Raw genomic sequence first — 67,656 nt, forward strand, 5'->3', positions numbered from 1 at the left:
TCACCTTGATTTAGGGGAGCAGCCGGAGCCGGCTCTTTTTGGGTGCTGCTGCAGCACCTTGGGTGCTGGGGGCGGGGCTTTGGGTGCCCCCCCATCGAGAGGGGGCTGCAAAACGAGGTGCCAGCCGCGGTACCAACATTTTACACCCCAAGCCTCTGCCAAAGCGGTGGCACGGCTGAACACCAGCCTGACCACGAAGGTCTTTCCAGGGAGAGTTAGTTAATGAGTAGGGCACTAATAAGGCCTAACGACCTCGCCTGGGGTGTCCCAGCACCCATGGGACCTATTTAAGCTCAGCCCAGGCTAGGAGCCTGTGGCTCCTGACCCCAGCCAGGGCTGTGCATGGATGTGCGTGCGCAGGGATATATAAATTCATGGGGGTGTGCACCTATACAAGCACTTGTGACCATAAAGGACCGTATATCTGCAGAGGGATGCCCAGGGACCCCTATATACCCCTATATACCCCTATATACCCACGTACGTGGCTTTGGCAGGGGGGCAAAGGGGCGCGGGCAGCACCTTTGGGCGAGCACTAAACCTTTTCTCCCATCCTGAAAATACCCAAGGGCGGGATGCGACACGCGTGGAGCAAAGCATCTCCTTTTCGGCACCTCCATCTCGCAGCACATCCTGCGCGGTCCAGGGCAGCGCTCAGCCCCTTCCTGCCCGCGGGGGAGGAAGAGCGAGGGCTGCGAAGGCGCTTGGTGGAGGAGCTCGAGCCCAGCCGCCCCGTTTTCTCTGCATGGAGGTGGCCCCATGGCTTTTCTCCGGCGGCTTTTTGGCTTTTCGGAAAAGAAGAAGCCGCCGAGGCGGTACGAGCACGTCAAGCGGGATGTTGACCCCGAGGAGGCCTGGCTGGTGCTGGGCGAGCTGGGCGACGGCGCCTTCGGCAAGGTCTTTAAGGTAGGAGAGCACCCCAAAACGCCGCCGGTGCCCTTGAGGGTTTTGCAAATGCTTTATTTTTTTTTTTTTCGGTGCTGCCTCGCGTCGTGGAGCTTCCAGCGTGCAAGAAGCTAAAAAGCCTCTAAACAGCCCCAAATCTCTAGCAGAGGATGGCAGGGTCCTCGCCTGGTGCTGGCTCAGCCCATCCCCAACCTTCGGCACGGGGAAAGACACCGGCTCCCGGAGCCGGCCCGTTTGTCGGCGGGTGTTTGCCTCCTTGGTTGGAGCGAGGGGGTTGAGACGGGGATGTTTTTCTCTGAAACCACGGTGCAGAGCCTCAGCGCGACAGGAAACCCAAATTCGCTGCCTCGTCAGACCCGCAGCAGCAGCCGCCTTCCGGCGCCAGGGCCGGTGGCACGCAGCAGCGGTGGTCCCGGTCCTGGCTGGGTTGGTCCTGGCCAAACCCATCCCCTCTTCTCTCTTCGGCTTTTTCGGGGCAGCCGAATGCCTCGGCATCGCTCGCAGGATGGGACCACCAAAAAAGGTCCTTGGGGGCTTTGCTGAGCCCCCTATGCCAATGCTCGCTGTGGCTGTGCCCGCAGGAACTATATCGCATCCGTGGGAAGAATGGGATGTAGCTTGCTGGAGGGTTTTGGGATACAGCGGGATGCTCCGGGACCTGTGCACAGGGTGGCACAGCCACACTGAGAGCAGGTTTTGGGATTCAGCGGGATGCTCCGGGACCTGTGCACAGGGTGGCACAGCCACACTGAGAGCAGGTTTTGGGATTCAGCGGGATGCTCCGGGACCCACGCACAGGGTGGCACAGCCACACTGAGAGCAGAAGGTTTTGGGATACAGTGGGATGCTCTGGGACCCACGCACAGGGTGGCACGGCCACACTGAGAGCAGGTTTTGGGATTCAGCGGGATGCTCTGGGACCCACGCACAGGGTGGCACAGCCACACTGAGAGCAGAAGGTTTTGGGATACAGCGGGATGCTCTGGGACCCACGCACAGGGTGGCACGGCCACACTGAGAGCAGGTTTTGGGATACAGCGGGATGCTCCGGGACCCACGCACAGGGTGGCACGGCCACACTGAGAGCAGGTTTTGGGATACAGCAGGATGCTCCAGGACCCACGCACAGGGTGGCACAGCCACACTGAGAGCAGAAGGTTTTGGGATTCAGCGGGATGCTCCAGGACCCACGCACAGGGTGGCACGGCCACACTGAGAGCAGAAGGTTTTGGGATACAGCAGGATGCTCCGGGACCCACGCACAGGGTGGCACGGCCACACTGAGAGCAGAAGGTTTTGGGATACAGCGGGATGCTCCGGGACCCACGCACAGGGTGGCACGGCCACACCGGGGCCACATGCACATCAGCGCTGTGCATGGCGTGACCACACATCCCTCTCCTTCCCGTTTCTGGGGACACTGGGGTCCCCATATCTGTCCCTGGCATTTGGCTCGGCGGCACCGAGCACCCGGGGAGGGATGCGACAGGTCCAAGCTTCCCCCTTGCCGAAAATTGTGGGGCTGCTCCTTTCGTACCCCATGAGCCCCCCCGAAACCTCTCCCCGCAGGCCCAGAACAAGGTGACGGGGGCGTTGGCGGCCGCCAAGGTGATCGACACCTCGAGCGAGGAGGAGCTGGAGGACTACGTGGTGGAGATCGAGATCTTGGCTTGCTGCGACCACCCCAACATCACCAAGCTGCTGGATGCGCTCTACTGGAACGGGCAGCTCTGGGTGAGCTGTGGAGGGTGCTGGTCCCCCCACCCCGGGCATGAACTGGGGTCCCCACCAGCATCTTGGGGCTGGGGAACTCGGTCTGGAGGGGACACGTTTGCAGACCAGGGTGGGAAACCTCTCCCTGCAGATCCTGGTGGAGTTTTGTCCCGGAGGGGCCGTGGATGCAGCAATTTTGGGTAAATAAATGTTTTTTTCCGGCCGGCACACGGCTATCGGAGGGTTTGGGATGGGATCGCCGAATTTCACAGCATGGAAGGGAGTCCTGGGCTTACGCAGCATCTCCAGGAGGGAGGATGGGTCGGGGTTCATCTTCCTCCGGGTACCCCCCAGGTTTGCGGGGGGTGCTGGGCAGGAGGCATCGTTAGCAGCGGGGTTCGTTTGCGCTAACGGCAGAGCTGGAGAAAGGGTTGACGGAGGAGCAGATCCGAGCGGCTTGCAAGCAGCTGCTGCTGGCGCTGCAGTACCTGCACGGCTGCAAGATCATCCACAGGGACGTCAAGGCTGGCAACGTCCTGCTCACCCTCAACGGGGACGTCAAGCTGGGTGAGTCCCGGGGGAATCGGGGCCCCGTGGGGCAGAGGGAGGCCAGGAATGAAGTCCTGGGGTTGCTTTGCTCCAAGGATCCTCTCTAACCGCCGCTTTCTGCTCTGCAGCCGATTTTGGCGTCTCGGCCAAAAACTCCAGCACCATCCAGCGCCGGGTGTCCTTCATCGGCACCCCGTACTGGTAGGTGTGGGGCAGAAATCCCTGGGGATGGTGGGATTTGGGGGTGCAGGCAGGCGGGATGGGGGAGCCCAGGTGACCCGTTCCTCCTGCAGATGCTCGCAACCGGCTCCTCGACATTAGGAGCATCTCGAGGAACTGGATCGTTCCTCCTCCAGCCAACGCCAGCTCCAGGGTGGGCTTCTCAGTAGCGTGAGACTATGTACGGAGAGGACATGTGGGGTGCTGGTGGGTGCAAGCCCTCCTGGGGTAGCGTTGGAAGAGCTGGGGTTGAATCTCGCTTCTTCTGCCTGTAGGGTTGTCTCTGGAGGAGGTGGCACCTGGGTTTGGTTTCAGGGGGAGATACCAGCCCTCGGCCCAGGGCAGGCTGGACCTCTTCCCCTCTCTCCCATGCACAGGATGGCCCCAGAGGTGGTGCAGTGTGAGACGTCTAAGGAGAGCCCCTACGGCTACAAGGCTGACATCTGGTCACTGGGCATCACGCTGATCGAGATGGCTGAGATGGAGCCCCCCTACCACGAGCTGAACCCCCTCCGGGTGCTGCTGAAGATCGCCAAGTCCCAACCGCCCACCTTGCGTCACCCCAAGAGGTGGTGAGTCCCCGTGCGGAGACGTCACCCCAACGTCGGTGACGGTGGGAGAAGTTGTCCCGTGGGGCGGCTCCTGCTTGAAGCCATGTCCGGACAGCTGGGATGGCCTCTTGGACCAGAAGTGATGCTGGTCGTGATTCCTCCAAGCCCAGCTCCAGGAGTGGCACTGCAGGTTTCCCATCACACTGCCTTTGCCCACAGAAGGTGACACTGGTGGGCAGCACCGGGGTGGGGACCTCCTGCCAAGGTGCTAGCAGAGCCTGAGTGTCCCTAGCATCACCCCAAAGTCTGTGGGGTCCACACTGGGGGTGACAGGGAGCTTCTGGCCCCGTGCTCACAGGGACCATCCCACAGGTCTGAAGACTTCAAGGACTTCCTGAGGAAATCCTTGGAGAAGAGCCCCGAGGCACGGTGGTCAGCCAGCCAGCTCCTGCAGGTGGGTAGCACCCATCGCCACCTGCCCAGGGTGGTGGGACCCATCCCCGGTGCTGGCCCCGCTCACCTCCCTTGCTCCCACCCAGCACCCGTTTGTGGTGGGCATCTCCGACAAGCGGCCGCTCCGGGAGCTGGTGGCCGAAGCCCGGGCTGACGTGCTGGAGGAAGAGGATGAGGAGGAAGGTCTGGTCCCCTTGGTGCGTGAGTAGCGGCTGGCTGGGGTGCAAGATCCCTCCAATCCTTTCCATCAGCTCGTTGAGCCTCACCTCTTCCCACCTTGTCCACCCCACAGCCTGGGCAAGAACATGGAGAGTCCTCCTGCCCCCCGATCCTGGGGGGTCCCCCGGAGCATCAGCTCCCGGATGCTGCCGGGAGAGTCAGCGAGGAGCCGGGCATCCCATCTGACGTCTGGGTGGTGGCAGAGCCCAGGACCAAGAGAGCATCCGACTTCTTGAAGCAAATGAGGAGGAGGTCCTCAGCTGAGCCCACGGGCTCCGTGAGGCTCCCAGCGAAGAGGCCGTCCGAGTTTCTGAAGCTGATGCGGCGCAGGTCGTTTTTTGGAGGGATGAAGTCCCAAGAAACAGCTAAGGAGCAGCACAGGGCAGAGCCGAGTGGGTTGGAGATGACGGCACTGGATGCTCCTCAAGGGACATCAGTCCCAGCAGAAGCAGGAGGAGAAGTTCGAGGGTGTCAAAAGGAGGAGATCAGCCCTCTGGGGAACCCCTGCAACATGGCCGAGCTCCCCTTGGGGCCACAGCAGGCAGGAGACCTTGCTGAACTGCAAGAGCTGAAGGCAGAGCAGGTTGGACCCAAGGCAGAGCCCCAGGAGGAAAGCCAACGTGCTGACGCATCACCGGTGGCCGAAACGCCCGCGGAAGAACGGCTTGCAGCCCAACCGAGCCCCGTTTTGACCCCGAAAAGCAATACAAAAAAGAAGTCAAGCAGAGACCCTACTTGTAACTCACTGGCCCTGCCTGCACCCACGGACGGGGACTGGCGCAGAGGCTTGGTCGTGGGGCAGCTGGTGGCAGCCCTGGACCTGTGGACCGTGGGGACCAAAACCCAGAGCTTCAGGTCGTTGGCAGAGCATCAGCACCGGGTTACTCGGTCGTTGCTAGACCTGAAGGTTGAGGTTGGCTCCACTGGGGCTGAAGATGGCCTTGGGAAGGATGGTGATGGAGCAGGGAGGGCACCCATGGGACCTGAGGGTGCTGGAGAGCCTGGGGAGACTGAGCTGGTGGAGGAGAGGGTGCCACAGGGTGAAGAATCGCTGGTGCCCAGTGTGGCAGAGGAGGTAGTGGTGGGGTCAGATGTGCTCAAGGGGCGGCAGGAGCCTCTGGCCGGTCTGGGAGAGGCCGGAGAGAGGAACAACGGGGAGAGAAACTCAGCCGTGTGCGAGCCCATCGCTGACCCCCTGGACCTGGTTGAGCGGGAAGTGGGGAGGAATGAGGAGGAAGCCACAGACAACGCTGAAACCGGGGTGGAAACTTCTCCCGAGGAAGCCCTGGTGCCAGCAGAAGTGAAATTGGAAGAGGATGTTGTAAAAGGGTGTTTGATTGGAGACCGTAAACCAGCGGGAGATGCAGCCAGCCGGGGGGAAGTGATGCTGGCAGGAGAGCAACCGGAGGCAGCCTCTGCAGCATGTGCAGGAGAGGGACCTGCAAGTGAGGAGGCCCAAAATTCAGCAGAGGATTTGTCCCCCGTGGAGATCACAGGGCCTGTTGAAGAAGAAACAGAAGAGAAAGCGGAAAACAGCCCCAGAGGCAACCAGCCAGGAGCTGCTCGTGGGAATGGCTGGAAAGGACAAGATGGAAATGATGGAGAGCTTGGAAAAAATGAGGTGCAGGTTGCTCCAGCTCCTGAAGGACCATCAAGGGATGGACCTGGAGAGGAGATGGGTGCCTTGGAGGGTCAGGGAGCAGCGCCAGAGCCCCAGGAGGCCCTTGGTGGACACCCAAAGGCCACAAAGACTGTGAGCTTTCACGCTGCCCTTGTCCGCACCTCTTCCCAGGCGCGGGCAGTGTGGGAAGCAAGGAACACACCAGATCCATCCATCACGTCAAAGCAAGGAGAGGAGCCATCCCCTGTGGAAAACTCTGCAGATGTACAAGGTCCAAGTGCCCTCCTTGCAGCAGCACAGCCTTTCCCCTCTGCCAGGGAAGCCCAGCAGGTGAGAAGGTTGCAGGTAACATGGCCACGTGAAGCTGTCCCCCCTGCATGGGCTCCCATGTTGGCTTTACATAGTTTTGGGCCATCTGAGCTCAAACCATTGCTCCCGGTTGCAGGAACCTGCCTCGCTCCAAAGGACGGTCAAGAAAACCCGCAGGTTTGTGGTAGATGGGGAGGAGGTGAGCGTGACAACCGCCAGGACCGTCGGCAAAGCTGGGGCAAGGGATGAGATGGTGCGCTCGGCTCGGTGAGTGATGCTGGTAGTGGAGGGGCCACCAGGCATCTTCCACCTCTTTCTAGCCAAAGAGGACCAGGGGCAAAGGGTCTCTGTGCAAAGTGCTTGACCTCCAGGTTTGGAAAACCCATCTGCCTCCCTGGCTGGGGTCTACTCCAGCAAGAGACCATGAGCAAGCCCTTCCCTGCATCCTCAGAGCTGTGCAGTAGGGACACATGAGGAGCCAAAACGTTGCCCAGCCCCGTATCTAGTTTGTCCAGCAGCCAGCTTAAGGAAAGAAGAGAGGAAGATCTTCTCCCATAAGCTCTGACATCCCCCCGGGAGAGTAGGAAAGGATGAAGGGGGAGATGGAGGGGCAGCAACATCAGCTGAGCTTGGGAGCGTGGCCACCACAGATCCAACCTGCGTCCCATCTTCCTTCTTGCTGGAGAAAGTCTTCTCCGTGATGTTGCACCAGGGCTGACGTTCTCCCTTCCTTTAGCCGCCTCGAAGTCAGCCATCCTGGGAGCGAGAGGTGCCTCCAAGGCCACCTTCAGCCCCCTCTCACCCCGATTCCCCAAACCTTTAGGCGCCAGGAGCTCCACGAGCTGCGAGTGCTACAGAAGGAAGAGCAGCGAGCTCAGAGCCAGCTGGAGCAGAAGTTTCACCAGCAGCGGGAGCAGATGTTTCGTCACATCGAGCAGGAGATGACGGTAACCAGACCATCGTCCCTTGGTGCCACAATATGTTCAGAGAGGGACACGTGGAAGGAGGTGTTGGGGTCCCACTGTGGGAGATGCCAGGGTCTGGGTGGGATTTGGTTGCTTCAGTGGCCACTTCTGGTCCCTGCAGCCCCGTTAACCATATCTGCATGGCAGAGCAAGAAGGAGTTTTACGACCGGGAGGTGGAGAGCTCGGAGCGGCGCTACCGGCAGCTGAAGGAGCGCCAGGAGCTCGAGTACACGACAAGGCTGCGAGACGAGGCCAAGCGCCTCAAGTCCCTCCAGGAGAAGGACTGCAGGAGGAGGATGCAAGAGCTGAAGGGCGATGGGAAAGAGGTGAGGGTCTGGGGCAGCACTGGCTCCCCAGGCCGTGCCACTAGGAGCCTGGGGACCGTCTCCCCTGGGTACTGGGACCAAGGCCCTCCGTTGCTCACTGCAGGAGCAGCGGTTCCTGCAGCAGCAGCAGGAGGAACTCAACGCAGCCCTGCAGAGGGTCGTTCAGGAGCACAAGAAGAAGATGACTTCCATCGACTGGGAGTCCATCAGCAAGATCCATAGCCTCAGGAGAGGTGCACTGGGCTGGGAGGAGGAGGAGGAGGATGGAAGGTTCTTGGGGAGGGGAGCAAGGGGTCTGGCTGGGGGTTTTTGGAGGTGGTCATGGTGCTGTGGTCTCGCCTGGCAGCCCGCGAGTCGGTGGTGTGGAGCATGGAGCAAGGGCACCTGCAGGAGAAGTACCAGCTCTTCAGGCAGCAGGTGAAGGAGCAGCACGCGCTGCAGAGGCAGCAGCTCCACAAGCGCCATGAGAAGGTGAGGTGGGAACCGCCGGCGATGCTCCCCCAGCCCTGCCAGCTCCCAACCCCACTCCTGGCTCACCCTCCTGCCCCTTTCCCAGGAGACAGAGAGGATGAACCGCTTCCACCAGCTCTTGCTGGAGGATCTGAGGAGCCAGCAGGCACAGGAGCGAGCTCAGCTGCTGAAAAGCCAGCGCTGCGATGCCAAAATCCGCCTGGCCCTCTTCAAGGACAACCTGAAGATCCAGGAGGCTAATGGGGCCAAGCAGAGGGAGAGGGCCAAGCAGGTACAAGGACCTGTCCAGGGCCAAGGAGGTTCCCCAGCACAAAGTATGAGGAAAGTCCCCGAAAAGCTGTAAGCGATGGCTTTTAGGGAAGGGGAGGGTGACGCGGGCTGTCCCCCGCCGCAGTTCGTGCAGCAGGAGGAGAGGAGGCAGCAAGCGGAGGCGCAGCAGCAGCAGGAGCAGCAGGCGCAGCGGCTGCAGCAGCTGCAGCAGCAGCAGGCTGAGAGCCTGGCAGAGCTGGAGCAGATGCAGGTACTGGGGACCACTGCAAAACTGTCCACCCCGGGGGGCTTCCCACACCCCTGCTACCTCTCCTCGAGCACCTTCCTTCCCGTTTCCACCTCCCCTCTCCCAGAGCGAGAAGATGCACCTCTTGGCAGAGCAGGAGAGGAGGCAGCTGGGGCGGCTGGACCAGGAGCATGCCATGGAGCTCAGCGAGTGGAAGCAACGGCTGGCTGCCCGCAAGGAGGTGAGTGGTCCTGCAGCCCGAAGCATCTCCTCCCCATCTTGGCCCAGTTCATGGGATGCGATGGAGGGCTGCTCTCCCCACTGCAAGCCCCTGCGACGCGGGGCACGGGACATGGCGGTGCCGCTTCTCTCCTCCAGATGCTGGAAGAGGAACTGGGGAACTCGCTGCCGGTGCAGCGGCGAGGAGGGCTGCACGGCACCCACAGCAGCAACAGGATCACCCGCTTCTTCCACCTCTCCTCCTGACACTACGCCGTGGATTACTGGGGAGCGAGAGGCAGGCAGCTGCCTGGGGACCGGTCCCATGGCTCTTCTGGGAGACGGGACTGAAGGATCTCAAAGGCAACGGGAGGAGCAGCTGCCCTGGGGATGCTGAGCCCCGGGGCCGAGCAGCCGGGCAGGACGTGGTACGGATCTCGGGGGTGGCAGGCGTGGGTGTGTTCAAGCCCACCCTCGCTGTGCTGGAGGGGCTGGGGTGAAGCAGGCGCTGCCACCCCGAATCACCCCAGGAGCCCCTCGGGGAAGTCTCCCCCACTGGTCTCGAAGCTGTGGATAGAGGGGGGTTGCTGGCGCTTCCCATGGGGATCTCCCCTCAGCCGAATTGCAACTCAAGAAAATACATCCTTTCTTGAAGAAAGTCCCTGTTTGTGACTATTTTACTTAAAACCTCTCGTCTTGCGCCCCACTAGCACGTCCTGTACCCCCAACCTGCCCCCTCAGGCCAGCTCTTGGGGAGGGGGGTCCCGTGCCCAGCCTCTGGCCCAGAGATGCCCTCGGGGGCGGCTGGCAGCACAGGGCCAGCACTTGGAGCCAGGTCCAGGCTCCCCCAGCCTGCACAGAGCTGCTCTCCACCCACCTCGTCAGGGCCCCGAGGGCACTAATAAGCCCTAATGGCCCTTGACCAGCCTCACCCGGGGCCTTGACCCACACCCATGGCCCAGGAGCTCCACTGAAGCTCAGCTCAAGGGCTTCAGTCCCTGCCTGAGCTGCGTCGGGAGCGCTGGTCTCCCTGCCTCGTCGCCTTGGACCCAATCCTGACCTGCAGACCAACTTCCCGGCTTGATCTTGGACCTGCCTCAGCACCATGAACTTGCCTGGTCATCTCAACTCTTGGTTGAACCTGGCCACCATCTCAGGGTTGGTCCTGCTCGCATCGTTCAGGTACTGGGGGACTGGGTCCTGGCTGGTGATGCTCCGGCCGTGCGATTCCCCCATGACTCCTGGCTCACCTTTCTTTAGGGAGCCGCCCGGCTCTTGCTGCTCCCCGACGCTCGTGTTATTTTAACCTCTCTCCTGTTTTGGAGACTCCTCCTTCCCCATCTCAAAGGCCCATCTACAAAGTCTGTAGCAATTTATTATCTTTAAGCTCAGTATAAAAGGTAAATCATTTCAGGGGATGAGCAGGACTACAGGAGGAACCAGAGACATGAGTAACAGTCAGTCCACATACTGGGAATTACAGACAGACAGTGACACACAGGGGAGCCTTTTGCTAGCAGGCACTGGCGGTTCACAGTGAGATGGAGGAACTCCGCTACCCAGACGCAGGAAAGAGCTGATGGATCGAGGATGGCAGGAGCCAGCAGGCTGAGCTGCAACCGTCCATCTGTACGGGTCCTATATTTAGGTAGGACATCCTTAATTTAAAAGTCTTCCTGAGGTGCAGAGACCAGTGGGATTTCTCAGCAGCATTGCCAGGAGGAGAAAAATCTGCCACTGATGAGGCAGTCCAGAGCGAGCACCGGTCAGCTGGGAAGCTGAGCTCTGTCCTGTGGGTCAGCCCCGGTGGTCTGCTCCGCACAGGGCTCAGTCGCCTTGTTTCACTAGGACATCAGACAGGTCCTCTGTGCCCTCCAGCTTCAGATTCTGGGAATATAAAAGAAAAGCTAAGTTTGACAAAGCCAGACTCTTCCCCTCCGAGTCTGAAGGTCTGACATAAAAAAAAAAAAATCCACAGGATGAAGGTTCAGAACAAGCCCAGCCCCTTCTGTCACCATCAGCGCACGCAAGACCAAGGCTTCCCGTCGGCTGTTGCTTCGGAGTCTGAAATGCTCACAACGCTTAGAACAACACTGAGCAACAACGTGCTCACCCCTCTGCTGCCAGACGCAAGGACAAGGACAGACAGCAGCTAGGCTGGAAACGCTACGAGCACTTAACCACAGGCTGTCGTTCCCAGCACATTAGCCTGGTTTATGTTCACTATAAGCACGAAACCAGGACTTCAGTTGAGAAATCCTGATGTAGCAAGAAAATAGCCCTGCTCCCGGGGCTTTTTACTGCGCGTTTCACCCGCTGCTCCTACCACGTCTCCTGTGTGCACGCTGCGCTTACCTTCTCGTTTGCCAAATGCAAGAGGCAGGCGAAGGCTAAGGGGACAGACAGATTGTTAGCCATCACAGAAGGCAGCCTACAAAAGAGAAGGGAGGAGGTCAGGATGGCCAGAGCCTACTGAAACCTGTCAGATGGAGCATGCCTGAAAGGACCAGGTCGCCAAAGATTAGCTCCTCCCCAGGGATCTGGTTTTCTCTACCTTTCCCCTCCCACTAGCAAAGAATTTGCCAAGCTGAATGCAACCCGTAGCTCCCCCAGGCAAACCCAGAGAGCAAGAGAAGAGATTTTTTTCCCCATCAGGGTTCAGTTAGCAGGTTGTAATAGACACAGAGGGGTCAGCGTTTGCCCAAGCTCAGCTCAGGTCTGTCCCTCATCTGCAGTCCAACCTTTTTTAGGGCCTCTCTACCTGTGAAGCAGTTCCTTTGTGATGCCGCTGAAGACCTTCTCTCCTGCTACCAGCGACGTGTCCTTCTCTTTCTCTGCATCTTCCACCTATTTAGCAAAAAGACAGACACTGCTGAGACAGACTCTCCTCCTCAGTATTCAGCCTTGTGTTCAGAGAAAAACCACTGCAAGTTACACTCAGTCTGTCCTTACCAACCATCCCATGGGAGCAAGACTACTAGAAAGGAATTGCTGCTAAACCTGCCCAAGACTGTCTCGGCAGGAGTTAAGCACAGTTACCTGCAGGGCATTCTCTTATCCTCGGGCCTATTGAGGTATCCGGCTCCCCCTGCGCTCACCTCCACCATGTTTTTTTTCTTCTGTCCATTAGTCAAGAGGTCCCACATGTTTTCCTTCAACCTCTTCATGTCCATTTTCTTGGCTGTCTTTGCGTACTGAATTGCTATCTTATTGACCTGAGGAAAAGAAGTCCAGGGTTAGCTGAGAGCAGCTGAGCAGAAGCAGCAGCACCGTCCTCAATCAGGACCACAGGAACAATCCAAACATGGTTCTCCTTGGGAACAAAGGTGAATGCTATCTTACTACTAAACCTTTGATTTTTAATTCCCTCTTCTTACACAGGGTTCATCTGGGAATAAAGGGTCCCGTAGCAAACCCAGGAGATCCTGTAGCAGGGAAACTGCTGTCTCAGGACTTCTAACCACCCGAGGTGTTGAGAGGCTTTGCTCCAGACCTGCCCAGCGAGCAGTTCACAGCTCGGCGACAACACAAGTCCTTACCTTCTGGGGCTCAGCAATGAGGTTCAGCTCTCCATACGTTGTGATATCGACATCGCCGACAACCCTGTTGAGCTCAGCGTCTTGACCCTCGGGGTGGGCAGTAAGGTTGAACTCCCCTGTCTGGCCCATGAATTGAACGGGGTCATAATCATCATCGCTGTCTGCAGCCTGATCAAGAAGAGATACAGCAGTGAGGCCACCCAGAGACATCTTTGAGGAGCCAGAGATGTCCTGCACCGAGACAACGAGAGCACCCGCCTCTCAGCAGGGTGGCAATACCTGCCCACCTTCCCCATGGAACACGTTCTTATTCAGCCTCTCCCCACAGCGCTTGGCTGGGCTAAGGCTAAACCCAAGGGAGATTTACAGCACAGAACATCAAGATCTACAGCGCAGAGTATCAAAAGACTGTTCTACACGGAAAGATAACAGAGACGAGGGGCCTCTGCCAGTGTGGGACCAGCCGAGACTTGTCACAAACACACGCAGGAGGCAGCACTGGCCTGGCAGAAAGCTGAAGCTTTAGAAGAAATCTACTTCAATGGGAGCTCGAAACAGCTGGGAGCAAACCCCACTGTGCAGAGATGACTGCAGAGGGGAGCAATGGCATTTACGCCTACTTTAGGGCACAGGTGTATGGAAAAGGCTGGAATGGAGTTTCTGTAGCAAACTGACTGGCAAACACCAAAGGCAGAGAGTTTAGTTGATGTCGTTAGAGTGAGGGGACAGGGGTGTGTGCCAAGACTCCTGCAGCTTTGTCATAACCTGCAGCTCCAATTCTTTTTCACTAGTAATTAATTCTGGACACAGGTTCTTCCTAAATTGTTCCCATCACATATCAAATATAGGCAGCAGAAAGAAATCTGCTTGTTCCAGTTACCTGCAATGCAGGGCAGAAATTGGAGGCGTCATTGGGGTTGTTGTAATCGTACTCGCCGATCTCATCTTCGTGATCCAGTGAGCCGTCTGGCTGAGATGTCCTGCAGAGCTACACAGACAAGACCAGGGCTCAGGAAAGGAAAAGCTCTAAATACTTCCCCAAGCATTGCCTGTGCCTTGTTCCTTCGTCACCTTCCTTTTTCCCCGGCCTGCTGGCTCTTCCTCCTCCTCGCATACCAGCCCTCTAGCAAGCCCCTTGTAAAGCCCAACAGCCGCTTCGGCATCCACAAGTGGGTCAGTTCAGCGAGAGACATGCTGGCCCGACTCCAGCCTTGAGGAGCGCCCCGAAGCACTTCAAGCATTTGGTGAAGAGTGGTTTTGTGCATGGAATCATTGCCAACAGGCTTGTAGAAAAGACTCTTACCTTAACAGCCGGTTTGAGGAACAGCTGGAGAATGTTGTTAGGATCATAGTTGAAGTCTGCGGGAAGCGTGGTGCTCTTCACGTTCTGGCTTTCCAGAATAGATTTGGCTAGAGTTACAGATGCCTGGGGAAGGTAATAAATACCATTAACCATGAGCTATCCACCACTCGGAAGATTAACGCACAAATAAGTGCTTTGAACACAGGTCTTCTTCTGAAAGGGGGTAAGTTCTGAGATGCCTCCAAAGAGGAGTTCCACACTGGTCCAGTCAGTGCACCCAGTGGCTTCTGTGCAGCACCCTGAGACACGCAGCTGGACCTGCAGGGTCTCTTCGACTGACAGGGTGTAAGCCAGGAAGAATCCAGCCTGATTCTCCAACCCAAGGCTGGTAAAACTCTCTATTTGTAATGTGACCTGGAGTCAGAAGACCCTGCACCAAGGAACATACATGATGTTGGGTTTACAGAGCATGAGATGAGCCATTTGCAGACGACAGTTCCAAGACACACTGATATAGCAAGAGAGCAGAAAGAGGCAGAAACTCAACGCGTACCTTGGTCTTACGGAAATATGCCTCAAAGTCAATGTCCTCATCAAAGTTAATTTCAAACGCTTTTTTTGCAGTCCTTTTCTTGGTGTCTTTTTCAGAGTCAGCATCCGCTGCAGAAAGGAATGAAACTGTCAGCGCTTTGTGACAGAGTGAGGACAACAAGCTCACTCCTAACTTGAGCATCTGCTCCACACAGAAAGGTCACCTACGAGGACTTTTCCCTTTGTTACGGGAAAGCAACAGGTGTTGTTCTCAGCTTCATGTTTTAAAGGGATCAGTATCTTTTTATAGAAGCAGAAAGTGTAATTTAATCTTCAGTTTTTATGCAGAAGGTGGGAAACAACAGCAGGAGCTGTGTTAGTGCTAGCATCTCCTATTGCTGCAGCGAGAGACACCCCCTCAACTTTGAGCATCATTAACAAACCCAAATAACAGAGAATACATTAGACACCAAAGGATCCGCATGCGACTGAGAGCCCTCCTGGTGTCTGAACTCAGTACTGCTTCCCATCTGGCTAGAAAAGAGCCATGCAGGCTTGTCCCCTTCTTTACTGTCCCTACTTTATGACTGAGATGCCACCCGTCTCCAAAGGTAAGCAGGACCAGGCAGTAGCTGCATCGGCAGCGTATGAGCCGCTGTCTCCAAATACATACATTTGTGTCGAGGTTTGAAACGCCAGTGCTCTGGGCCAGCCCACATTGACAGAGTTCGGGGACTGAAGTAGGAATATTCCCCCGGTTTCATGGAGAGATGAAGGCACATGGTCCCGATGTCTCCCTCTCCAAAAGGAACCGCATCAATTCTGGAAAGAGCACACACGCTGCTCAGTGAAATCATTCCTTTGGCACACACTGGGCCTGAGCGTGCATTTAATAGCCAGATCAGCTCTGTACAGACATCACCCGCTCCCTCTGCCGGCATGTGTGCAAGACTCCCGCTCTTTAATCAGTGAACGGTACTGTGGGTGTTGCACTGTCTGGAGTCCGTGAGGCTGCTGCAAAAACAGAGCTGGATTTGCCAAAGGGCAGGCTGGAAATGGGGGAGCAGAGTGAGCAGACAAGCAATCGCTCTGGGGAAATGTGACCGTACGAAAAGGTCCTCTTGGAGGGTAGCGATATTGCTGTAATGCATTCCTGGACGTACCCGAAACTTGAGCAGAAAGCAAGCTATAGCCAGATGGGAAACGTGTACACAGTAAATTAAAGATTCCCCAGAGAGCTGCCAGAGGTTGTCGCTTGCTATCAAAGCAAAGCTATAGATTTTCAGCGACTACTTACTTCTTGCTCTGGCGGACTGTTCCAAAGGAGTTGAGGTTTTCTGTGAATTCCCCAATCTTGTCTGCTACTCTGCTCCTGGGGGAGTCAGAATTGAAGTCGTCGTCTGCCAGGGTGGGAACACAGTCTTCCACATCGCTGTCTATCTCCGCATTGATATCGAACACTTGGTCGCTCTTCTTAAATTTATCCAACAGGGCTGACACTGACTGTAGGAGAAGAAAGTGCTCAGGAAAAAAAAAATTGCAGGATCTCAGCAGCCCTGCAGCGCAACATCCCATTGCCCTGTGCATCTCGGAGATCGCTTTGGAGGCGAGCACAGAATACAGCTCAAGTATCCCACCCGGCACAGAGCTAACAAACATACCTCATCATGGGATTCAGCATCCCACTTTGTAAACTGGAAACCAGCCAGCGAAGAGCAGATGGGGCGTTTTTCAATGCACTGCGCTAGCAGGGCTAGAGATAAGGAGAGCAAGGGGGAGAGATCAGATATATGATGAAGCAACCAGCACGTAAAACAAGTGCCAGGCATTAAATCATTCTTAAAGCCACACATGTAGGCAGCCCTTCTTGCATGTCGGGTGGCGCAGGACTCACTGCAAAAGCAGTCGGGCTCGTTTCTCAGCAGAATAGGACAGTTCAATTGCTACCCTAACTCTGAGGGTGGGCATAACGCTGGGAATCTTATCAGAGCAGCGGGGTTTGGTAGTATGTACAGGCTCAAAACACTCTAAGAAGGTCAGTCCTTAACCTGGAGCACACTAATCTCAACTGCTGCACGGCTCAGACCATGTATACGTGCTGTGTGACAGATCTGCCAGAGGTTAAGCTACACGTAGTGACCTAAAACCTACAAAGGTCCTGTTTTTCCAGCAACCAATCTCAACTTGATCAGGATCAGAGCAACAGTGCCACAGGGTAGCCAAGCAGCGAACAAAAGCACAAATCAAGCGGGCTGAGACTAAAATGAGCACGCTTGGGAGATGAAAAGGATCAAAAGGTTTGGGTGGGCCCCTTTGCTTAGCCGTTACCGGCACTCACACTTTAAATCCGTCATTTTCACAGGATCAGAGTTTGGCAGCGTGAGCGTCTCTGAAGAAGGGAGAGGCACGATCTTCGAGTCAAAGAGGAGCTCGCTGTGGCAGCTTTGGGTACGCAGCCCGATGAGGAAAATGCCAGCTGTGCTGCATTCGTCAAAAGACGCGGCTGTTTTCTGGAACATGGGATCAACCTACAGGTAAGGAATGAAACAGAATCAAGGAATGGAGTAGATAGAGAGGGTGAAGTCTCTGCAGGAGACTTTGAAGTACAGATCCGAAGGGAGAATGACCCACGCATCTTTTTCAACGAGGAGAGAGCTCTCACAGATGCCTCACACAGGAGGAATATACGTGACTAGGAACAATCTTGGTATAATAGCAGAATTCACAGACGTGCATGTGAATGTTAGAGCCCAAGAGAGGAATGCACAATAAGGAAAACAATAGAAATGAGAAAGATGAGGCGACATGTCCTTTCCTCCACCAGAACGCAGCTGCTACAGCAGCCCCCCTCCACCCACCTCACATCTGCGATTAGCCTCCGACACATTGATGTTATTCAAGTTCTGCTCGATGGTTTTGCATGAGTGCTTTTTTTTTGTCTGAACTCTCTTGACAGCCTCAGGAGCTGGACTGTCTTCTAAAAAGAAAAGAAGAACAAGTTACACTTAGAAAAACCCAGTGGGCATGAAGTTACCCAATTAGGTATCTATTAGCATGAACCACCAATGTTTTATTGGCTGGATGCTGCATTTCTTTTTATCGACTCTATTTTATCTTAACAGCACATTTTCGTTTCAAAGCAAAGGACAGCAAAGAGTGGGGCACTTCATTTTTAATGTTTCAGATTAGGCCACCTTTGGTTTGCATCCAAATCTGACGGGCCAAATAGCTGAATATAGCACTGAGCAACAGATTCAGGTTCTCATCTCAACCCTCCCTGCTCAAGCACCAAGGCAAACTAACTGGGGATTTCCCAGCCCTTGAAAAATTAAATTAGCGGTACTCTCCTAGATGTACAAAGCGCTTCGAAATTCACGGGTGCTATGTAAGTACACTGACATTTTTCTTACAGGCAGGTGGAACGGGAACAGCTTAACAGAAAATGAGTGAATGGCACACCTCCTTCTGGGCTGTCCACGTTTTCTGTAGGTGCCGAGTCCTTGCCCAAGCCTCCAAGAACTTTGTACGTATCTGCGTGGACTGCATCGACGCGCACGGCGTAAATCTTCGCACTGGCATCAAGCGTGCCAGCTGCTATCTGACAGGAGGAACAAAGGATGCAATTTTTAGTTAGAAAGGAAAAAGTCTCATCCAGAAGATGCAAACGCAGAAGACAAGCCGCAGACCTGAATTTCTGAATGCTCTGTATTACAAGTCAAATTGTGAACAACTGGAAAAGGATTTATTCTGAAACCTACTGGAGACGTAGGTGCACAGCAGGGGTCAAGATGTGTCTTCCCAGGCAGAGCCTTACAGTTTGCTTTATCAGGTCTTTTGGACGGGATCACACAGGAGAATACTTAAAAAGTTGCCAAGATTAAGCAGTGGGGAGAAGCAGAAAGGTGCAGATTTGCATCTGCCAAGAGACCTTTCTCCTCCACCTCTCCTTCATGCCTTCTTTTGTGTCATCCTCTTGGTATCATTCTATATTCCCAAATTACAAAATCAAAAGAGGTGAAGCGCAGGAGATGCCAAGTGCCTGTTTCGATCACAGACCCCCCCCAAGGAAGGTGAAGGACCACCCACTGAAAACCTGTGCACGGTTTCCTGTCCCTTCCTCAGTTTCATCAACCATAACAGCTAGCTCCGGGGTTCCTTGAGGCCACGTTCAAAAGCCCTGCCATTTGTTCCTTCATCCAAGAATTCAGTTCTCCCTCCTAGCATCAGTCAACTATTATAGCGAGTAAGTCTTTGCCCTGGCAAGTTCATATTCTGATCCATCCCAGACCAAAATTAGACCGGGAGTTAGCCACACTAACTTCCTTTCTTTTCCAGCCTTGTTTTGTTACTGGTTGTAACACCCAGTATTTACCTCAGAAGCCGCACAAGTCTTACTTTTAAACAAGCTCTCCTTTTGAAGGACCGTAACTGAAAGAATTCAGCCTTTAATTTCTGTGGTACAAAAGGATTCAACGCTGTAAGCTTCTGCGAAAAGTGACTGCTGCCTCTACCAGATATTTTTAGTGGAAGTAACCAGCTCAGTTACCTTCGGTGTTATTTGAGGTTTGTTATTGACTAAACCTTAGGCTAAATACCAGTTGGAGACAAAGCACCACCACGACCAGGCAGCGATTCTTCTCACCTTGAAGTTGGTCAGTTCAGAGTCCTTCTGTTTCAGGATCTCGGTCATATAGTCTATCAGGTGTAAGCCAAAGGCATTCTTCGTGGTGATTTTCTGAAACAAAGCACAGCTCAGAACTGATCCCCTTGGCACATGACACCTCTCAAAACTGGCTGAACCTTCATCCCGCGGGCGTATTTACAGCAGGATTGAGGGGATATGGTCTGTGCTATGTCCTACTTTGTTACTGCCAGGAAGGCAGAAACAAAAGCCCAGATCTGGCCATGGCTTGGATCAGGGATGTGGCTCAGACGGCTCGGAAGAAGAATAACCACGTAGCCGAGGCTCAAGGAGTTTAAAATCCCTCCCAGCTTTGCAACCACTGCCAGACAGAGGTGGTGTGAGGGGGGCCGGGATCAGGAGCCCTCCCCGACTCACGTTCTCGGTGGAGAGCTTGATGCAGGTGCTGTAGTGGTCCGAGATCTGAGCGTTGGTCCACTGCGGGGGGACCGGCAGCCATGCCTCCGCCTGCCTGGGGGAGACACGGTGGTTTGGGGACCCTCCTCCTCCTCCGTGTACCGCCTTCCCCCCTCCCTCCCCCCACAGCTCCTCACACCGGGCCCGGCCGTACCTGGGCGCGGGTGAGGCGAGGCCCAGCGGCGAGTCGGTGCTGCCGAGTTGGAGGTCGGCGGCCCTCGAGCGCCGGCGTTGCCGCCTCTCCCGTTCATCGTCGTTACTGGGGCACTCGGCCAGCACGGGGATGCCGGTGCTGCCGAGGGACCGCGGGGCGGGGGAGGCGGCCGCGGCCCGGCGGGGTGTCGGGGCGCTCATCCTCACGGCGAGGCCGGGCCGGCCGAGCCTCTCCACCTCAGGCCCGCCGCCGCCCCGCCTACTCTTCGCCTACGGTCCAATCGGCGAGCGGCTCGGCCGGTCGACGACCAATCGGACGCGCGGCTCTCCGCCCCGCCCCATCGGGTTTGAATCGCCGCGCGCGCCGGCAGCGCGCACGCGCCGGGGGTAACGGCTGCGGCGCGGGGCGGGGCGCGGCCCCTCAGTCTGCCGGCGGACGGCGGCGGGGGAGGCCGCGCTTTCTGCGGCTCCTGTCAGGGGCCGGGCGGCCGTGGGCCAGCCGCCTTCCCGCCTCGCTAGTCCCAGGGTTGCGCCCTGAGGGGTGCTCTCTGTCGCCGGTGGTGCCTGGGCCTCTGTCGCACCGGCGGAGCAGCGGTCAGCCGCGGGCAAAGCCCGCCTCGGAGGAGGAAGAGCCGCCAGAGCCGACCTGCTTAGGTACTGACCGCCCCCCCCCAGCCGCTGTCTGCCTTTCAGTGGTCCCCACGATCATTGGCGCCTCCGTGGGCCGCCCCCCTCCCCGTCCCGGAGGCCTCCGTTTGCTTCTCGTTGTCCCCCGCAGCCCCTGTCTGTGTGGAAGTGCCCCAGGGCCGTCTGCTTGACCCTTCAGTTTGCTGTGCAGGCCCCCCAGAGCACTCCAGGTGCTTTCTGGCAGTCCCTCAACCACTCTGTGCACTGTTTGGTGTTCCTCAGAGCCTTCTGTGTTTATTTCCGTGCACCCCATGGCCCTCCAGGTGTATTTTGTTGTGACCTTTAAGCTCTCGGTGTGCCCTGAAGCCCTCTCCAGCACTTTGTGGGTTTCTGGGTACACCAGAGGGTTGGCAGGGGGTCTTCGGGCTTTACAGTCTCAGGCTGGGCAGCACCCAGCAGCTCAGGTGTCAGCCCTGTGCAGTAGGCTAGCAGATGGTTTGGGGCATCCCCCCTGGCTTCAGCTCTGGAGCCCTCCGTCCTGCCCAGCACAGCATCCTTCCTCCCAGTCTGGCCCAGGAAGGATGCTCAGCAGGAGCCAGTCATAGCTCCTGCTTTTGCTGCAGTGCTGGAGGCAGAGAGACTGGTAAGTGAGGAGCCAATAGTGCTTCCTAAAACCGATCCCTTCTGCTCTTGGTCTGACCCAAGGCAGCCTGCGTTTGTGTGCGGGACCCCGTGAAGACAGGAAGGCTCCCCCATATCTCCACCTCACCTTTTCACCTGTTTCCCCAGTTCTCAGCAGATGAGGCCAGGTTATCTGTGTTGCTTTGGTTTCCCTGCGCTTACTAGCAGGAAAGGTTTGCTGGGGAAAGCTGTTGCTCCTCAAATTTCCTTTTCCCAGCAGAGCCATGGCCTGGTGCGCCTGATTCCAGCAGTCCTGCCTACGGCACAGTGCCTGGGCTGTGGGCAGAGGAGGCACGCTCCTTGCTTTAGTATGGAGAGCAGTTTGGACTGAGGGCTGAGCTATGTGCCTGAGGCAAGGCTGCATGATGGGGGAAATAAAGCCGCGTGTTTTATTTTTGTAGCATGTCCTGCACTGTAGAAGCGTTAGCAGAAAGTTAGATGGTCTGGACCTGCGCCTGCCTCCACCATCATCCTGACCCCATAGCTGATGGGAAGAGCAGCTTCTTCTCCAGTGCCACCAGCCGGATGAGAAGCTTTTCCAGCCCTAACAGGCCAGCATTCCCAGCCATAATCCCCTGAGAGGGATGAAGCAGCAGCTGCCCTAGTTCTTGGTGGATTTAGGTACTTGAGACTGCGACGTTGCTGCAGTTTGATGTCCGAGTTCTTCCTGACTGCAAAGTGTTCTTCCAGCCTGAACCACTGGATGGGGCAGGAGGAAAAGATGTGGTTTGATCTCAACCACATTCCTCAAGACTCTGTGTTCCCTGCTGCACCAACCCTGGCAGCAGTCCCCCCCGCTCCCCACACAGAGCGGCCAAGGGATTGCTGTGCCATCAGCTAGTTTCTGCGCTGATTCCAGCCACCCCAAAAATGGCAAAAGAATAAACTTGTGGAGACTGGCGTCTACTCGTAAGCACAGCTGAAGCACCCTGAAGGCCCAGGCACTTCTGAAAGCCACAAGGGACTAAGTGACTTGTGTGGGGGGCAGAAACCCTGTAGGGCTTTTTTTGCCCCCAAATAACTCAGGGTCTGAGCAAAGGGGTCTGGCCTCTTCCCTCAGCTGCTCCAGTTGGGTCAGACTAAAACGGAGAGGCTGTAAAACCCAGGTTATGTGTTGTGATGTGTCTTCCTGTGAGCAAAAGCCTCATAACGAAGCTTTTAATGGCTGTTGTAAACATATCAATATCTCCAGGTATACATCCGGAATGAAAGAGGCTGAAGGAACTAGAAGGTTTTTAATGTCCAAATAAATTACTCCAGCTGTGGCAATAGCAATGTGTGGAGCATTTGATTATTCCCAGCCATTAGTGATGCTGGTGAGGGCAGAAATATTCATGCTCTGTATTTAACTGGAAATTAAGAGAATGTATCATTTGGTGACAGGAACTTTTACAAATGGCTGCTCCCCCTTTGGTCAGCTCCCCAACGAATAAATCACTGGCAGGACTTTGGGTAACTTGATTTACAACTCAGACCTGCCGGTGGGTGTTTGCCAGAGGATGCGTTCCCGAAAATCCCCCAGTGGATGGAGGTGTGCTGGGATTCTCCTGCTCTTGGAGGGAATGCTGGAGGCTCATTTAAGGTTTGCTTTGGGAGCTGGGAAGGATGACTTATGAGGGAAAGCTGGCTGTCCGCCCACCAGGCAGCAACTGCTGCCTGCTGTGCTCCCGGTACTTTTCCACCTGCCTGCCTGCACCGTGCCAGGGCTGTGGGAAGCTTTGGGGTGACACCGAACACGGGGGATGTCTCCTAGCTGCAGGCAAGTGCTGGAGGGGGGTGGGAAGTTTAGGAGAAGAGTAGGAAGGGGGGAGCAGTCCTGTGTGACTGCCGCAGCTGCCGTGACGGACTTGAAACCTTGTCGGTCACGTCCACGGGACCGCTGGGCTGCTCGGCGAGTCCCAGGGGTGGGATGCGCCGACCGGTCCGGACCCACAACACGGGTAGCGTAGCAACGGGGATCTTCCCCAGCTGCAAGGCTAAAAATAGAGCCGGGGAGTGTGGAACTCGCAGCCTTCTGGGGTTACTGGGACCTCTGCCCCCCACTCCCGTGAGCATCGGACCTCGGCTCCACTCGGTGAGCGCTCGCCCGTGGCGATGGGGCTGCTGGAGGTTTGGTTTCTGTGTGGGTCTGGGGCACTTCTGCGTGCACCCGTGTCCCCAAGCGTCCGGGGACCCTGCTGCAGTGGCTGAGACTGTTGATGCCACACAAGCGGGGTCTCCTCTTGTTGAACTGGTGCACCCCTCTACAAATGACCTGCAAACTAAAGATTATCTGGTAATTTCCATGTGCTGGAGCAGACGCTACAGGAGCATTTATTAACCCACTGGTACTATTCTTATGCAAACCATTGTAGCTCATCTCAGTAATAAAAGGTGATTTAATACCTGCTCGGCTGCTGGCAGTGACTAGGAAAGGGCTTGGTTTTGGTGTTCAATGCAGATCCTTTTTGCAGACAGACACCCTAGGGTCAGCCTCTCTGTCTGATTTTTCCCTTCCAGAGCGTGCTGTCTGCTTTCAGCCTTGCTTGTTATTGCTGCAGAGCTACTTTTGGTCATGCTCGTACCTCGGGGCACAAGGAAGAGGTTGAAACCTCGGAAGAGGTAAATGGTTTGATTTCTCTAAGCTCTTATTAGGCAGGCCCGTTCCTGAGCAGCCTTCCCGCACCCTGCCTCAGCGCTACCTCTGCAAAGGCTGTAACACAGGTTATACTAACACAGCTTGGATTTTTTTTTCCCCCCTTAGAGAGTGTGGCTCTGAGTGGGGAGGCCCCGGAGGAGGCCAGCGTGCGAAGGACCATCCCACAGGGTTTCAGAGCTCAGGATGGCCCTGCTGACTTCTCCCTTTGCAGGCGCCTGGCTCGTTTGCGATGAGCAGTGATGATCTCGCCTTTTGTGCTCTCATTTCTTGTGTTTTATCACCAGGTAAAGCACTTGTACTATAAAATCCAGGATTTCACAGAGCCGGTAATGGCTGCAATCTCAAATATAAAATTAACTCCTCAAGTGCAGCGATGTATAAATCATCGGTAGCACGGTCACAGCGCGGGCTCGCACTTCCAGCTGAGGAAAAGTCCTCAAGGTCCCGACGGAGCAATCAAGACAACGAAAGCAGATGAGGGATGTGATGAGCTGTAAATCCTCTCGAGCTGTTGGGGCCGACAGCAGCAAGATGAGGCTGTGCCTCTCCCCAGCTTTGGTCTGGCTGTGCCCACACAACGTCTCACGTTGTTCTTGGCAACTTTCCCTTACAAGCGAAGGGAACAAAAATGGGCAGGCTGGTCCGGACGCAACCGCCAGCCTGCAGCCCCCGAGAATTACACCGGCAATCATTTCTGACTGCAGGAACCTGCTGCAGAGATGCTAGATGGACTGGCTGCGTCGGTGGCTTGTTAATTCAGTTGAATTTATTTTGTAATTTAGGACTCTTAGCGGTTTGAAACGATCATTTCAAACTAGGTTGGTGTTTGTGGGTGGGGGGCTTACAGGAGAGCCAAGCTCCTGCAGCTCCGTCTGCATGGGAGAGAGGAGAGTGGGACTGGGGTAGATGTGGGACCTGAATCCAAGAGGGCAAACTCAGCGATTCCCTGCATCCCAGGGGAAATCGGTGGGACGTTGGGCTCTGAGTCCTTGCACAGGCTGCCAGCCGCACTGGTGTTTTCAGAGGTGCTAATGCCTTTGAGGGCGCTGCGGGTGCCATGTGCGGGGAGGGAAGGAAGACAGTTTGCAGAGCAGGACAGCTTGCTTCGCCATGCTTCACAGAGCGTGGGTGAAAGTCCTCAGGGAGGATTTTGTTGACAGACCTTGAGAGAACATCTCAGACCAGAGCTGCTCTGGAGGACGTTGTCTCCATCCCCTGCACGCTCCATCCCTTGGGCATGCCGAGTGACTCAGAAGTCCCTGGAGATGTGCCCAGTGTGCCTCTGCTGCCAGTTTTGGGGCCTTTTTTTTTTTTTGTGCTGCTGATCAAATCCCAGCGTGGGTAGTGTCTGCCGCTGCTGTCCGGGTGTCGAACCGGGGGTTTTGGGGGGGCGGAGAGGTTGTAATGCTGACAACGTTAGCGCTGCAAGACAAAAATCTGAAGACAAACCCATCTAATAGGGACTCCCCTCTCTGGAGGGTTATTGCTGCGGCACAGTTTGGGTGTGGACATCAATGACGTCTTTCAGAGATGCACGTCTTGGCGAAGGGTGGCAGGACGGGCTTTGGGGGGTGGTTGGAAGTCACGCACGATTTTTGCCTTCCTCTGTGAAGGCTGTGAGATATCAGAAGTGTCACCCAAGGAGGCCTGCTCCTCTTTGGGGTATGGATTCCTAAATTCCTCAATTTAAATGCAAATTCGCAGACGTTTGATTATGCCATGCATCAGAGAAGCTTTTGGATGGTGAACAGCTTGTAATAGACGGCTACGCATCCCTCAATACAGATATTATCTGCTGTTGCGATATTGCGGCTGCGTGCCTCTGCAGAAAGCAGAGAGGTTCAGAACAACCCTCCTCTTTCTCCTTTCGCCTCCATTGAAAATTGCTCTCATTACCTCCCTGAAACCTTTTTAATCAACCTGGACGGCACAATCTGCTTTGCAATAACAGGAATAATGTTTTTGGAGGTGCTTTGCATGGTAATGCTCTTCTGAGCCTGAAATGCTGCTATTCAGAATGACTGCGGCTTCAGGAAGGGCTTGTATTTCTTCTTGACACCTTGGTTTTCTGTAACCAGAATGTTTTTTGTTGGAAGGCTTATAATTGCCTGACTTATAACTTCCTTTCAGGAAAAGGGAAGGGGGAAAGCAGGATCAGTGTGGCACAGGAGTGGGTGCGTTAGTTGTGGCGCGGCCCACGAGAAGCTCGTCCTGGTTGGGATCTCCGTCCTGGGATATCTGCCAGGACAAAGCCCTGATCTTGCGTAGCGAGAGCACGGGTCACACCGGGATTTCCTACACCCTTCTGTGACACGCTTCCCTGCCCATCAAATTGCTCAAATTAATAGTATTTGACTTTTAATCAAGTCCATTACAGTTGTTGCCACACTTGAGCATCCTATTTAAGCAGTCATTGCTCTCACCCACTCCCTTCCTTTCCTTAGGAGCGTCTCAGGTATTTGCGTCTCGCCGATGCGAAGGAAAGTCCTTTTGACATGGTTACTTGGCACCAAGAATATGACATCTGCAGTTAATCCTCATTTCACGCTTGCAGCCGGATTGGGTTGATTTTTGAATCGCCGCTGCAGGTTCTCAAATCTTTCACTAGCTAATGCTTGATTCATTTAGTTCAGTAACAAAAAGTAATTGCTTGTCGAAACAACCAGGCCACGGTGAAGCGCTGTCTGTAATTCTCCACCAAGTAGCCCTGTTTGTGGCGGAGGAAACCGAAATCTGCTGCAGTCTGCACGGAAATTGAAGTGGGGAGCTCATGAAGTCGAATGAAGAACGTGAAGAATCCACTTTCCTCCGTATGCTTTAAACTCAAGTTGTTTCTCTTTAAGCTCTAACTTTGTCATAACAATCTAACAGACCGTTTGGTGCTATGGAAACTCCAGTTTACACACTGGTGCATAGCTGCAAGCAATTAACTAGCTTCAATTTTCATTTTCTGGGGATATTTTTGACTTGTGTATTAAGCAAACATTTATGCAAAACACTGTGGAATCCATAAATGTTAATTAAGTTGAACTTGTGTCTTTGCCGTGGCAGATAATCAGATTGATGGGTTCATTGAAGTCTGCAAAACTCGCCGTGATGGCTGAGAGCAGCTATAAAAAGACACAACCGCGCAGGTGACGACAAGGCTTGGCTCTTTGGCTGTCACCTTTAGCGTGCTCCTGCTTGGTCCTGCTTTCACCTGGTGCGTCTTGGCTTGACCAGATGCAGATCCAGGTTTCGCCCTGCGAGTGACACCGGTGGGTTTTGCGGGCACAGCGGCAACTCTGCGAATGTGTCTCGCTTGCTGTGCGAGGGTACCATGGCATGCAACGAGCGGCAAAGGCCTCAGCTAGGGAGGAGGATGCTGATAGAGAGGAGCTCCACAGTAGTTCACCAGGCTGCAAATGCAGGGAATAATCCCTTTCTCTGTCCCTCCCCTCCTTTGTAAAACAACCACCTTAAATTCTCCGCAGAGCCTCAACCCTGACCCAAACGCACCGGGTAGCTCTTGATTTTGGGAGTTTTCATATCCGATTGCAGATGGAGGAAACGTGCAAACCGGGATGAACCGGGCACGAGGAATTTGGGTTGCCCCATACCATTTCTGCAGTGGATTGCTGTGGCTGACGAGTATTTTTTATAACCAATAAGCACATTCTCATCACTTTTATCTAGTGTGTGTGTGCAGGTGCATTTAGGAACAGGTACAAACCCTTCTGGGAAAGGTGATGTGTCGATGCTGATAAATAAAATGACCCCTCGTTTGGAACTGACGTGCTGGATCCTGCTGTAAAGTGGGATCTGCTCTCGCGTTTCCGCTCTGGGGAAGCTTGGCTGGAAGCAGATGCCTGCATGAAGCATGGCACAGCAGCAGTGTGTGACACTGTTTATTCCTTCTCTCCCTTTTGCTTGATAAAATAACCCATGAAAATAAATAACAAGAGCTTAATAGGCACATGGGACAGGCCTTTGGCACGCGATGCCAATCAGCTGTGCCTCGGCAATGCTCCTCTAATTAAAAACTGCAAATTACAGTGGGCTGGAGCTGATTGCAAGGGCTGGCTGGGTTGGGGGCTTTGCTCTGGGAGGTGAAGCATGGCTGGTTGTTCCTCACGTTCACACTTTCTCTCCCATCAGGGTGGTGAGGCCTTGGAAAGCCAAGGATTGTGCTGTCCCAGTGCCTGCCCCAGCGGAGCAGTGGGATTTGGGAAGTCCAAACCAGAAAGTGGAACCGAGCGTGTTACCTGCTTCGTCAAGGGACTCGCTCTGCCTCGCAGCCAGCTGAATAGGTGGCAATGCCGGCGCTGATGCACGATCCTCGAGTCACACGTCTGCTTCAGCCCTGTGCAGAGAAGCGAGCGGCCGGTAAGTCCTGCCCGCGTTCGAGGAGCGATTTGAGCCTCTCCCGTGCTTTGGGAATCGGTGATGTGCGGCTGGTCCCGGCTTTATGGATGGCTGAGTTTTGAGGGTTATCCGTTTTCTTGCTGTCGTGGTGAAATTTCAGAGCACACCCCTCACGCCGAAGGTCCCCCCAAACCCACCGGCTGCCTTTCACCCCTCTTTTCACCTAGTTTTGGCTTTGCCATCTTTCACTGCTTCTCCTCCCGCTCCCACCAAGCCACTAGTTGCCACCTCTCATCATTGCGGGCTAATTAACCGGTTGCAACATGATCTCACGAAAGAAACATTTATTTATGAAAATCCATTTGGACAAACCCGACGATCACAGAGAGACCATTTTGGGGAGGAAGGTTGGACTTTTTCTCTGTAGAGATGCTACTATAGGAAAAACTTCACGCAAAGCTCCCATCAGCTGCCCCACACACCAAATACCGAAGCCCAGACGTTACACCGCAGCCCATCTCGCCCCCTCGCTCCCCTCCTGGCCCCGACTGTATCGTATTGCACAGAATCAGGAGCCTTTTTGTCTGGGATGGAAAGTTTAAGGGCAGAGACACCCGAGAGTCAGCTCTCATCCTCAGCTGCTCTTGGGACTCACTGTCCCTTCTCCGGGGTGCCACGACTGCCGCGTTTAACTGATGAGTGTGATTCAGCTTCCAGCAGAGATGGTATTTTGGGTGGCTATGCTACAGGAAAAGGGGCTATTTGCGTGTTAAACTTTGCATTTTAACTTCTGTATTAATTATTCAGCTGGAGATGTTTTTTTTGGGCAGGATGGTGTGTTCAGTAGATTAGTAACAGATTCCTGAACCCTGAGAGGTGTTGGGTTTTTTTGTTAATTATTATTTTAATGGTAAGCGAAAGCTAGGAGCTCTTGGGCTGGGCACTTTGGTTGTGTGATCTCGCAGGAGGGCGCTAGCTAGGACACAGCAAGCTGAAAAAAAAAAAACCAACCCTGTCAGGCCTGCGGAAATACGCAGCAAATAGCAGATACTCTGCTTCCATCCCAAATTGCTACCCGTTGGCAGATGTGGTGTGCTCGGCTGGGCCAAGCAGCGACTGCATCCCTCGAGGGACAGCAAAATGAAAATAATAATAAAGATAAGTGGTGGGCAGGCAGCCTTTTGCGTGTCTGCCGGCAGTCCCAAGCACTACAAACAATGGGGATTGGTACCAGCTGCTTTGCTTTGACTTCCACATTTGCAAAGCTGCCTAATTTTTCTGGCAAGCAGGCTCTTGCTTGGCTTTTGCTGTTTTTTGTTTTGAGCTGGTGGGAGAGAAATGGTTACACATGAAACGGCATGTAAATGTTGTATTTTGGAGCAACTGAGTAGACCTTGAGGCACGTATGGAGATGGGGATTTGCTGCTCCATGCTCCTGCTGGGAGCTAGGTGGGAAGAGCAATTTCTGAGTGCCAGGCAGCAAACCTGAGCTTATAGTCAGTCCCTTGGGAGTAAGGAGATGGCTTCAGGCTGGGATTTGGGTTTCAGAGCTCCCTTCTGCAATGGTTTTGACTTGGAGTACATTGTGATTGGGCTTAGGCAGCTCCCCTTAATGATGGTGGGAGTTATCTGTATGCCTCCAAGGAGGAGATGTGCAGACCTGCTGAGTGATTCTCTCCAGATGCTATTATTTTGCATTTCAGAGAGCCAGGAAAGAGACAAAGAAACTGTCTCGCTTTGCAATTGAATTTCTAATCAGAGATCTGCAAGCAAACCAGGGAAACAGGCTTAATAAACCACAAAAAGCCTCTGTATTACAGCTGACCTGTCTGAAAGGAGAGCTGGAAACAGTGCAGAGGCTGGACTCACCGTATGGTTAGATGTCCCATCCCCAAGCCTGGGCAGGGGCATCTTGTTTTAGGCTTTTCGGTCTTCAAAAGAACACTTCTCTGTGGCTTTTGCGTGCACAGAGCATCCCAAGGTTGGTGAAACCAGCTAATGTTGCCTGATGCGCGTCATGGACATGGACACGGACCTGACCCAAACATCCCATCTTGTGGGTTGGCCTAGATCCTAAATGTGAAAAGAGCATCGTCCCTGTTCCTGTCTCCACTGATAAAATAACTTGGCACTTGGAGGTGAGAAAGGAAAACCTGGGTTTGGGCATGTTGTACCCATTTACACAGAACATTTTGGTTTTCCTGCATTGGTCTCCATCTGTTGAATGATCCCTTCACACATTCCCGTCAGCTTGGGCGTCCCAGGCAGGCTCCGCTGCAGTCGCTGGCGCTTTTTATAACAGGTGGGAATTTTTCCCATTTTATTTCAAGAGAGAGTTTTCTCCAAGATGCACAAGAAGCATTTCAGGCTGTAAAGTGTCAGCTTGAATTGAAGTCTCCATGCACGCCCTTGGGGTTATCCCACGTTTCAAGCTCAGCCTTGCTTGTGAGAAGACAGTTGTCGTTTCTCTGCATGTCTCATGATCACAGCATCCTTGGGGCATAAAACATGGAGGACAAAAGGGCAGCGTGGTTTTATATATATATATACACACACATATCTTTTTTTTTCTTTTTTTTTTTTTTTTAATAAATGCTGACTTCTGTAGGCTCACAACCTGACACAAAGTCTTGTGCATGGCAGGGTATGGAGCAGATCTCTGCTTGCCTTATTCGGCTCTCGACCATTTTGAGATATTTGGTTTCATTTTGATTTTGAATTTGGGTTGGCAGCTGGGAGTAAATCAGAATTTGGCTCTGGTTTGTAGCACCTTCTCGTGTATTGGCAGCACAGCTCCAGGACAGCTCCAACAGGAGTTGGTCGGTAATGTTTCCTAGTCCAACCCTTGCGTTAAAACCCTCGGCATTGCCCGTCCCTTCGATCGCTGTTGCCTGGGGCTGGTGTTTTTTTGCAAAACCAAATTCCCAGGCAGGCTCGTGCCGTTCCCCCTTCTCCATGCCACAGGACTGTGGGAGGCAGCGGCAAGGGAATATGTTTTAAGGCGACAAGAACGGTGAGAAGTGGAAGTTTAAGCGGGGGGAAAAAATAGCGTATTCCAGCATGTGCGTGAAGCACGTGGCAGTTTGTAAGGTCGTGTAGTCGCAGCAGTTGGGAAGAGCGTGGAAGTGGCTGGAAGAGCTGCTCCTCAGTGATGGCACTTGGCAGGATTTTGGGTAAAAATTAAGATGATCATTCTTGTCAATGTGGTTTTGCAGCCATTTTGTTGCTCTTGGATCCATCTATTTGCCCATTCATTTAGTTTCTGCTGAAGTCATTGCTTAAATATGTGTATTTTTATCTCCAAGAACCATTGTGGCTGGGGATTTATTAATGACTGGATCTTCCAACAGCCAGTTTGGAGGCTGAAGAGTTGAAAAGCTCCAAAAGTCATCTCTGCTTTACTTCCAGAAATTGCTGTGTGCTCAGCAGGGTCTGATGTTCAGCTGCTTTAAAATGAACGAGCAGTTTCCTTGCCCTGTGCAAATCTGTGATGCATCTCTCCAGCGTTTCTATCTTGCAGCGAATCCATTTTAGGAGTCTGATTTCTACACCAAAAGTGAGAGATTGGACCAGCAGCAAGGAGCAGTCGATACAACTGCCCCCAAATTGCCCCCAAACTTGTGCGTTTGTTCCCAACAAGCCAAGTTTGCCCACTTCTCATTTTAATTACTTTTTTTTCCCCTTCGAGTGTATGTTCATATATTTGCTGACCAAAGGAGCCCTTGGTATGAACAGCCCCAGTGAAAATTATCCATCATAACAGGACTAAAATATTAGATATATCCATGTACACATCGTAAACTTAATGTTTTATGCAAAAGACAGGGGGATGAAAAGAAGAAAGTTTCCCGGATTAAAACAAAATCCAGAAAGTGGAAGCGAATCATTTCAACCCTCCTCTGAGTAAAAAATGTCTGCAAAATTCTTGTCTCCCTTCAAACCTTGTATGCCAGGAAAACTTTGTTTTTCTGACAGAATCCTACCGTGCTCCTTTCTGTGCAGCTTTAGACATTTCCAAGTTGTGAAAAACATTTCAGTATGGTCAGTCTCTTCTTCTCCAGACCTCCACAGGCTTCCAAAATCTATCCGAGAGACATCACCTTGGGCCTTTTAGGAAATCACAGTGATTGCTTTTGGCACATACGGTTGATTAACAGCAACCAAAGTCTGGCTCAGTTCAGAAATCCTTTTCGAGAGCCCTGTTTTGATGAGCTGTGTTGTGGAGTGGCAACAGAAGACCATCGTGCAGAGGGATGTGGGTGCTGGAGATGAGTTGAGACTGTGCAGAAATGCCTGGATCTGAGTTGAAGCGCCGAGTGGCTGGTGGTGTCCCACGGATGTACAGGCTCCTGAAGTTGAAAACAGCATTTTTTGCTGGATTTTTGAATTGAATACCCCTCTGGATATTCAACCGGGAGTGACAGGGAGAATGCAATTAAAGGTGGGAGGAGGAAAGTGCAAGACTGGTTCATTTTCCTGCGAGGTGGGATGCACTGGGAGATCCCTGCTGCCTTGCAGAGAGCAGGGAAGTGCTTGCCGACATTGTACTTACGGTTTAGGAGAAAAACCCAGCTCTGTCCCATTTCTGCATCCTATCCACCCGCCCGGCACGTGGTGGGTTGGACAGGCAGCGAGCAAGGCGGAGGCCACCCAAACCTCCGTTGTGTTCGGACACGAGCCACGGCGGAGCACATGAAACTAATCCAAAGCTTTTGCTCTTGGGCTCGCCCAAGGATGGCGAGCGAGCAGCATAGCAAGAGATGGTAAAACAGCACAGAAAAAAGCTGGCACATCACAAACTGGGGTGATGACGCTGGGTGGATTGAGTGCCAGAGCATCCCGGTGAGGGAAGCAGGATGGTGGCACCCTTGTGAGTGGCCAGTGGAGCTGGGGAGCCGCTTAGGTGAGCGTGTTGGAGTAGAAGCTGAAGCTTTCGGAGACTGTTTTGGAGTCACTGCGGGAGGAGCCATTGGAGGTCATGTCTACGGAGAGACGCTTGGCCTTGCTGCTCTCCTCCAGCTCCTCTTCGGCTGCGCCAACCGCCGAGGACACGGTGGTCTCTATCCGGCTGACCTTGTACATGCTGCTCTGTGTCTGCAGGTACCTGGCTGACTTCATTTCCAGGCCCTCGTACTCACCGGCGCTGACGAACGGGCACCACCGAAATGCGTGTCTGAACCCCACGCGAAATCTGGGAGGACGGAAGAGATGGGGAAAGGCAGCAGTGAGGGATGTGGAGATGGCAAAAGGACCTCGCTAGGATTGGGAAGACAGAGCTAAGCACTGCTAAACAACAACAAAAAAATGCTACTTTTCACTAAGGAGAGGAAAAAACCACTGATAAATCCCAATTAGGAGTTGGGACTGTTTTGATACCTGCCCTCAAATCCCAGAGGGACTTTAGGAAAGACTTATTTAGGTGAGTATTGTATCGTCCCTGCATCTGCTGGAAGCAGCCCCTGGCAGAGGATGGGACAGAACCATCCTGGAAAAACTCTCCATCCGTACCCTCCTCCATCAGACCCCTCTGTATCTCCCCCTCCTCTACTCCCTGTTGCACCAAGATGCTGCCGAAAGTCACTCGAAGCCCACCTGTCGTTGAGGCAGCAGTAGATGATGGGGTTGTACATGGTGGAGCTCATGGCCAGCCACATGATAGCCAGGTAGACCTGCTGGATGAACTTCTGCAGGTACCACTCGGGTTGAAATACTGCAGGGTGAAGTAGATGTGGTAGGGCAGCCAGCACAGCGCGAACGTGCACACCACGATGATCATCATCTTCACTACCTGTGAGGAGAAGAGAGGGCAGGGAAGCAAAGTCATCCTGGGACACCCCACAGGTGGGGTGTCACCATCCAGAGGGGGCCGCCTCTTTTTGCCTTGGAGACCTTTCCAACCAGGAACACATGGTTGACATCTTGGTTAAACCATGCACGTTCATGGAGGACACGCATCTGGAGGACACTCTTTGCTCCGTTAGCAACAACCATGCAACAAGTCCTGACCTGTTTCCACCCCTAATGAAGTATTTTTGGTTGTGGTTAGTTGGGATTGGGCATGAATTATGGCTCCTACCGTGCTTGGAGCTCCTTACCTTCCGCTTAGCCGAGACCTGCTCGTGGTAGCGGTCGGAGGAGTCGCCGGGTATCTCGCTCGCCCAGAGGGTGATACCGACCACAGTGTAGGCACATCCTATCACCAGAAGCGGCAAGAAGTAGATCAGGATGGTCATGCAGAAGTGATACCTAGAAAAAATGATGGTCGTGAGTGTGTCTTCTACCTATTCAGTCTTTTTCTTGCAAACCGAGCTTGGAGGCAAAGTGCTTCGCATGGGCAAAGAGAATTTGGTACAATTCCTGCAGACGCGTTGCCTGCAGAGCTCGGGCCGGGAAGGACTACCTACTTACACCCAATCTTTTCCAAGCCTCTGCTGCCAGCCTTTGGCATCCTACCACCCTCTTGGGATGGGATGTAGAGGTCAGTGAAGAACTTGTTACCTTCATAAGGCAAGGATGTTTTAGCTGAAGTGGCTCTGCTCTCACTTCTACTCTATTTACATCCCAAATTATCCTCGAGATGAATGCCTGCTCTTATCACACCTTTTATCTGGCAGTCCTGCAGGAGCAAATGTGGTTTTTTTGACATATAAAGGATGGGAATATTAAGCTGAAGAAATAAAGGCTTTCCCTGCAGGGCAAACACTGGGTCTTGGATGCAGCTTGCCTAAATCCTGGTCCGCTATCGGTTTAGCTGGGCTCAGGTGGCACAGTCCCCAAAAACACAGCCTAAACCCTTGTCATGGAGGTTTATTAAAACTTTTCGGTGAATTCGGCAGCTGGGTCAGTTCTCCAGGCTTGCGGAATGGGCAGGATCTTTGTGTCTGTTTATAACAGGTATAAATAAGTCCAAAATTGAATGAGAGGGTCTGGATTAAACTGTTAGCACAGGCTTGAGACTGTCTCGTCATGAAGTCGGTGGAGCCGTGGCAGGTTGCAATAGCCACTGGGATTGCAGTGGGTTCAGTGAAGGATTTATGTTAAATAGTAGCTGGGTTAAAAAGGAAAAAAATAATGCTGTTTTTAACAAACAGGATGGGGATGGACCGTTTGACCTTGCAAGTTCCTTCCTACCATCAGAGCTTGCAAAAACCTCTCTCCCCTGCAGAAAGATGAGCAATAGTGGTATAGAAATGCGGCTGGCTTGCACGGTGCCGGCTTGCAAAGCATCACGCGTGCCGCCAGGTCCAGAGGTAATTTTTTTCCAACAGCTTTAGAGTCTTTGCATGCATTTTCGGGGTGCGTGCCCGGCTCGAATGCAAGGTGCTGCATCTGTTCAAGGCAGTTCAGGCCCTGTAGCCACGCTCCGCTCTTCACTCACTCGTCCTCCCGGGAGCTTTGATTGAATAATATCTCCAAAGCGTAACGAATGGGTCAGGCTCATGCCTGGTGCAACTCCCGCAGGGAATGGGGTTGGCCCCGGACCTGTGCTGCCACGCCATCTCCTCCTTGTTTTGTACCTGCAATCTTATTTGGCCTTCTCTTCGCCCAGCGCTAATCACATTTGAGCTGGATTTTGTAGGGCTGTTTTCTATTTTGCTAATTAAAGAGGCGTCTCTGTGGCTCCGCAATGAAGATTTTGTTGTGGTTCCCATGTAATGCAGGGTCTTAAACCAGCTGCAAACAGCTGAGAGTGATGCAGAAATGCCCCAGAGGAGCTGTGAGATAACATAAGCAAGATGGACCCTTATTTTCAGAGCCGCCTGAGCATGGTAGGGACAGGGATTTCCAAAGAGCCCTGGGACATTTTTTTTTGGACCCTGGGCGCTGAAAACCGGTCTCCATGTGAAACCATCCGTATGTTATTCTGTCTACAAGAATTGCAGGATCAGAGCACTTAGAGAAGCCTGGGTTTTGTAATTTTAAGGTCTTTGGTGTGGGGATTTAGGGTCTCGTATAGAATGGAGGAGCCTGTAGGAGTTACGGGACAGTGATGTTGGAGGAGAGGGCTGCCATCTCCTTTTGCCTTGCAAAGCTCAGATGGTTGCCACGGGCTGTTATCTCCCAGAGAAGCCTGTGAGTGGAGCAGCTTTTCCCCTTCCCTTAACAAACCGAAATGGCAGCTAATGAAATTGGAATAGATCAGACATCTATTTCGAAACCAAAAGCAGCAGAGGGAATCTGTGGTTAGCGGCAGCGAGCAGCCGCTGAATTGAACTGAGCTGAATTGCCGGCTCCTGTTGCAGACGCATCCCGCCTGCACCGAGGTCTTCGTCCGCTTCCCCCCATACGAGCGGGCTGAGAACGGGCACGTTTTCCCAGTGAAAAAACCTCATGCGTACATCCCCATCTCTGATACCCTCTGCATGCTGGGCTTGTGCTTTCTGGGCTCCGTTTGCCAAGAGAAAGGACCCCCCCGGTGTTGCGAAAAGTCCCCGATTTTCACTGTGAACTGAAAAAAATAGTATTATTTTTCATCATGGCGTTGCAAACAAGCCGGCTGCTGCTGGCGCCTTCCTTAAATAACTGCCCCAAGGCCATGCGAGCAGGGGAGAGTGTTTGACAGCGGCCCAACCACCTGTCCCTGCAAAGTTATTTTGGGGCAGTAAAAGAACATCTCGGGCTCTGCGCTGTGCAAGTGAGTTCACGCGGTTTGGAGAGATGCTGCTGAGCTGCAAGTTATTTTCAATCCCCACCAAATGATTTGGGGTTTGGCTATTTAAAAGCTTCTGCTTAGCATCTGCTTTCCCAGCTTTCCTGGCTGCCCTCATCTGTCTGCAGAGCCCCTGGCTCGCCGAAGAGCACGGGATGCTCGGGCTTTGAAGCGGCGCCCGGCTTCCAGCGGCAAATCATTCATAGGTTAATGGTGGCATTTTTCTCTTGAATTAGCTATTTGAAAAAGCGATGGCCCCAGCCTACAGCCGAACGGCAAATCATCTGTCGAAGTCAGGCCCTGAGCTCGCGCCGGTTGCTGCTTCGGTCCGGCGGGGGCTCAGCCCCATCCCAGCCATGTGGACTGTCTAAGCCAGCAGCATTTCTTCGCGCTGACTGTATTTATCACTGTGGCCCAGAATAATTAAGGTTGGAAAACACCTCTGGAGATCAGCTGGGCCAGCCCCAGCTTAGTTCTTGCCATACCTGCCTTGCAATGCAAATAAATAAGACGATAATGATACCATCCAGCTCTCTGCAACCTGCTACTCGCCGCTGACTGCCAAACTCATCTCATTTGTCTTGCAGAGAGACCTTCGCCAGGCTCAGGTTGGCTTTAAACACCTCTTCATGTGTGTGTCCCCTGCTTTGGCTCCAGCACAATTTCACAGCCCTAATCATTGCTCCACAGGACTGGAGATCACAAATGCCTTTTTTTCCCTCCCCCTCTTTTTTCCTTAACTCATGACATTTAACTCGCCACATGACTTGCGGACTTCAAAGAGCAAAGCCCCAGACCGCTGCGCTGGCAGGCTGGCGGTGTTGCCCGGACCCTTTGGAAATGCCAGATTTAATTAGCCAGCACCTTAACGGGAAGGAAAGAGATTCCTGCTGAGCCCTCCTAGCCCAGCGTTTGCCTCCCAGCCTGAGCTGATGCCACAGAGCCTCTTTTTGTAGCTTGCTTTTTAAGCAGTTGAGTGAATTTTGGGGCATTTGGACTTAGTAAATCCCAAACCAGTTTTTTTTTTCTGTTATTGCCTGGCCAAGATATACCCCTGGTAAAACCCTATTTATCTCTTGCAGGAATAACTCTTGCCCCAGGAAGCCTTTAGAGATAGGGGTTGCGGGAAAGGTGCTGCAAAAACCAAAGCCATACCTACGTGTATGAATAAGCCCCTGGGGGCAATGCAGACCCCATCCCCACAGCCAAAATATTGCGTCTTAGTAGTTTTACATGAGTTTCCCTCGAGGATGAGCATCCAAGAAGGGCAGGGATCATGGCACAGCGTGGGGCAACGTTTGGACCACGAGCAACACTAAACTCACCTTAATTAACCTTAATGTGCCCCAAGATGGAGATTTTTGCTGCCGTCAACTACGTAGCACTGGCCCTCGCTAGGGCAGGGGCAGGGTTTCCCCATCCCAAGGAGCTTTAAGCCATTCCCATCCTTCCTCACTTCCTTTTTTTTTTATACTTCTTTTGCATTTTTTCTGTACAGTGACTTGTCCCCACTGCCGGAAAAGTTCAACTCACGTTTTTCCGTACGTATTGGTGCTGTGCTCTGGCCACTCCACCAGACACACCAGCCGGCCCGGCAGCTCCTCCATCACCGAGTAGTAACCCTGGGGGAAAGCCAGCAGGAAAGCCAGGAGCCAGATGATGCCGATGACCACCTTGGTGGCGGTAGCCGAGAGCCGGGGTTGCAGCGGGTGGATGATAGCCATGTACCTGCAAGGTGGGAAAAGGAGAAATCAAGGCTGGAAAGCCCTGATGGTGCAGCTTTTGGGGCTGTTTTAGGTCTCCCTTGCATGGGGGTCGTACTTTTGACACCCCTTTAATGCATCCTGGCAGCCCCTCACTCCGCACAGTGCAAACAGCATCAAATAATCCCTTTATGGAAGATTCCCCGGCCAATGCTTCAATTCTCTTGCAGCATCTTACCCTCGAGATTTGAATCCCGTTTGAGACGCTCATTGACTTTTAGCTGAAAAACAGCTTTGCTAACGCAACCAGCAACCGGCTGCTTCTGCAAAGACTGATTTGTACAAAGCCAGCCGCGATGCTGTCCGTCTGGCAGCAGCCGCTTTGGCAGCGCCCGGTAGTTTTGCACCCGCGCAAAATCATGTCTCTGTGGTAGATCACAGTGCCAAGTGTTACAGGAGGAGAACCAAAAATAAGAGTGCTGGACCGGCGTGGGATGGGTGATCTGAGATGCCACCTATATCTGCCCGGCTCGTGGGTTCTTTCCCCTGAAATCAGTCATCATACGTGAGGAGAGCTTCAGTGGTGACAAGGCGGATTGAATTTATCTCTCTGCAAATCGGGTTTTGCAAAGCTGGCAGCAGCCAGCAGCACTGGAAGGATTAAGTGAGAACGTCGCGAATTTTTTATTTTATTTCCCCGCCCCGCTCCACGTCAAGCTTCGGGAAGAGGAGAAACATTGCATCGCTCTGCATGTGTTATCGCCTGAGACATTTGCAGCCTCCTCTATTTCTCCCTTCATCCCTTCTCCTTTCAGAGAATGAACAGTTTTTCCTTTTAATTCTTTCCTAGATGGAAAATACTCCCCTGTTGCATTTTTGGGTGACCACTTGCAGGGGCAAAGACGTAGGGATTATACCAGCTCCTCCAAGCAGCCCAGACCCTTTTTATTACCTTTTTTTCTTCCCCGTCAGAGCCCCTGTCTGGGAGAACTGTTACTATTCCCATTTTTAATCCTGATGGGTGGCTGAACCCAGAGCATCCCCAAGGGAATATTTCAGAGGTCGCTCGGGACCGACGGATTGGGAATCGCTGCCGAAAGAAAGGATTTGGGGCCAGTTTTCCCCAAAGCGCCGCTAGCTTGCTCCCTCCTGCCTCCCTGACCCCATCCTTGCAACGCCAGCGTGGTCGGATGACCACGTCACGATTGACGTGTCATTTTTCTTGCCTGCTAAGAAGTGATTGTACGTTTCCATCTGTCTCCAGCATTTTTATGGTCTATGCAGAAAAGCAACCCCGTGCTGCGGAGCCATACCGCGGGTACCTCCAGGTTGTCTTCTCCCCTCCGTGTAGGTTCGATCTCCCAGGCGAGGTTGCGGTAAGTGCTGCAGCCAAACCTCCATCAATCACTTCTTAGCAGGCAAGAAAAATGACACGTCAATCGTGACTTTGCCTTTCAGCAAAAAAAGCTTGCCGATCTATTTATTTTTTTATGAACACCAACAAGTTTGCATTCAAATGGAAATGCAGAGCGTGGGCACGGGATGCAGTTGCAATACCTCGGGGTGTCTGCAAGGTGCTGGTGGGTGTTTGGCCCCGTGCATGGTTTTGCAGTGCTGGGCACAAAAGGCATCGATCAGAGCTTAAGTGCCGGGAAGCCGCTGCCCTCCTTGGCTTGGCCACGCAGGTCCTGGCTCTGCCGGTGAGAAGTGGGCTCTCGAAAGCAAGGCTAATGAGTTTATTAGCTCGTATTTCTCCTCGCAAAGTGCCTCTGTGGCCCCACGCTGCCCATCTCCCTAAGATGCTGTATCCTATTAGAGAGATTTATTTTTTTTTCTCTGCCATCCAAGAGGGCAGTTTTCCCATCCATAAAAAAAATGAGGTGTTGCGGTTTGCTGGAGATGGTCGTTCGCAGGAGGCGAGGAAGAGGAGCACATCCCCATGTAAGCGTCTTGCCCTCGCCGCTGCGGCGGGTGACAAACCACCACGGGGTCTTCAAGTCCTAATTTGTCACGGGGAATTGGCTCTTGGTTGAGGATTTAAGGGCAGATTTCCTGCGTTAGGGAAAGGTTTTTTTCCCCGTGCAGGCAGTGCCCGGGTGTAGCACCGGGAATGGGGCCATTTGCCTGCAGAAAATGTTGGGCTGGGAAGATTTAATGATACCTGTTCCTCAAAATAAAATGATCTGCTGTTGCTCTCCTTTTGGATGGAAGCACCGTGTTTGAGTGCAACCCATCGTTACGTTTTGCAAGCTCAGGGTTGCCCAGCTCCTTGCAGGAGAGACCCGATGCCCGTGCAGCTGCATTTTCCTTGCACCTTTCCCACCATGTTTAATGTTTTAAATCCACCACGTTTAATGGGCTTGGGACTAAAGCACACAACTTTACGCCAGACGCTACTTGATGACGTTGGTAATGCTGTTTGCTGTTGCTTAAATATTTTATTGTGTTTTGGGGGGGGTGTTACCATGACAATACAATAGCATTTGAGTACAACATTGTACCAGGGTAGCTCCAAGTGTATCGGTTATTAAATAGATATTGCATTTGAGGCAGTGTAGCCATCTATTAATTGCATCTGGAACTCTGGAGTCTGTCTGGATAACTAACATTACACAATTGTTTCCACCCTCATGGAGATGAGATTAATATAACAGCAAAAATTTATGAAGCGTCTCTCACCCCAGAGTTTCCGTATCTGCTTCATTAAGTATTAAGGATACGACAGATAAGAGATGAGTAACCAAGAGGATGCAGAGTTTGTGCTGTGTGTTTTATTGCACAACGATTTCCCGTCCTGAGCAAAGAGGGGTTTAGTGCAGAGTCAGTCCCGGGGGAGTTTGCAACCAAGTCAGAGCAGATGCCCTGGATTGAGGTGGGTCAAATACCTCCAGCACCGCTCCGGGTCCTTCCTACCCAAGAAACGAAAAGCTTCTCTGTAGAGAAAAACCTGCCTTTTTGCTTTCTGCGAGGATTGTGTCATAACAGCATGGATGCAAAAATACCATCCCTCAAGCAGGTTTGCATAGCGAAGCCTGGCCTCGTCGCGCTGGCCCCAAATACCTCGTATGTGGATGAGGGCCGAGGAGGCTAGCTGAGCCCCGCGTGCTTGAAACACGATGCTGGGGACGAAGGCGCCGCAAGCAGCTGCTTCCTCCTATTTATTGCTTTGACATAAAACAGTGACCGTTCAAACCGAAGGACAGGCAGTGCGCTCCTGCCCCGAGACCTGAGTGATGCTCAGCAAAGCGTCTGCATCAAGCAGGAGGCTGCAGGTTTCTCACCGGCATTTCCCCGCAGCACCAATACGGCACAACATCTTTCCTTTTTGAAAGCAGTGCGGTATTTCCTTCGAGCACAACTGAAAAGGACCTGTTACCCACCATCAAACAGTGACCTGAGTTACACCGGCAGCTTTGCAAACTCCCCTGCCTTCCTGCACAGCACCTCTTGCGTTGCAAACCCCACGGTTTTAAAAGCCAAATGCAGGCGAAACAGGATCAAAGCCCGGTTAGTTGCAGCAGGCTGTTACGGAGGCATAGAGCTCCCTCCTGCATTCATTGCGTTTGCCGACAGTGCCGGGGTGGGATGGGAGAGAACGACCCAAAGCACAACCGAGCCTTGCTGAGAGACTCTGCCGGTGCTGTTATTCGAGGCACCTATATGACCTTATCAACTAATTAGTCCTGGCACTGGTTTACAGCTGGAGAATGAAGGGGGGAGAACAAAAATCACATGGAATGCAGAGCTGGTGACCCATGAGACCTGGCGCACTTAGTGCATGGGTGGTTCCCACTGGGCCATTGAGGAATTAAGAATAAATTAAGGAATAAATTAAGAAAGCCGTCAAATAAACCAAATATCTCCCCAGAGGCCCTCAAACTCCTACGGTGGCTTGTGCCAGCGCCCAGCTCGCAGATGAGCACCGTGATCACCCCAAAAGCATGTCTAAAACCTGAGTCTCCTGCATCTCCGAGCCACCAAACTGTCACTAATTCATCTTAGTTCTATATTTATTGCCACAGGAATTTCAAGCCCCCTTTTCTTTCCAAAGGAGAGCGGGGAAAAAAGATGTAATTCATTTTTTGACAGGCTGAGTTCATATCTAGTGGCTATTGCGGGGGGATTAATTCCAGTTAATACCCATCAGATCAGAGACTACTGCTGGGAGCAGGGGCATAAACCAGCCTTGATGAGTGACCCCTTACTAAGGCGTTCCCTCGTCCATCCCCATTCCCCTGCTTTCTAACCCCAGCTGGGAAATCAATGCTTCGAGGCAGCTCCGTGCTGGGTATCCAGCAGCTTCGCAGGGTTTTTGCTGTGATCAGTGATGCTTGATTTTTTGGGAATACGAAAAGCTGCTTCGGTTATTGCTAGCTGGTGCGTAGGCAATGCCGCAGGGCGGCCGGTGCAGGGGCTGCTGGCCCTAAACCCCGGGCTCCTTTTGCTTCCCCCTTGCTCTTCCATCTTCCAAATTACATCCCAGCAGACCAAGATTCCACGGCGTCGGGTGCAGATCAAAGTCCTGCTCTGCAAACCCCAGAAGTCCATTAAGTCAAGATTAAAAAAAAAAAAAAAAACCCTGGTGCTATATTAGGGTGTAAATGACTAATTAATCTGTCTGTGCGCTGATGTAATTTGTCCTCTCCGGAGGGTTTCTTTCTGCAGTAATCACCTCTCGGGGAAGGCATGGGGTCGCTGAGCTGGCAAATATATTCCTGGTATTCAGCTGGTTCGGTCAACCTGGGAGTTCAAGCTTGCAAGCAGTAAATAATTTTCCGAGCCGGTTTTTCTGCTGCAAATAATATGGGGTTGGGGAGATATTAACAGGTCTTGGCTGCAGACTAGCAATTTTAGGAGCCGCGGTGGTGAATGAAGGTTCGCAGATTTGATGTTTCTTCTGCAGCTCCTGCTAGCAAATTGATGGATCTTAAGACATCTAATATAATTTGATAACCCATCTGGAAATAAAAAAGGGAATATAAATAAGATCCCAGTTGGATTGCCCAGCCCTGCGTGCTGGTCTAGCAGTGTTGGTGCTGGTGGAGGTCGGAGAGGTGGCTCTTTTAATAAGCAAAAGCAGCGAGTTGGTCTAGGAGTTGCAGGAGGTTAGTCCCACCATATGTCAGTTTTATAGCTGCTTTGGAGCGGAGGACACTTTGCAGAAAAAGGGAAATCGCTTTGTATTAAATAGCCCAAGCGCTGCACGGTCCGTCTTCACCCCGAGTTCATGGCAGGGCTCTCACTCTTCTCATCAGGATTTGTCCAGTCTGTGGTGTTTTCGGCTTAGCTCACTTAAAGTTTTGAGATCAGAGATAATTTTTTTTTTTCCCTGATTCTGCAAGTAACTCGGGATCTTAACCTTCGGCTGCATTCCTGATTGTCCATCATCACGGAAACTCATTCCTCCATCAGAAGTTTGCTAACGGTGCGGGCGAGCGGTGGTGCTCAGCAATGAGTCCAGGTCCCAGGGAGAGAGAAAACGTCAACAGTTTATCTAACGATGCTCCATCCCATGCGCCATAGATATTGCAACTTAGGGATGTCCAGAGTTGTTTTTTTTTTTTTTTCCTCTAAGTGTGGCTGCAAATTAGCTTGGACTCACCATGGGCACTGCCGCGCTCTCACTTTTCCTGGAAGATTGGAAAAAACCAGGATTTTCTGTCTATCTCTTTCAAGTGAATTAATTCACAGGGAGAGCTGGAAGCCAGAAAGGGATATGTGATGTGCTCTGGCACTGATGCGCCCGAAAACGAAGGACGTAGCAAATTTTATAGTGCCAAAGCGAGCTGTTTGGCCCCGACTTCTGCAGGACGCTGAGAAGCAGCATCATGGCTTTCCCTGAGCAGACTTTACCAGCTGCCAGCCTTGACTCCTGAATTTCCTGCTATTGTTGCAGGGTTCGGAATAACACTTGGTAGAGGATTAACTTCTTTTTTTTTCAGAGCGGTTGTGCCCAGGCTGAAATAGGTCCTGGTGAAAGAGCAGATAGTCCAGCTTCAAGCAAAAGCCTTTTTTTCTCGCACAAACCCATAGCGGAACCCACTTCCCCGCTTGTTCTCTCAACGACTCTGTTACGGCTGTGCCGAGCCTTTCCAAGGCGGTTTCGTATCCTTCAGCGAGGATGTTCTGGAAATTGCTTGCAGAAAGCACAAGCGGAGATGATTTAGGGGGGCAATCTGCAGACTGACGCTCCTCCGAGCCTTCAGACTCTGTATCCAACCGCTCTGCTAGATGGCTTAATACACTTTGGGAACACGAGGCACATTCAATTCTGCTTTCCTAGTTTTTGATGAAAATCAGAACTGCAGTCATGTTTCATTTCAGATATGTCCTGGCTGTGAACATAACCCATTTTGCTGAGCCTACCTGGCTCTGCTGCTCTGAATTCAGGTACTTGCTTTGCTTGTTCCCGTACAGCTTTTTGCTGCTTGCCAGGACAAATTCTTCCCTTTTAGGTTCCTGGAACAAGTTCCTGCATTTCATGCATTTAAGTTACTATTGTCAGCTCTCAGACACAGCAAAACAAGCGATTTTCCAGCGCTTGGAGATGCTGTTGTGTACCGCTTGCCTGGAGGGGCAGAGGATGGGCTTTGCTGCTTTCACCTTCCCAATTTCCCACCTCGCTGGAAATTGGGGGCCATGAAATGCAGCAGGTAGCTCTGTGCAGGAGGTGTTCGCACACCGAAGCTGCAGCTTCTTTTGGGTCCTTCTTGGTGGGTGAGCCAAGCCTGCACGCACGGGTTTTGCAGCCCAGCCATGGGAAAACCAAGCCTCTGTTAAGGCTTTGCAGATGCCTTAACAAGAAGCAAGCTGGAAATGCCAATTCCCCCCCAAAAATTCAGCCCCAGGCTCCCAGACCTGCCTTTGCTCCCCATTTTAGACACGTTCCTCCAGCTTCCCCTGGCAGATTTGCTTTTGTGGTTATTCCGGGGTGTGGACCAAAGGCTAAAAAAACCAAACTATTAAAAAAAATCATCTCTCTAATTCATCCTAACCTGGAAGGGGCTTTGCTGACTGATCCCCAACATCCTCGAAACGCAGATGCTCCTGAAACAGAGTCAGCAACACCATCGGGTAGAAACAGAGCCACTCTGGTAGTATTCCTCTTTTTATTTATTATTGCCTTAATTCTCCTCACATCTCCGGTATGAGAGCTTGGCTATGCCCGATTTATTTTGGGGAAGAGGGTCTTGTAACCTCTCCAGAGCGAAACAAAACCTGAGCCTGTTTTTAACGACTAGAGAGCATCGTCCATCTCAAGCTCTGTTTCCCAAGCTGTCAGTGTGTGAGTTGTGGCAGCACTATAATTCCTCGTAGGGAAATAGCCATGCCAGTTTGTGCAGCACTTAGACATCAGCTCAAAATGTGCTGGCATACGGCAATGCAAATCTCCTCCCCCGCCCCGGCTTCGCATGTATCCCCAGCCAAAATGTCTTTTACTCCCCGGGAAGAAGGACCAAAAAGAGGCGTTGCAGAGCCGAGCTGTCTTCGGGAAATATGTTGCGCTGGAAAAATCTGTTGCGCTTGAAACGCCAATACTCAAGAAGGAATTGCAAAGCTGTTTGAGAGCCTCGATTGATCTCTAGCGCTGGTGTGAAAATGCCATCAAAGAAAAGATTTCTCGGAGGGGGGAGAGAACAGGGGGGAGCTGCGCACTGGAGGTGCTTGGTGCATGGCTATTTTCTGTCCCTCAACCCCTGGCGCATCCCTCTGCAGTGAAAAAGGCAGCGTCCCCCGTGCCATCGCACCCCGCCGAGCACTGTCTGAACTTTTGATCGTGGCAAAACGCAAGCGGGATCTCACTCTGCCGGCAGTGCCCAGCCATCGGGCAGCACCGGCAGAAACCAGGCAGTAAAAAAAAAAAAACAAAAAAACAACTAAGCTATGCTGGCTGCAGCCGAACGAGAGAAATCCCTGGCACCTACCTCTCCCCCTTGATCCCTGCTAATAAAATCAAGGTGGGTTTGCTTGGGGGGACACACCAGCACGCAACGCGACAACACACACCCGCCAATTCAAGATGCCTTTCCCGAGCCCGAGCTTCTCTCCCAGGCTCCTTAGACGGTTCCCAACCCAGATCAAGAGACACGAAACAGCTCCTGCTGCACAGCGGAGGCACATCCGACACAGGCGTGTATTTTATGTTATGAGGTGATGCCATTTTGTGCTAAATATCGAGTTTGCTTTTAAATGAGGAGGTTGGGAAAGGAAAGGACGGCTCTGCAGAGGAGCTGGGGACAGCGATGCTACAAATGCACACCCAAGACACGCTACGGACACGCACGGGGGTTACAAAGCCTTTTCGAGCTCCTTTTGCAAAGCTGACAAAGGATTCCCAAAGCCGCCTGCAACCAAGGTGGGGAGATGGATTATTTCTAGCTCTCTTTTACCAAAACGAGCTTTATTTTTATTGCAATGTTCTCCCATGACCGGAGATCAGACGGAGCTGAGCACAGCACCCAGGTGGAGGCAGACCTGGGTGCCAGGGAGGGTTTGGGCTTTGACACTCAGAACTCACCTGTCCAGGGCGATGGCCGTCATGGAGTAGATGCTAGCGAAGACAGCGGCGATGGGGAAGAAGTTGTGAAACTTGCAGTAGAGCAGCCCGTAGTACCACTCGTTGTGGATGGCGTAGGTGAAGTTCACCACCGTGTTGAAGGCGGACATGGAGGCTTCGGCGAAAGCCAGGTTCACCAAGAAGTAGTTGGTGACGGTGCGCATCCTCTTGTGAGCCAGGATGATCCACATCACCACCACGTTCCCCACCACCGACACCACCACGATGAGGGCGTAGGCGACAGCCCACAGGGCCACCTGCCATGGGGGCTGCACGAACTGATTCGTAAAGGACTCGTTCAGGGAGGCGTTGAGTAGCCACTGGTGCTCCAGCTCCGCTTCCAGCGGCAGAGCGTTATCCATTGCGCCACGATGCAGCCAGACCGGGCACACGGATGCTTTGGGGCGCAGGTCCCTCCTGGTTTAGGGTGCAACAGGATCAGGCTGCGACAAGTTTGGGGCACACAGCTGGTTTGGGGTGCAGGTCCCTCCTGGTTCAGAGTGCAGCCATTTTGGGGTGCATGGCTGGTTCAGGACACAGGTACCTCCCAGTTCAGGGGACAGCTGGTTTGGGGTGCACAGCTGGTTCAGGGCATAGGTCTCTTCTGGTTCAGGGTGCAGCCAGTTTGGGGTATAGGACCCTTCTGGTTCAGGGTGCAGTCAGTTTGGGGTGCATGGCTGGTTCGGGGTGCAGGTCCTTCCTGTCTCTGGGTGCAGCCGGAGCAGGGTGCCCGGCCATGTCAAGGCACACCGCTGGTTCGGGGCGCAGGTCCCTCCAGGCTTGGCTGCAGCTTCACTGGGGTGCAGATTCCTCCCGGTTCAGGGCGCAGCTGGTTCAGGATGCGGGTCCCTCCCGGTTCAGGACCAGAAAGGGATGTGAGCCCTTCCCAGTTCGGGACCAGAGCAGGATGCGAGTCCCTCCTGGTTTGGGCGCAGCCAGTTCAGGATGCAGGCGTCTCCCGGTTCAGGACCAGAGCAGGATGTGGGTCCCTCTGAGGTCTGGACCAGAGTGGGATGCGGGATGCAGGTGCCTCCCAGTTCAGGACCGGAGCGGGATGCGGGTCCCTCCCAGTTCAGGACCGGAGCAGGATGCGGGATGTGGGTCCTGCCCGGTTCAGGAGCGGAGCGGGATGCGGGTCCCTCGCGGTTCAGGAGCGGAGCGGGATGCGGGTCCCTCGCGGTTCAGGAGCGGAGCGGGATGCGGGTCCCTCCCTGTTCAGGAGCGGAGCGGGATGCGGGTCCCTCCCTGTTCGGGGTGCAGGTCCCTCCCGGTTCAGGAGCGGAGCGGGATGCGGGTCCCTCGCGGTTCAGGAGCGGAGCGGGATGCGGGTCCCTCCCGGTTCAGGAGCGGAGCGGGATGCGGGTCCCTCCCTGTTCGGGGTGCAGGTCCCTCCCGGTTCAGGAGCGGAGCGGGATGCGGGTCCCTCCCGGTTCAGGAGCGATGCGGGATGCGGGTCCCTCCCGGTTCAGGACCGGAGCGGGATGCGGGATGCGGGTCCCTCCCGGTTCAGGACCGGAGCGGGATGCGGGTCCCTCCCGGTTCAGGACCGGAGCGGGATGCAGGATGCGGGTCCCTCCCGCTTCAGGAGCGGAGCGGGATGCCGGTCCCTCCCGGCTGCAGCCCGGAGAAGGCTTGGGGGCGCAGCCGGTGCCGCGGAGCCGGCTGCGACGGGCGAGGCACGACCGGAGCTTTTATAAGCGGCGCGGGCGGTGCCAGCGGCCGGTGGGCAGAGCCGGGCCGGAGAGCCCTCCCCGGCCCCGGGGGGCTCTGCTGGGGCCCGGAGCTGCAGTCGTCCCCCCCCCCCCGGACCGCTCCCCGCAGCGCAGAGCTGCCCTTCCCAGCGGGCAGGAGCCCCCAGGTTTCCCCGTACCCCCTCGCCCCCCATTTTCACACCTCCTCATCCCCTCTCCAACCTTTTTGCCCTCCAAACCTGCCTGTGCTTCGCATCCTTTTGGGGGGCTGATGGGCGGCTGGGCCAAATGTGCTCTAAAAAGTCACCGGGAGTTTAAAACATGCTGATAATTGTAAAGCTTATATATTTTACGTATTATATTATATTTATATATTATAAAGCTTTCCAATATAACAGCCGTGGGATTTCTCCCAACGGCTTTACGTTGTGGTCGGCGAGTGCTTTGCATCCCCGACGAACAAAGCAAATGTTTGACTTCTCGAAGAAGGAAAAGGTCTTCCCGCTCCGGTGCGACCGGCTTCCTACCACTGCAAACAGGACGTTTCATTTTAGTGCCCCTTTGCTCATAAAGCAAACACAGCTCCTTTTAGGCTGGCGAAACTTTCTCCGCTAAAGAGTCTTTTTCTCCCATGAATAAGCTGTTGAGATCTAATTAAACTGCAAACAGAGATTTGCACCTTCCCACAGTCCGGGTTTACAATATCCACCAGACAGGGATGATTTTAACTTACTTCTCCAGTGTAGTGTTATTTGCCAAGTGTGGGCAAAAAAATAACAACTGTGTTGCTACCTGCCGGGAGAGCTGGTTTTCCCTGAGGATGCACCAATGAAGAGGCAAATCGCCTTGGAAAGCTGAGTGCATCCCTCTGGTTTGCTAAAGGATGCTCCTGAATTGCGTTCTCCAGACGCAGCCTCCCAAATTGGTGGAAGAGGAGCACTGAGCTGGAGGAACTGCTCCCACGTAAAGCTGCGGCTCCCCAAAAACTGGGAGCAAATCCGGTTTGAATTGCATAGCTGAGCGTTGTGGAGGGAGGATGCTCGGCTCTTACACTGGAGCAAACGCTTAGGGTAGCCTGCGGGGCTGAAAATCTTTAGTCCCCAACACCAGGTCAGTTGTTGAAGTCAGACTGAGCTTTTTAACCCGAGGATGGATGAAGGAGGAGATATATTTCAACCAGGGCCTCCGCATTTTCCAGCAGCCCTGGGAGCAGGGGCTGCCTGGGTGACCGTAGAGGGGTCCAGGTGGGTGACCGAGCGCTCTTCCCGCATCCGGATGCTCCTGGACCACTCGATGGCAGCATTGCCTAAAAATGCAGGAGGAGGAATGGGCGAGCAGCCTGCCGGGGCTGGGGAAGGCTCCCTGGTGATGGCATTTCCAATTCCCCCCCTCCCTCACCCGGCTGTTTCGGGGCATCGCTATAAATTTGGCAAAGGGTGAACCCCAAAGGAGGGGACGCTCTGGCAGGTGGGGGCAACGTTAGCAGCTATCTCAGCCCACCCCAGCAAATCCTTTCCCACCCCAGCGAACCCTTTCCTGCTCCCTTCATCCCCGAATTGCTCCAAGCTGGTAGCATCACCCCAAGGATGACTGTAGGGCTGTGAGAGAGCACATCCCTGCCTCCTGCCTCAGTTTCCCCATTAGGAAAAAGGGGGCAATGCCGTTGCACACTCCTGTTGAAAAGAACCGGCTCTTTTTTTCCTGTGCTACTGCCTTGCAAGGAATTGAAATGCAGCCTGATGTCTCGACCAAAGCGGGCTCTGGAAGGGGCATGTGTGTATCGGCATGTTCAGGCCGCTGAGCGTTGGGTAGTCTGGGGGGGGGCAGGGATTTCACCCAAAGGATACGTTTTCTTTCTTTTAGAAGAGATTGCATTAAAAAGAACAAATGAATCAATCAATCCTAGGATGGAAACCTGCGTGAGGGAGAACAGATGTATTTATTGCTCGGCAAAACCAAACAGATTATTGCAAGCTTTTGACAACTAATTAATGCTTGCGGGTCCCTGTGAAGATGCCAGTGCTATTCTAGACATGAATGCACTGGGCTATTCCGGCAAGCCCCCTCCTTCCTATCCCTGGGGACGCTTATATACCTTCATGTATATTGTCAGCCCTTTCAGAGCACAGAGAAAGGCTTTGCAACCGGCAGCTGGAGAAAACCTTGCCTTTTCCTGTTGTGTTTTCCAGAAGGACAGGAGCCTCTCACGCTATGGGTTTCCCAGCAGAGTCCCTGGGGCCGGTATAACATCAAGCGCATACAAAGCGTTGTTGTCTGGGAGGAAAAACCGGCCTCGTCCTTCAGGGAACCATCAGAGATGGTGTTTTTCCAGCTTCTGAGGCTTTGGCTCCTCCATCCACCCTGGCCAAGGGGTTGGACCCCATCTCCCCATTGCATAAAGCCAGGCGTGAGCAACACCAGGAACAGGTTCAAGATTTGCTGCCTCCCCAAAACGTGGCTGCAGGTCCTAAACAACAAATATCCCTTGCAAGCTGCCAGCAGAGGTGTTTGCATGGCTTTTAGCTTGGGTAAAGGAAGTGCAGGTGGATCAAGCTGTGCTTTAAATTTGGGGGACAGCACCAGTGGGGGACAGCAGCTTGCACCTAGCAAGGCAATAATGTCTTTTCCTAAACCAGCTGGATCCAGAAGGGAACATCTGCCCTGGTGTATCCCTCAAGCAGAGCAGGGAAGGGGCTTGTCCTTGCACCCCTGTGCACGCAGAAGAGACGGCGAGGAGCCACACAAGCTGTTTGCCACAGTGCCGAGCAGCGCTTGGATGCTTAGCTTTCCGTCAGCAGAAATAACTCACTTTGCCAAGCTGCTCCTCAGGATTAATTTGGAAATCTTACAGTCTAAAAGCCCCAGAAACAAGCTGCCTCCTGCAAGATGGGTTGCACAAGCATGTGTGCAAGTGCATGCTTCTCCGAGCTCCCCAACTTCCCTTGTGCTGTTGCCTTGGCTTTAAATTGAGCACAGCGGAGCTCTACTTTGGGGGGTTGTGTTTTGCAGCTGGTTGGTGTTTCCCAGGTTGGGGTGGTTTGCTAATGAGTGCTCTTCCTGCTCCCAGGTAACTTTCTGCTGTAGGTCCTTGTGCTTTGAAGACTCAAAAGCAGGGTGGATGGAGGTTGTGTGGCTCTAAGCTGTGGTGTCTTTGCTAAATGTAAGTTTGCTTTATGTTTTTTTAGCAGGAGGTGGGTGAAGCCTCCTTGTTTGGAGTGGCGTGAGATGGGGTTTATTTCTCTGGGGAGTAAGCCTGCACCATGCAAGGGGTGCTGGGCATTGAAGACCCTCTGTTTAGGGCAGTGCTGCAGTGGTATGAAATCTTCGCAAAGCCCTTTAGAGCAGTTTTTGTTATGTTTCCTGACCTTGCAGAAGGAGTGTGTTAAATGGTTTCCTTAGAAATGAGGTTTTTGAGGATGTTTTGGTTGATTGTGTGCTCTGTTAAGTCACCTCCTGTCCCAGCAAGAGCTGTGTTATGTGGTGGCAATCAGCAATGTAGCCCTTAAGCTGGTGAATAAGGGAGTGCTGGGTGTTTGCTGTATGCTGGTGCTGACTTTCATAGCTTCCTCGACCAAGGGAGCTCTTAAGTATGGATTTAGGCCCATATGTGAGCCAAAAAGTGCCTAAAACTGTTGCATTGCAGCGTCCCTGCTGCATTAGGGTCCTTGTGCTACCGCAGCAGCTCTGGGCTGTGGAAGCAAGACGAGGGAGGATAAACTGGGGGCTTTCTTGCAGCTCTGCATCCCTGTGGAACCCTGAGGCTGTAGGTAGTGATGGGCAGAAACCCCATGAATTATGCTAGAGATTTGTATAGCCACCAAAATCACAGCCTTAATAGATGAAGCGATGGGGGAATGGCCAGCAGAGAGAGTTGTGAATTTGGGGAGATGTGGTTTGGTAAGAAAATGTACTGGGGAGCCTGAGATCTACCCCAGGTTAAGTGGCTTGGGACAGGGTTTTAAAATCCTGCCTTATAATTAAGTCAACCCACTGATACTGCTGTGACTCCAAAGCTGCCTGCAGCGGCAATGAGCTGCTGGAGCAGTCCTCAATGTTGGAGTGTGAGAGGAGAAAATAACTGGGATTATTTAAAAAAAAAAGGCAAAACCTACACTACCAAAATAAAATACTTGGTTAGTTTGCTGCTATGCAATATGTGACACCAAGATAAGCAGGGGAAGGAAAATGCTGATCCAGGAGGGACTGATAGCGGGTTCCTGAAGGAGCTATCCCAAACTTCTAGGGATGGGTTTGATTTGGCACCTGGCTGTGAATGTTGGAATATCTTCTGCCTGGGCAGGGGCTGCTGAGCAGCCCTCTCCTGGCTGTAGGTAATTATTTGCTGATTTAATCCAGCTTGTGTTACTTTTGCTGTTTCCTTTAAATGCAGGTTCTCAGCAGCAACACTTGACTTGGCCCAAAGTGTTTCCTGCTGAAATTTCTTTTCAATTTAGCTTCCCACCTCCCTGGAAGATGCCTTGGGGGGTTCATTGCAGGGTTCATTCCTCTCCATCCCCTCATTTGCTTTCTTTTTTCTCCACGTCAGGTGGAAGAAGGCTAGGGTTAGCTTTAACTATTATTTTAGGCTTGGCATGCCCGACCTAGGCAAATGCTTTGGATGCGTGGGTGAATAACCCGTCTTTGTGCTCTTCAGAAGCCTTTGTGGAAGTTCAAAAGCATTTTTGCCTGCCCCAGGCAAAATGCCTCTGCTTTGAACTTTAGGGCTGGCAGTGCAGCAGTTTGGGGGTCTGCAGGGCTTTGCCTGTGAGCAGGACTTAGGGCGTAAAGCATTCAGCCCGTACCCAAGGGTAGCTGCTACTTGCCCTGCCTCAAAAGTCCTGGCTCATTTTTTAAGCCTGACTGCCCAACAGTCATGACTAGGATGGGGATGAGCCTGGACCAGCCGTGACCTCTTGAAGAAGAGCTGATGGAGGGGCAATTTGCTATGGAAATGGCAGTTTTGTCTCTTACTGGTGAGCTGCGGAGAGGAATCCAAAGGACCAGGAGAGGGAAGGGTTGCCCCTCGCCTCTCTGTTAGCTGGTGAGGCTGCTGGGTGGGTGGGGGGTGGCCGGAGGATAATGGGATCAAAAATAGCCTGTGTGCAGGTTTAAGGGGTGAAGAAGGTGGAGCTGGTGCTGCTTTGGCAGATGCCCGAGTGTGCAGGGACTGGCCAGCCTCTCCTGGGTTTTTTGCCCCAAATAGAAAGAGCTATTCCCAATGGAAAGGAGAAGCGGAGCTGGCGTTTGCATTGCCCTGAGTGCCAGGCTCCTCCAGGCAGCTCATACTTCTCCCCGGCAGCTTGCTCCTTAATTTCTCCCTCCTTTTTTTGGAGCCTCCTGCTGCTTTTTGACACATCTTCAGCCTGAAATTGCTGAAGCCTGGCACAGGTGTCCTAGCAACGTTCACGGCCTTGCAAGGGGTGGCTGGTGGTAAAGCAAAGCGTGCAAAACCTGCCTGTGAGCACCCCAGAGCAGACCTGGCTCGGAGGTGTGTTTCCTCCTCTTTCTCCCCAAAAAAATCTTCGGGGAACTGATAGGTTTGCGCTTGTCCCACCTCTGTGCTGTTGCACTTGAAACGTGGATTTGGCACTGCCTCTCCAGCCGGGTGCACCCCTGGGAAATGGCCTGCAGCGATGGCAAGACCTTCTTGGGTTGTAAACATGGGGGTTTGGGCGTTAGCCTCTGTCACAGGAGTGACCAGCCACTGCAGCTGTGACCTGGAGAGGTGAGGAGCCTTGGGTGACCAAGGCAGTAGATTAAACCAGACTTGGTGTCTTCTGACCAGGCTGTCTCTGGGCTCTTTGTGGTTGTCTTCCTCTTAGATGTTTTCCCGTGGTGTTGGATTCTGGTTGCTCTCTGGTTTGCATCCGAAAGCTGAGAACTGCAGGCTTTCTGGATGACTTAAACCCATGTGTTTTCTCACCTCTTCCTCACCCTCCAGCCAGGTTTCCATGCTGAGGCCAACCTCAAATGCAGCACAGGGGTAACTCCTCCCGGTTTGCTGCTCCAGAACTATGTGTCACCTTTTCCATGGGACAACAGCCTAAGGAGCCTTGAAGGACCCATTCAGATATTCACCATTAGATGGATAGGCTGAATGACGATGTGATTGATGGTGTCCAGCTCCAGGGAAGTTGTTTCCAGCTTTTCCTTGTGAGGATTGCAAACCATTTGGGTGGGAAAGGCCCTGGAGGTCTCAAAGCTGGGCTGCTTAGATGAGCTTGCTCAGGTCCATGTCTCGGTGGCTTTGAGCATCTCCAAGGATGGCAGTTGCCCACCGCTCTGGGTCCCTGTTTGAGCACCCTCATGCTATTGCGGCTGGGAAAAATAACGATATCCCGTTGGACTTTCCAACTTTGCAACCCAGCTACCTGCTAGCTCATCGTGACACCCAAGGGTGGCTTCTGGGCTGGGAAATTCGTGCAGCAGCCCATTGCCAGCCCGAAGCGCTGTGGTTTTAGCAGGAAACTTGCCTGCAAAGCTTTGAAGCAGGTCCTAGGGATGAAGGGCTCAGCCAGAGACTGGCAGTTTGCATGAGGAGCAGAAAGTTGGGGAGAAAAAGGCTTTTTTTTTTTTTTTTTTTTTTTTTTTTTCCCCTAGCTGGAAGTGGTAACAGCAGCACCTAGCCCAATGCCAGGGAGCTAGGGTGGCACAAGGAGGTTAGTTGAGAGCAAACACTTGCAAATACTAAATAAAAATAGTTCAATGCGGGTCTTGTGGCTGGCTAGTAGCTTGGCACTGATGACTCTTGTAAACTGGGGGAATTTAACAGCAGGGTTGTAAAGTTTATTAACGCTTCATGCCTGGGGCTGGTGAGCCGTGGCAAACTTGATCCAGATGATGGTTGCAGAGGAATTTGTTTTGCAAATGCCTCTCGCAGCTCCAGTTACTGCTTGCCGTGTAAAAAAAGATGGCACTGTTGCTATCTTCATGATATTTGTGGTTACAAATTATCTTCTCCTCCAGTAAAATCCACTTTGCTAGCTCTCCGTAGCTGTCAATGAATTAATGAGCTGGGCCCTAGACCAAGCAGTAGCTAATTAAACTATTTTCAATTCCCAGAACCTCTTAATTCATCCTCTTTGCAAGGATGTGGTATTAAGTGAGATTCAGATCAGCTTTTGCCAGAGGACTCGAGAGAGAGATGCTTAGAGAGATGCTTCCTCGCAGAAGGCTACTTCCATAAGAAACTTCAACCTTCTGACCCCAGGGGCCGGAGAGAGTGAGCTGTGCAAATAAAAGCAGCAAGAGATGCTTTTAGCTGAGGAATACAACTCTTTCTCGTGGCCTTTTTGTATGCAAACCACTGACTCTTGTTTTAATGGCGCTTTTTTTTTTTGTGGTTTAATTGGCTGGTATTGTTCTACCCCAAAAATAACTGCAAAAAGCCCTTCTTGCACAGCAGATCCATTGGCCATGTGGATTTTGTCTCCAGCTCGCTTGCTTGGCTGGGATTTCTTGCCATTATTTCATGGTGGAAATACTGAAGCTGCTGGGAAATAATCTTCCAGGAGATAAAGTGGGTTTTTTTTTACGCCGAGCTGTTAAGAAAGGGATGTTTGCTGTGTACGTCCTCAGTTTGGAGGCAATAGGGGGTCTGGGGATGTGTGTGGGAAGGATGCCGTCCTGAAATTAAGGCTAAACATCCTCAAAAGAGATGCTGGGGCTCAAGGAAGACCAGAGCTTTGGATGGGTTTGTGTTATGGAGCCTCTAACTGCAAAGACGATGGGGCTGGAGGTGTAGCTCTGTGCTATCATGAATTCGGAGTGGACTGGTAGCAAAAGGTACGTGTGGATTGGAAAGCCCTTCTCTCCAGCTGAGCCTTACATGGATAAATAGTAAAGAAAACTCGCCCAAAGTGTTTTAGCATGAGCTAAACTGCATCTTGCTCTCTAGCTGCTTCCAAAAACAGTGGTTAATCTATTTTAGCTGTGGTTGTTTCCTTCTTTTCCCCCTCCCAAAATGCAATTTGTGCTGATGGCCATAAATAACTCCAGCCTGAAATTTGGATGAGATTGTATAAGCACAGCTAGGGATGTGTTGGCCAAATTGAATGAGAGGTGAGCAGTCGGTTTGAGTATGAAAACTCTTGTGTTACAGCTTCAAAGTCAATAAAAGAGGGAGAGAGGAATAATTCTTGGCAGTGGCTGATGGGGAGAGAGGAATTAGCGCTTGAATTGGCGATATGAAAAGGTAAGGAGCCTCTGCAGGGCAGAAACGTGTCTCGAGGAGGAAAATCAAGTGGACTTTTGCTACTGGAAATTCAATTGTGGTTGGTGTTTGGTTTTTTTCCCTTCTCCAAATCACTTCTTGGAAGACATAAGGGAATTGAGGGGATGCTCAGAAGGCAGGAGGGTCTGGTGCAGTAAATGAATTAATTAAGGAAAGAGGTATGCAGCTCGTACCAACATTTGCCGCTATTTAATTAAAAGGTACAAAGCAGTGCTCAGTAGCTAGAGGGGACAGGTCTGCTCCTGATCCTCTACAGCTGCTTGTTTCTGGCATCTAGAGCCACGTGCGCTGTTGTCTCCGTGCTGCCTGCCTCAATTATTTACTATTTCGTGCTGAGAGCCAGGAGGAAATGCTTTCGGAGTACAAAGCTTCACGCAACGGCCAAATAAGTGCACGATGCCCACGGACGTGGGGGATTTGGGATGAAAAGGGTTGAGGATCGCTCGGTGGCACGAGATGCTGTTGTTGGCACGTTCCTGCAGGCTTTGCTGTTATTGCCCTTGCCTGCTGAGAAAAGCTTTTTTGGAGGTTACAATATAGCGTGCTCCGAGTGCCAAACTTGCAGTGTTTTGGGGATTTAAAGCGTACTAAGCAGCCCGATGGCTTTTGTTGTGTTTGGCACCCGATTAAGCTGCGCTTAGCCCAAGCGATCCTGGGCTGGGTATAAGGCAAGGCTGACCTTACCCCGTTGGCACTGAGCCACCTGAAGGAACAAATCTGGTTAAAATGGGGTTTGTTTGGGTACGTCAGGCTGCTGGGGCAAATTTTTTTGGGAAATTAGCCAGCCTCCTTGTAGGAAAGTGTTGGTAGAATTAAGGAAAGAATAAGAAATGCATGATGTGATAACTTTTATTTATTTGCTGGCTCCTATTCCAGCTTCTCTGTAAAGTAGAGGCACCTCTGCAAATCCTTTTTCTTTTCCCCCTGCTCCCCTCTTGCAAGCCTGTGGGTGTCTTTGAGATGGGAACTTTGGGGACCTGATCTCACCTTGGCTGTTGTTATCTTGATGAATCCAATAATGTCTAGAGGGTTGGGGGCAAAAAAAAAAAAGCCCCTATTCCTGGAAGCCGCCTCTCATCCAAAGCTGCAAGATGCAGGAGCCCAAAGGTTCAGGTTCTCTCGCTGAAGGTGGACGCAGTTGTTAAATCTCTGCTTCTGAGAAGCTTTTAATCTTCCTTTTTTTTTTTAATTCTCATGAGGGCTCTTTTGATAGGAAGGTGTCAGGTCCTTTTGAAAAGCTTGAAGCGTTGCCGGCCACAACCCCCGTGCCGGTGTGTAGCAGCACCGGAGACTAAAGAGAAGATGAAAATTTCTTTTTTTTTTTTGTACTTAAAAAGAAATCTCAGGTCCTGGGGTCTTGGCAGTAAGAGCTATGGCAATGCAATCCCAGGCTGAGGATGGGTTTCCTGATGTCTCCCCTGTACCAAATGTCCAGGGCACGTCGGAGAGCGTGTGGTGGGAAAGGTGATCTGCGGGATTCTGTGGGGATTGCTACAGCTTTAGCAAAGCTGCTCTGAATTTCTAGGAAAAGTACTTCTGAGGTCGCTCAGCAGCTCTTTTAACCCACCGCTGAGGCAGAGGAGGAGCCACAGACCTGGACGAGACCTGAGGAGGAAAACTTAATGGGTGCAAAAGCAGGATGTGGTGCAAGCTCATCCTCTCTAATGATGGCATCTTTATCAGGAGGTCACTTCATCTTGCAAGCTCCTGCCTTCAGCACTGACAGAAGGAAAAACCTCTCCGGTTTGGCTTCAGCCCCTTCAGCGGTCGGCTTGCAGCACACAAAGAAGCAGCCGCGCTCCTCCGCTGCTCTTCCGCTCGCTATAACTCTTCGTTACGGCGAGAGTGCCGTGCGTTTCCAAGTGTTGGCCTTTTATTTATTAAATGACAGCTTTATTTCGACCCGGCAACGTCTGCCAAAAGTGCTCTAAATGAAGAGCGGAGATTATCCGTAACGCAAACAGCCCCGCTCTGGAGGCTGTGTGAAAATGAAATGAAGTCGGCTAAATTGGATGATTGCTCTAAGCAATTTAAACCCAAATACATCTTGCTGGGGTTGCCTCTCTTCTTTCTTCCTCTTGGTTTTTTGGGCGTTGACTTGTGTGTTTGCAAGCCTGTGCCCTAAGATATTGTTTGTTTCTGAGTAATTAAAAGCTCGTTAGGGGATGTGCCTCATCATGGCTCATTGCTGTGATGTTGGAGGGGTAGAGGGGAAACAGCACGGAGCTGGTGGGAGGATGCAGAGTCTCCTGGTCTTGCTGCAAGGGAAATTTAGGGATAATTGGGGGGGCGGATTTTGGCATCTGGGCTCCGTGCAGATCTCCAGTTCCACACACCTCTTCCCTGAACAGTTTGCAGCTTGATTCCTAGAAATCCAGCAAGTGCACCGCATGGTTTGAGTGTAGCAACCATTGCTTGGGATAAGTAGAAATGTTTTGGACATTAAGGCAGACAGGGTTTGCTTGCTGCTGGCCGGCATCCTGCCCGGAGCCTGCCGGCCCTGAATTCCCATAGAAAACTCTTGGGTTAGTTACGGTTTCCTGCAGTGTGGCGTGGGTTGGTTTTTTTTTTTTTTGGGTATGCCAAAAAAACACTCATTATAAATAGTTGACTGGTGCAACTAAAGCCTGGGATTCCCTCCTTAAAAGCGCTTCCTAAGGGCGTTTGAGAAATTGCCAAATTTTAAATGTGCTGGGTGTTGTCAGGCGAGGGCTGTTATTTCCAGGCGGGTTGTGCTTTAATGTGCTTTCTTCTTAAAAGAGAAGGTGCTTGGTTTTTTTCCCCAAAGGGAAGTAGTGGCGAAACGCTGTCCTTGGAGATCCTGCCTGCGGGGCTGGGGACAACACAGATACTTGTAGGTAGGTTTGCATTTTCCACCTAGTTTCTTTTAGGGTTGTAACGAGTCCAAGAAGTGAGACTGTGTCTTGGGTGGAAGCGTGTGGCCTGCATGGTTGGAAGAAAAATGGCTTTAAGCCACAAATTTGCTGTTCTGGGAGAGGGAAGGTAAAATAAACCTTGTGCTCTGGGAATCTTTCTGGCTTGCGTGCGACTTTACACACCATCATTGCAAAATCTTGCAGAGGAAACACTGCGGTGGCTTGTACGCTGCTGCGTCAGGGCAGGGGGATGGCAAAGGGGACCCGCCAGCACCTCGATGCCACCCCGGGAGCGTGCAGGCTTTGCCGCCTCTCCCTCGGTGCACGCTGCCAGAGGAAGGGCTTGATTAGATAATTGTATCATGAGCCGCTCCAACAACTGTCAGGATGGATAAAGCTCCCGAAGGCAAGAGATAGAAAAGACCTTAATTATTTCCGTGGTTTTCGAACTTGGGAAAGGCTACTGGGGTGGATAAGGATTGAAGGGGAGGCGGAAACGGCCGGAGGAGGAAGGCGGCGGGGGCTTAGGGGTTGATTTGTAGGCAGACGCAGTCATCTTTTTATGTTTTCCACTTAAATTTTGACTTCTGAGGAAGCGCTGGTGGTGGATATTGCATTGATGTTCAGATCCCTCGGTGCCATGCTGGGGTTTTGGGCCAGCAGAGCTGCTCTGTCCTTGGCCGAAACTGCCTTTTATTTCCTTTGTATGTGATTGGGGTGGGTTTTGTTTTTAATTGGATTCCTCCAGTGGCTGCTGGTTTTCCGGCAACAGACGAGTCATTTGTGCAATGAGTTCAAGCTGAGGCCGGTGCTGAAAAAAATACATTTAGGGTAAAATATCATTGTGAAGGGAAATGACTGCTGAACCACCTGATCCAGCACCCGTTCAGGATTAGGCAGGGATGCTAGAATTAATGCCAATCTTTATTTTTCTTTTGGAAAAGAGGTTTGGTTTTGGTTTTTTTTTGGTCATGCCAGGCACCTTGTACACAGAGCTGCCCTCGCAGCTGCACAGTGCTGAGCTCGGCGGCTGTGTTTTATCCGGCAAGGTTTGATTAGCGCTGACATAGACGACTTGCAGCTCTAATTTATCTTAATAGCTGGAGTTTTCATCCGGCTGGTCATTAATGGCAATTAATACTCGCCCTGGGTACTGCACCTTTGATGGCGTTCCCCCACAGATAAACCTCTGCTATTTAATGCTCAACAGTGGTTTTCTATCTAGAACCCATTTTTCTTCTTATTGGGGATTTAATCTCTGGCAGTATGGCTAAACATATGTTCGATGTGTTTGTCCAGAGGCTTATCAGGATTTGATATCTCTTGGCTTATGCAAGAACTAGGGAGTTATAAAACCTTCAGTGTTTTTATTGTTCAAAAGCTCAAATAGAGGAGGCAGCTCTTGGTACGGGCACTATCGATCCGTACTGGGTTGCAATGGGGAACGCTGGTGGAAAGGCTGCTTGGGTGACTCATTTTGTGTTCGGCATTTCTGCTTCGGATAGTAAATGTTTCTGAAACTCTGTCTGCAAGTTATTTAGTCCCTATTTGCCCAGCTGCTCCGAGCTCAGCTGTGTGAGGTCTGTACTCGTGTCGATCAAGTGAGCATCGCTGACTGCCGTGGGGATACAGAGCGGTGAAGCGATTGCTGAAGCAGCTGGTGCAATTGTTTTGGGGTGTAAGAGGGGGGAAAAAAAAAAGTCTTAACGAAATGAAATGTAGTTTAATATTTCGAGGCTGAAATTCAGGTCTAGGTGATATTCAAGTGTTAAGGGGAGGAGTAAGGCTGGAAGGTGGCCCCAGCTCTTGCAGTCCCACCTCTTCCCTAACCTTTAGGCGTGGAGGGTGCAAGGGTTTGGGGGCAGCAGGACTGTTGTCAATAGGATAAATGGTGCCTTTTTTTTATTATTTTTGGCCTAATTTCATTGCTCATGCGTTTTCCTCTGGCACAGGCTCTCTGCAGCCTCTGTGAGCCCACCCTACCACCGCTGCAGAAGGGGAACGGACACCGAGCGCTTCTCTCCTGCGTGAACTTCAATCTGCAGTAGGAACCGGTGCCCTTTGGAGACCTGCTGCTAGCAAGCAGCTGAATTAAACTTATGGACGCTGCATACAAAAAATGGTTTTAAAATAGCAAATTGGTGCAATCTGGGGGGCTTTTCCCTCCCTGGAGCCCGTGCAGGACAGAGGCTGCAGGAAGGTGACTTTGAAGGGAGTATGACTATTTTTAGCAATAAGCTATTCAGTCCGAATTTCCTCACGCTTGGCCTGAAAATATCTTGTAGCGTGACTGACACATCTAAGGAAGCAGTAACTGAGGGATTAAAAATATTTTATGCATTTACCATAGAGAAATTGGAGTTGACTGTTAACCTACGCTCAGTGCATGGAAGCGGGACATCTGTGCATTCATGTGCTTTCTGCTCTCCCGCGGACGTGTGAGGTGGTAACACAACGCAGTTGTTTATCTGGGGCTTGGGTACACACAAATGTGCCTTTTGGTGTCCCCTCAGAGCTTCCCGTTTATTTTTGGGGCTCCAATACTTACGTGAGCAGCACTAAATAGGAGTTAATAGGCACTGAAAAGCGAGATAATCCTTTATTGTGCCTTTTTTTTTTACTGCTTTGTTGTCTCTGAGCAGGTTTTGGTCTGTGACCACCAGCAAAAGCAACATTTTGGAGGTGGAATAAATCTTATCCATTTATTTGGCCAACAGAGATTCTCTTAGTTCCCCTGATTTATTTTTCTCTCCGCTCCCACGCACACAGATGTTATGACACATTTCTGGCTGTAAGTCCTTTCTCTCGCCAGGATACCAAATGAGTGGATCCTGCTACTACTTGGTGCAAAGAGGAGCTGTTGGGAGCTGGTATCGCCTGGCTTTGTGCTGGCTTTTAGCAACGTGTATGGAGAGAAACAGCAACTTTGGCAGAACAGCATCACACCGAGATTATGATCTTGAGACGAGGTGGTGGCCAGTAACACCTATAGGTCCGTGGCATGCAGAGATTTTGGGTCTGCGGGTAAAGTCTGGCTTATTTGATTTATAAGCATTTCACATTTGCAACTTATACCACAATATCTGTCCTACTCGTGGCCGGGATTGTTTTCTACCATGAGATGATGGCTTTTCTCTCCCTGGTTGAGCAGGGTGTTTAATGCTGCAGTTGCAGAGGATTAAGGTTGCTTTCTGTGCTGCTTGGACTGAAGTTTGGCTTTTGGCTCTTTAGGACAACTTGGCAAAGGGACTGGCTTTTTCCCTGTTAGTCCTACTTGCTTGGGGTGGCTTCAGATGCTCCTCCAAAGGGATGTTAAAGGATCTAGTGCTGGCTACAAGTGGGAGCTGAAGCTGGGAGGCTTCTGTAGTGGGAGGTGATGGGCTTTTCTACGCTTCTGTCCTGTGATGGCCTGAGGCGTAAAAGCTTTTACATCCACTTAAGGAACGCATTTTTGGGGGAGAGTAATCAGCAATGGGTTTATTTCAGCCATTGCGTGGTTCTACTTTTGTTCTGAAGTTCCATAATGATTAATATCTAGTTCAGATCTGGTTTTCCCTGCTCTCCATCCTTACGGCTGAATTAACATCATCACTGTCGCATCCAAGCCATGAGGCTCAGCTCCAGAACATGGAAAAGACCTAAAAAGACTTTTTTTTTAAGCTGTCGAAGCGGCACTTCTGCTTCTATGTCTCAAGTGCCTAGGAAATGGCTAAGCCTGGGACACTTTTGGGTAGAGGGAGCGATTAAAGCAGGGCTGGGTTATTAGAGGAATGTAAATGAATTTACTCTGTAGTTATAGCCCAGGGGGCTGTGCATCACCTCCGTGAAACATACTGCTTCCTTGAGACCCTATAGAGGAAAAATGCACGCCCAGGGCTTCAAGGCTGGGAAGACCATTAAACGGGCGAATTGCTGGGCTCTGCTCAACCCAACCTCCTGCTCCGGCATGTGTTTTTTCAAGAGGGAAAAGGCCAATTTCCGTGGTTTTATGTGAGGTGCTCAGCAAGCGAGGACAAGCTTTTCTGGGTATGCACAGGTAGTGATTTTTAAATTTCTCCTGTAGATTCTTGCTCTCCCTATATAGCATCTTCTACTGTTAATGGTGGCTTTGGGCAGTAAGTCCTTATTGCCAATGCTGGGCACTAATACTGAGCTACCTGGATCCCTGATATCCTCAGGAGGGTTTTTTCAGTTCCCTAATTTCTTGAAGGCTCAGGAATGAGAGCGGGGTTGTACAGCTGGGCTGACCAATGCTTATTTATCATCAGGGCTGTAAGGCTTGTGTGGTTGGGGGAAAAACCAGAAGCTGCTCTGGCATTTGAGTCAGAGGCTCAAAATTGAGGGGTTTTATTGCATTAGAGGCTTTGGTTTTCTCTGTTGCCATATGATGGAGCGTGTTGGTCCAGGGTTGGTTGCGTGTTGGTGGGAAGGAGTTTGGAAAGAGCCTGTATGTCTCCTTACAAGCCATGGCCTCGATGAATTTTCTCCAATTCCCAGACTATACGTTAGCAGTTTAACCGTGCATCGAGCATCTGAGTTGCAAAATATCTCTGCAGTATCTGCTGTGACTTACAGCAGAAAGGTGCAGCTCCCCCTGCGACGGTGGCTGATGTCAGATCTATCCTACCTGTCGTGACGGTGCAGTCGATCCTGCCACAGAGTTTTCGCTGGAAAAAGCCAGGCAAATCACATGAGGAACGTTTGCTGGGGATGAAATTATGGCTGGTTGATTACGGTGGCTCCCATTCTGGGCAAATTGTAACAAGCTTAGGGACTTCCAAGAAGTTTTTGATTTTAAAAAAGAAAATATGCACAATTAAGGAGGGGGAAAAAAATGGAACAAGGAAAATATATGCTCAGAATAATTTGTGGATAATTAAACCCATCTGACTCCTCTTGAGAATGGAGGGGGAAGGTTGGGTGTTTGTTTTTTTTTCCCACCAAGCTGCTGGGTAATTTCTGCAGCCCCATTGCTTTATTATTTAGCATATTTAGCCAGGTATCTCATGGCAATGGATTAAATATCCACGGCCAAGACTAAATCTTAGCACAGGAGTGAGAAATGGGTATAACAGGAAAATTGCAGCATCTCCATCCACATTTCCCAGGCGGAGACATAGGTCTGGACCCCATGCAGACTGCAGGGTCAAGGTACAGAGGGGTTATTTTTAGTTTTTAGTTATTTTTAGTGTTGGGAACCCATGTCATGAGTTTGTTGTTTGCTGTGGGTTAATTAGCGAGGCTTTTTAATGGAGAGAACTGTGGTGACTCAGTGTTTTGGAAAGAGTCTTTGGGGCTGTGGCTTCCCAGTGGGTTTTACCCAGCACCACAGGGAGCATAGCTTTCACAGAAAATGGAATCAAATTCCTGTTTTCCCGAGTTTTATGAACTAATAAATAATCTTTTCAAAAAAAAAAAAAGAAAGCCAGGAAAAGGCAAAGCTGCCAACTATGAGCTACAACTTCATCTTCATTTTGCAATTATAACTCCTCTGCTGGCAAAATCTGATTTCTTGGGCCTGGCAGTCTCTGTACCCTTTGGCATGTACTAGCCCAAATTATAAGCGATATTTTGCTGAAGCAGTATGTGTCAGATGTCCCACTGTGTCTGTGTGGGGGGGTTTTTAACCCAGCTGAGCTCTGTGTGTTTGCATCCACTTGCATGGCTCCAGCACTGAGGCTCAGCAGAGCAAGTGGCCAGAAGAGAGACACCAAGAGAGTTAAAAAGTGGGGGAACAGGGGGGAAAAAAAAAAGTGACCCCAGTGAACGGGGCCTGTAGGAGCCGCAAGGAAGGAGGCAGACACTTTGGGCACGTATGAACCTTGCAAATACCCAGTGGCAGGCAATGCTGTCCCACCTTCTCTAATTAAATTGCAGGACTTTGAGCTGCGGAGGCCGGGAGTATCGGTCACTTCCCAAGGGGATAACAAGGCAGGTTTGTGGAGGACCGCTCTGTCCCGTGCTGTTAAGCGATGCTCTGCAGATCGATGCTGACCCGGGAAGATGCTCGAGTGCAATTGAACCGCAGGAGCGAGCAACTCCTCTTCTCCGCATCGCTTTTACCACCGGCGTGGGTGCGGTGGCTGCAGCGTGACGCCGAGCCTGGCACCTCCAAGCCCCGCTTCCTATCCTCCTTGTGTAATCAGAGTGTTTTACAAATCAGAAAATTGCACATTAATGCTTTGGTTTTATTCCTGCTCATCATCTTCCAGCATTGCTTACTTATTATCTTAACTCCTCGGAGCGATTTCTCCTCCCACCCCCCTGCTGCTCACTTTGTTCTTTATAGCTGCCACGCTCATGGTCGTAGCAAACCAGCTGCGCTGTGGTTTGCAGCGGTACAGATTAACATTTTCCACTTCAATCACTGCCTGCCTGGGAAAAAAAAAAATACTACAGGCCAAGCTGTCATTTGAGTAATGCAATTGCACTGTGGAAGGTCTTTTCATTTGCTGCTGTGTTTATTAAACAAGTTGGCGCTTTCAGTTGCTGCAGGAGGGGGTAACGAAGCTGAGGGAAGCGCGTAACGTGGGATCCGGTGCTTAAATATAGCTTGGACTTGGTGTGCAACACGTAGGATTTCATCTGGAAACTGGCAGCTTGGTTTATTCATGGCCCAATAAAGAGAAACGACTCCTGCGCGTGGCTCGAGCATTGGGTGTAAAAAGTGTGTGGTTAATTTTTTTCCAGCAGGATGGATGGAGAGTTGGAAAGACCTGGGAGAAGGAGGGGCTGGGACTTGCTGTTGCCCATGAAGATGGAAAAACTAGCCCTGAGAATATATCCAGGGAGAAAAATCATGAGAAGATAAGCCCCTGTGCTTTTAAATAAGGAATTCTTACTAGTGTGGAGTTTTGCGACAACAGAAATGACGGTGCTGAAAGGCGCAGGCAAAAGTGGTCAAATAAAGCCTTAGAAATCCCACATCAAAGCTTGCAAGTGGGGTTAAGACTAGCACAAGTATTTGCTAATGAAGTCACAGGGACGAGTAAAATTTCTGTTTTCTGTGGCTGTGGCATGACAGGGAGTAAAATCAAACTCCGCATCAGCAAAGGGGGTGTAATGTGGTTTGGCAGCCTGAAGCTGAGGGAGATGAGGAGGGAGTTTGCCATTTAAACCCATTTTACTGTTCATCTGCAAAACTTTTTCTCATGTAGGATGTTCAGCGTGACTTGCTTGTGAAAGGAGTGGAGAGGAGAGCTGCAGCACACTGCTTTTCATGGAATTAAATGTTAAATTAGTTGGCAGGAACCGTAATTTGGGTGCTCTCGTGTCTGTCTGAAGAAGGATGGAGCGAGGCTGCGGTGTGTGGCTGTTTCCCTGGCTCGGAGAGGATAGGATGGATCCCATCCCTGCAGCGTGCCCACTTGGGCAGCCTGGAGCTTGCCTGGGCTGAAGTGCTAAACCTTAAATTAGTGCTTTCCAGTCCTAACTTGGCTCTAGGGCATTGCAGCAGGATCCTATGAAAAGCCTCGCTAATTAATTTATGCAATGGGCATCATTAAGGCAGTGAACCCAGACACCAAAGCAGCAAATACTGGCTGTTCCCGTAGCACTTCCAGCTGCAAGCTGGCCATTCCTATCCCATTTCAATGAGTTTTGGGGCTGCTAAGGAGTTTTTTTGGCTGACTCAGTCCTGGGTGCAGCTAAGGGAGCCCAGGCTGCCCAGCTTGGGCCAAGGGTTGGAGCTGGGACCCAGTGAGGAGCAGGCAGTGCGCAGCACCCACTTCCATCTAGCAGCTTAGCAAAATCATTGCAGGGATCTCCACCAGGCCCCAGCTCTAGTTTTTTTTGACCATGAAACCTATCCCAAAATCTCCCCAAGCCCCTTTTCCCCCTCTGGCTGCTTGCACAGGGCTCATATCTGCTTGTGCATGGGACTCCCCTTGCACGGGGGCAGCTGGGTCCCCTCCTTACCCCAAAGCACCAACAAATCCTGTGTAAGGTCCTCTCCGCGCTTCTGGAGGGGGCAAAATTTCATTTGCAAAGGTAAAGCTGGCAAAGTTGAGTGGCT

The 67,656-nt window shown here is 52.1% G+C and overlaps 3 protein-coding genes across 4 annotated transcripts; 1 reads left to right on the top strand and 2 right to left on the bottom strand.

The window, feature by feature from the left end:
* The first annotated feature begins 759 nt into the window (after positions 1 to 759).
* On the top strand, positions 760 to 9,604 carry LOC127025224 (serine/threonine-protein kinase 10-like). Its single transcript, XM_050910086.1, has 18 exons — positions 760 to 906; positions 2,476 to 2,640; positions 2,771 to 2,819; positions 3,037 to 3,186; positions 3,297 to 3,369; positions 3,765 to 3,959; positions 4,311 to 4,392; positions 4,478 to 4,588; positions 4,684 to 6,561; positions 6,677 to 6,807; positions 7,364 to 7,487; positions 7,653 to 7,832; positions 7,936 to 8,065; positions 8,179 to 8,303; positions 8,389 to 8,574; positions 8,698 to 8,823; positions 8,927 to 9,040; positions 9,178 to 9,604. Exons 1-18 carry the CDS (start codon positions 760 to 762, stop codon positions 9,283 to 9,285), a joined length of 4,074 nt encoding a protein of 1,357 aa, XP_050766043.1. The 3' UTR covers positions 9,286 to 9,604.
* Positions 9,605 to 10,373: 769 nt separating this feature from the next.
* NCAPH (non-SMC condensin I complex subunit H) lies at positions 10,374 to 19,801 on the bottom strand. 2 transcript variants are annotated; one of them, XM_050910244.1, is made up of 17 exons: positions 19,644 to 19,801; positions 19,451 to 19,544; positions 19,034 to 19,126; positions 17,851 to 17,989; positions 17,250 to 17,368; positions 16,730 to 16,919; positions 16,053 to 16,144; positions 15,689 to 15,894; positions 15,065 to 15,213; positions 14,414 to 14,520; positions 13,861 to 13,983; positions 13,438 to 13,545; positions 12,558 to 12,725; positions 12,117 to 12,233; positions 11,780 to 11,865; positions 11,374 to 11,449; positions 10,374 to 10,905 (listed from the first exon to the last, which is right to left on the bottom strand). In XM_050910244.1, the coding sequence occupies exons 3-17, from the start codon at positions 19,079 to 19,081 to the stop codon at positions 10,846 to 10,848; spliced, it is 1,788 nt and encodes a 595-aa protein (XP_050766201.1). In that variant the 5' UTR covers positions 19,082 to 19,126; positions 19,451 to 19,544; positions 19,644 to 19,801; the 3' UTR covers positions 10,374 to 10,845. The 2 variants fall into 2 exon arrangements, with proteins under 2 accessions (XP_050766201.1, XP_050766202.1); XM_050910245.1 differs by having other exon boundaries at positions 17,250 to 17,365; positions 19,644 to 19,799.
* Positions 19,802 to 32,831: 13,030 nt separating this feature from the next.
* On the bottom strand, positions 32,832 to 47,225 carry LOC127025378 (substance-P receptor-like). Its single transcript, XM_050910310.1, is given in 6 exon segments — positions 32,832 to 33,123; positions 33,525 to 33,627; positions 33,630 to 33,720; positions 34,028 to 34,178; positions 38,116 to 38,310; positions 46,804 to 47,225. Coding segments are annotated over 6 exon segments (1,233 nt in total). The 5' UTR covers positions 47,205 to 47,225.
* Positions 47,226 to 67,656: the final 20,431 nt, after the last annotated feature.

This window comes from Gymnogyps californianus, chromosome 23 (assembly GCF_018139145.2).
Source record: "Gymnogyps californianus isolate 813 chromosome 23, ASM1813914v2, whole genome shotgun sequence".
NCBI classification, from domain to species: domain Eukaryota; kingdom Metazoa; phylum Chordata; class Aves; order Accipitriformes; family Cathartidae; genus Gymnogyps; species Gymnogyps californianus.

Bases quoted from the DNA above. Each gene is read 5' to 3' on its own strand.
- LOC127025224 (XM_050910086.1), top strand. From the start codon at position 760: ATGGCTTTTCTCCGGCGGCTTTTTGGCTTTTCGGAAAAGAAGAAGCCG. The intron at 3,187-3,296 runs GTGAGTCCCGGG...TCTGCTCTGCAG, and splicing joins CAACGGGGACGTCAAGCTGG to CCGATTTTGGCGTCTCGGCC. The intron at 3,370-3,764 runs GTAGGTGTGGGG...TCCCATGCACAG, and splicing joins TTCATCGGCACCCCGTACTG to GATGGCCCCAGAGGTGGTGC.
- NCAPH (XM_050910244.1), bottom strand. From the start codon at position 19,081: ATGACCGAGATCCTGAAACAGAAGGACTCTGAACTGACCAACTTCAAG. The intron at 13,984-14,413 runs GTACGCGTTGAG...TACCTTCCCCAG, and splicing joins CATATTTCCGTAAGACCAAG to GCATCTGTAACTCTAGCCAA. The intron at 10,906-11,373 runs GTAAGCGCAGCG...TTATATTCCCAG, and splicing joins TGCATTTGGCAAACGAGAAG to AATCTGAAGCTGGAGGGCAC.